Here is a 72089-nt window from a genome sequence, read left to right as displayed (position 1 = left end):
ACTGAGATTAATTTCCATTCTTGAGCATAGCAAAAGACCCGTGATAGGCAGGAGGGGATTTGCAGCCCCATATTCTTAAAGGACATGGGCTCAACAAGAGGTGGGGGCTACAACCCCATCTCACCGTCATGTTATACTGAATGTAGAGGTATGTCAAAGAAAACTGGAGAGGAGATGCAGCCAGAGAGTAGGGACAATTGTCTCAGTGAGCTCCCGTACTATTCTCATGTCCAGCCATTCTAGGGTATGTAATATAATACACAACACATTTTATTCAACGTGATGTCATAGAGTGAGCTGACTTTTAAGTAACTTGACCTAACGATTTCTGTTTGTTCCAAAGCCAATTCGAATTTGATTTTCAGTGTTTTCTGACTGAGGGATGGGATTGATAAATGTATTGGTATAATCTAGCTCTTTATTTTTGGATAATTCTTATGTTTCACAGCAGCCAAGGATTTTGAAATATTAAAAACAGCACTCTACATCTCTAAAGATTGTTTCCTTTGAAGCATTCACAATATAATTTTGAGCATGGATCATTGAGAATATTTCAGTTCTCTGGCCAGTACTTTGGTGTTTACATTTGTACAGAATTCATGGGGAATATTATTTTCTATTTCTTTAAAGAGAAAAGACTTTTAGTGCTTGATGTGCTGTTAAATGCCTCTTAAATGTGACTAGCAACTGCTGCTGTGCTTTTCTTCATGTGACCTTTGGTTGATGGGTGGACTCACAATGTATATGATAAAGATGACAAGGTTTGTAAGAAAAAGTAGAATACAGTACAATATTAGTTTTTAATTTAGTTTTATTGTCAAGGTGATGTGCAGAGAGGTTACAGTTACATATGTAAGTCAGTGAGTACATTTCTTGTCAAACTTGTTACACGCTTCCTCATTTCTCCCCCTCTTTCTCTCCCCCCAGTCCCTCCCCCCAAGTAGTAAAGTTCATTTCCAACATATTGTGTTGTGAGTATCACTGTTGCATTGGTTCACCCTTTGTGCTATGTCTCACCAGGGATCAAAATCAAATATAGTGACAATAGGGGATAAACAATTAGAAAAATAAATACTACAGAAAAAAGAAATAACTTCACATAGTACATTAAAACACAACAGCACAGAAAAACTTATTATTTCCGTGTCTTTGGGTTCATTTCGCTTAGCATCAGCTTCTATGGTCATATGTACATAGTTTTGAGCTATCATGATCCTCTTCTAGGACTATCTTACACATATACTAATTATATAAGTGAGAGAAACCATGGAACCTATGTTTTTTTGGGTCTGACGTACTTCAAGTTCTTTTCGTTTCCTTATGAATGGGGCAAAACCATTCTTTCTGATGGACATAGAATTTCACTGTGGACATATTTCACATTTTCTTGATCCATCCATCTACTGAGGGGCATCTGGGTTAGTCCATATATTCCTTCCTATAATATTTTCAGAGTAACTGTTTTTACTTAGAGGTTTTTGGTCCATTTGGAATTGATTCTCATCCAGTATTATTTTATATACAGTGAATGGGTTTTTCAATAACTATCAAAATGTCCTTTCTAGCTCATTCTTTCTTGCCAAGATCAGAGAAGAAATCATAAGAAAACTATCAATGATGAATGGTAATAATGTCATAGTTTAACTGAAATTTCTTTTGTCATTCAGTCAATAATCAAGTATGAATTATGCATGTACAGGAATTTTATGTTGATTTAACCTGGGTATATTTAGCTCGTTTAACTGGATTCTTAAGAACATCCCATTTATATTCTCTTTACTTATACTTTAAAATTATTATGTAATAAGAGTTTAGCAACTGATCACCAGTCCACAGAATTACCTCTAACTGATATATCTCTCAGCAAACAATATATGCTCAATTATTTTATTTTCATGAGCTTATAATCTTTCCTTATTTCCTTCCTTCCTTCTCTCTTTCCTTCCTTCCTTCTCTTTCTACCCTCCTGTCATCATTCTATGGGTCTGTCTCTGTGTCTCTGAGTCTCTCTTTTTTGTTTGTGAAGCTTGAAATAATTATTATTTCTCTTGAGATCATTCAGCCTAGTGAGATAATATGTCCATATCTACATGCATATAACTGTATATCTATATCAAATATATAAATATATCAGATATATAGTTATATCAGGTTCTTACTATGTAATTCAGATGGCTTCAACCCTTTGATGTGTTATGCACAGATAAGACATTTTATTTATTTATTTATTTTTCCATTTCTTTCTTGTTAAAGGGATGTACAGAAGGGTTACAGTTTCATATACAAGGCAGTGAGTACATTTCTTTTTTTTTCCATTTTTTTCTTTATTGTCAAAGTGAAGTACAGAGTGGTTACAGTTTCATATGTAAGGTAGTGAGTACATTTCTTATAGCTATGCCCACATGAACACATAAGATAAGTTTAAGCAAAATGATCTCCATGATATGGAAATAAGGGCTTTAGCATTGTTGTAGTTAATCTCAACATGCCATGTGAAACCATACCTTTATTTCCCTCTCGAATTCCCCTCCTGTGGTTTTACTTCTGCTATTACTGTAACTGATCTTAGTACCCTGGATACTGTATATATGTGTATTGGACCTAGGGAAGGGAAAAGGAATAACAGAATCGAGAGACAAAGGACAAAAAGACAAACCATTCCAAAAGGAATACTTATAAAACCATTTGCTGTAAACCAACTAAACTTATGGGGTGGAGAGGGTAAGGGGGAGGGGAGAAGGGGGGGAGGTAACAAGTTGGATATTTATTTCTTTTCAACCAAGAGGTTTTTACATGTGCTTTCTGTGAAGACATTCCCCAAAGTGGAAGCCAATATGGAGTACGTCCTGTGTAGAACAATCACACTTAACAAAAGTGTAATTGTCAGTTTATTCTTTTATCTTTGTTACTTCTTTCCCATCAAACTGCAATCCCCACAGAGAGAGACCAAAGGAGGGTGTTCTTAGGAGAGAATCTCATAGGCCCAGTACTACATGCAGCTGACCATATGAAACGATACCTAACAAAATGAACTACAGGAAGTGGAAACAAGATATTTATTTTTTTTGTAGCTGATTTTTGTTTTGTTTTTGCTTGTTTCATTTTTTTTTGTCTTGTTTGTTCATTTATCTGTTTTGGGGAGGGTAAGTGGGGACAAGAACTGTTGGGGCAAGTGCAAACAAATATAGTCGTGGTACTCATTATTAAACAGTAAGTTGAATATTAACTAAAGAAATTGTGGGGTGCCGGGTGCCAGTGGCTCACACCTGTAATCCTAGCTACTCAGAAGGCTGAGATCTGAGTATTGCGGTTCAAAGCCAGCCTGGGCAGAAAAGTATGTGAGACTCTTATCTCCATTTAACCACCAGAAAACCAGAAGAGGTTGAAGTGGTAGAGTGGTAGCCTTGAGAGAAGAGAGAGGAGGGGGGGGGAGAGAGAGAGAGAGAGAGAGAGAGAGAGAGAGAGAGAGAGAGAGAGAGAGAGAGAGAGAGGAAGAAGCTTAAGGGAAAGAATTGAGTGGGGAAAACCTGGAGCACGCAAGGGAAGGGGTGCTACTGTGCAAAAGGAAATTTCCTCAATAGCCAACTTATGTAGCTGTAACCCCTCTGTACATCAACTTAACAATATCAATAAATAACATTTAACCAAATGCAATCTTCAGATAGAGTTGGAGCGGGATTGATGTGAATGCACATGTTGTCAGCCCAGAACTCATAGATACCTTCAATACATACTTAATGTATGGATAGAATGATTAAAACAAGTGATTTATAAAGATAAATAAGAAAGATTTTTAAGCAATAATATGCTCTTATAATAATCCCTCCAGCACTTCTTCATAAATAAAAAAAGCATTAAGCATAAAAGGGGAAAGAGAAACCTTTGAGTACATTGCTAATGCATCCTCAGAAATGAAATATCAAGGTCAAAAGCAGAAGAGAATGTTTGAATGCATTATTGAAGAAGGTTCTGAAGACCTTCCGTAACCTTTCTTTACAAGGACCAGCTGCCTTGCTCAGGAAAGACAATATGATTTAAAAAGTAAAGAAATGCCTGTTCAGTTTACCTTTTAGTTGCTATAGCAAGGAGTACTGTGGCTCAAAATCAGTGATTTCTCATGAAACTTTTGTTTTCCTGTTTCATTTATACAGACCTGGATTTGCAACAAAGACTAGCAATGAAACGCAGTTGTTCCCTTCCCACCTGAGTTGTGCAGGATCGTGTGGAACAAGCAAAGGATGAAGTGTTTTCTGAAACTGGAGCACACGTCACAGTTTAGGGGAAGAAGAAATAAAGCTCCGCTTACACTAGATACCCTGCAGTGGATTCATTGTTCTATAACTGTTTTCTTTTCCATATTATTTTCCTTTTTGGTAAATAATTTAGATTTTTGGTGGGCTACACTAGAGTCTAGATTAAAAGATTGTATTTTCTAGATTCCAATGCAACTAGAAATGTGCCCATTAACTCCCATCCATTAACCTAGAAATGGAAATGATTGGACACCCCCGGGAAGAAGACATAAAGATTGAAGATGGGAAGGGCCCCCCCTTTTTTTTTGTCCCAGTACGCCTCTTTCTTCATGTCTACTACCTGACCCAACTTCCCTACTTCCAGATATGTAACACCTTTTACCCAACCGATAAGCAACCATAGAGTCATTCTCAACCTAAAGCCAAAGAATGATGCTCTTAACTACTACCATCTCTGGACTGACAGCTGATATATTTAGGGTGGAAATAAAAGCCATTTCCAAGAAATGTAAATACTGTGGCTCTCATTAAGCTGTTTTAATTATAGACCTATCCCAGATTCCATTGCTTGCTTGAGGGAAGGAACTGTACTAATTGTTCAAAGTCAGGGATGGCAATTTACATGCAATTGACATGAACCCCAGTCAAAAATAATGCAAAAAGATCTTTAGCAAATTCCGTGTTTCCAAAGAAAAGCCACATTTTCCTTGTAGAAAGAAAAGAAGAATTTCAGCCTAACAAGCCCGATACAATATTTTACTATAGTACTTCCAACAGTTTATCACTTATTTTCAAATGTAAAGTTGTTAAACTGGGCTTATGTCCTTTACTACCTTGCTTTAGCCTTTTGCTCCTTTGAAATTTCTTTTCTGACAGATGTCAAGGAACTTTCCTCTTGATTGATTTTCTACATGCTTTATCTCTCATCCATCTAGTCCCCATTCTGCCTTTCATTCTAGCTCCAAAATGTCAACTTTATTTTCTGACAGCAAACACATATATTTTTCTCTGCTTAATAATATAACCCACATTCTCATCATGGTACCCCAGAAAGGGCAACCAATCAGAGTGAGTTGATCACACTGTGCCACGTACTCCTGACCATTTTCATCTACATGGTTTGGCTTTTCTACAAAAATATCTGTCATTTTGGCCTTTTTACTAGAAGCTACTCATGTAAATGGTATTCTGCTAGATAATGTCTTCAACTCTTCTTATCTCTTTCTTAATAGCCAAATTATTATAACAAGCTTTGTAACTTTATGTTGATTCAGTGGGTCTGGGAAAGCATCCCCTTTTCTTGAAATGCCTTTAGACTCACTTTCCTCAATTAGATATTCACAGACGAATTAATTGACCCATGACTGCTTTCTTTTCCATATTATTTTCCTTTTTGGTAAATAATTTAGATTTTTGGTGCGCTACACTAGAGTCTAGAATAAAAGATTGTATTTTCTAGATCCTAATGCAACTAGAAATGTGCCCATTATCAAAACCATTTGGTGTAAACCAACTGAACAACTCATGGGGGGGGAAGGGAAAGGGGGAGTGGGGAGGGGGGAATGAGGGAGGCGGTAACAAACAGTACAAGAAATGTATCCAATGCCTAACATGTGAAACTGTAACCTCTCTGTACATCACTTTGACAATAAATAAGAACAACAACAACAAAAAAGAAATGTGCCCATTAGAAATGTGCCTATGTAGTCAGGCAATGGGCTTATTTATCTGAATTTTCCTGAATTGTTACATCTCTGTAAAATCTATGATGCAATTGAATTTTATTTTGAGAGGTAGAATTGGGAGTCGTTATTGGAGAGTTGGAGTCTGTGACTCTTGTCTCAAAGATGTGCAGCCTCTTAAACACACTTAACACTGTTAGAACACTGAGCCACATCAGTAGAAGAGCAAAGAAAGAACAGAAAAAAACCATACCAACAAACCAGATCAACTCCAATGGAGAGCTGAAGTGGTACGCCACGGTGACCTGAGGCGAGCCAGGAGACATGAGACATGAGGCATGATGTCGATGAAATTGATTTTTAACAGTACTTTTTTTTTTTTTGTCTTTTCTTTTTGGTACTGGGGATCGAACCCAGGACGTTGCACTTGGTAGGCAAGCGCTTTGCCACTGAGCTATATCCCAGCCCCGATGAAATTGATTTTTATAAATACTTTTACTTTCTCAAAATTTTGAAATTCTCTTTCATTAATCTACAACACAATTATTTTATGATATATACATATATATACCTTTTTGCTATGCTACCTTTTTCCTACTCTTTTCATGAAATAAGGAGACAAGTCCCTCAATTCATATAATGCATGTTATTTTGTCAATACAATATATTATTAATGGGAAGCTAATATCCCTTTTCTTAACCCCAAGATTATCTAATAAATGCAGTAAGTATTTTGGAGAAACCAGGAGGTGAAATGGATTTCTTTTTCCACAAACCACATGCTGGAAAAGGTGTATACAGAAGCCCTACTCTAGTTTGCAAACGAGATATATGTTCATACTGTGTACTGAGCAGAAAAGAAATTTGGAAGTTTGGATTCACTGATAGTAATGTTTACTACAACCATAAAATGCAACAACAGTTTTCCTTTATAATTTCAGCCATAAGGTTCTCCTGCATCATCAGTATACACATATCAAGGCCCCAGTTATGTCAAGTAAAATGCTATATGCTTGAATTGATAGAAAATACTGGGACATACAGACATGAAAAACTAATATAAAGCTGAGCAATTTAATACTAAAAACCAGTGTTTGATAGTTAACAAGTTTAGTATACTAACAAAGCCTGGGAATTAGATTAAAAGTCTCAGAAATAAGTAGATTTCTCAATAAAATGGGAATTGGAAGATTCATATCAAAAACATTATTTCATGTAGGAAAAATTAAGAAATGACAGCTGATGAGAACAAAGGATAACCTCAAAAACTTTTAATGATCTTCATCTCTGTTATCTGACCAGTAATACAAATTGTATTATTTAGAATATTAATCTGTATTGTGGATTATACTTTCCAGTTGTGTTAATATCCTTCCAATTTTTGGATTCTGACTGAATATTAAAAAAAAAGAATACTAATTTTCTCTAAGTTATTCCAAAAAGTAAGAGAGAAAGAAACTCCTTTCAGTACTTTCTATAGGTCATTATTATCATATCAAGATCAGGCTAAGGAACAAGAAAAAAGAAAATTACCAATCAATATTCCTTCTGAATGTAGGTGCACAATTCCTCAACCGAATACAGAACAGCTGACCCCTTGGCATATAAAAAAAGATTATTCTAATAAAATTGTATTCACCTCAGAACTGCAAAGGTGATTCAACATATACAAACTAATAAGTGTGAAACACTACTTCAAAGAATAAAGAAGAAAATCATATGATCATCTTGATAGATTTTTTTAAATATGTTAGAAAAAAATATGCTCCACATTTCTTCACCATAGAAGATTGAACAATTTATATGTAGAATGAATGTGCTACCACATAGTAAGTAGTAACCACATAGTAACTACCGATAGTAAGAAGCCAACATCTAGAATTACATGGAATAGTCTATTGTTTCATTTTTAAGTGTTTTGGACTAAATACAGGGTTCCTCACATGCTCAACAAAGTCATCATAAAACTGCCCTCTGGACTGGTAGTATTTATTTTGACAAAAGAACTACTGCAGAGAGAAAATGAATGTCAATTAGTAAAATAATGCCCAGTAGTGGAGTGGCAATAAAAAGGAATAAGTTGAGACAGAGATTGAGTGAAGTGGAAAGGGAGACCTTCTGGGCCTAGAAATGTAAAGGACGTTCATACCAGGAGTTTACTGGAGTGCTGATGATAGTTTCAACATTAAACTAGTGTAAGGATAATGTGTCTAACAACAACAAAAAAGAGAGCAAAGAACAGAAAGTGGTGATTTCAAGTCCTACTTGATTACTTAGGGAAGTTTTGCTGTACCTAATAAAGTAGCACAAGATGACAAGAGATTTACACATGAAATAATTCAGTGGAAAAGGTTGGCAAACACTGGACCATTGTCAATGTAGAAGAACCTATTGGAGGTACCACACTGAGATGTTACTTCTAGCATAAAGGCTGAATTACTCCCGCAGTTGAACAGTCTCATTTGGTTTCTCTGACCTTGTTTTCATTTAAGGTGAAAGGATTGTGTTCTGGTGACTTACAAATCCTTAACTCTCTGAAGGTGGTAATAAGGAGTGGGTCTTGGCTATTCTTAAGGGTGAGAGGAAGGGCATAAACACTACAGTTGGATTTATGAGTTTTAAAGTATTTTCACCTACTACCTTTGATATATTGAGAGCCTAGCCCATGTTAACAGGGTTCCAATAGGTTTTTGACCTTTAGAAAATTTGACAGAATGAGAGTAACTGGAACTACACATCAAGCATGCATTTTAGTGTTTTTTTTTTATTTTTGTTTGTTTGTTTTCTGGAGGAGTTCAGGTAAAATTTTATCTTTAAGATTCCCAGATATCTAGGTTTTTAAAATATCACCATAGATTCCGTAAATTGACTAAAAGTTCTATTTGAATATGGGTAGAACCATGTTTCCTAGAAAAGTAGTAAGTGGGTAAATCATAATTTTAAGTAGAATAAAATATTTCTTAACTACAAATAGTAATTACTGATTTTAATGTTTCCTTAGGGAAAAGTAGAAGAATAATCATCTTCACAACCCTATTGTCAAGGAGATAAAGAATGTCTACAGCAAAATAACACATTTTATCTTTCCTTAAAGCTGGGAAGGCAATTCTGCAGCCAAAAAATCAGCATTTTTCCCTAAATTTCTCTTTTACTACCTTTATTTTTCAATACAGCTTGTATTATTCATCAATCATGAATATTAATTATCTTAGTGTTTCTGTTTATAATTTTGTTTTATATGAATCAAGTCCCTGCCGGATGAAAGTCATTTGTTGGGCTGATGGTAGTTCTGGAAAGAGCATTTCACTCTATTTCTCTACACTTCCATAAAGCAACTCAAAGATCTCTGAAAGAATAACTCTTCAGTAGCATTCCATGTGTTCCAAATATTACAATGTAGTAAGTAACATGTTAGATTTCAGATGGAAAACAGCAAGTTAAAATGTGTAGGTATCCTGTATACTTCTAAAAATCCTTATCCAGTTATTCTGACATGTCATTATCTGTTTGGTAGAACTCCCCAAACAATTCATTAATATTTAAATAGCTATCTGAATTATAAACTTCAAACAGCAGAAACCAAATGTCTTTTATGCATAATTCAAAAGATCTTTGCAGAAAACAATCTTTGGATCACAATTGCTCTCTAAGCCACCTCTTGAATTTCCACATGAGAATTCAGTGCCAATGCAATTCAAATCAATTCACTCATGGTTGATGTTAAATTTTCCTTTAAAAGCATGGTGAAGGAAGGAAAAATTCTCTGAATTCAAATGGGAGGGGCAGTTACTAGAGATGAGAATCTCTGTGGGAAATTTGCACAATTTTTATTTTATTTGCTATTTTATAAGCATCATTAAATTCTCACAAGAGCTATAGCTAGGTGAATATTTTAAATGATTTAAATAATGTCCACCTTGTGTATTAATATAGTTTACTATTAATATTTGACATAATTTTATTAGCATTGACGTGGCTTCAAACTAATAAAGTTCTTGACCTCAAAATTACTAGAAAAATAAATTTATCATAGACCAGCATTGTTATCTCTGCTTCTCTCATCCAAATACCCAGACTTACTTTTTCTTTTTTTTTTTTTTTTTGGTCAGTCCTGGGCCTTGGCCTCAGGGCCTGAGCACTGTCCCTGGCTTCTTTTTGCTCAAGGCTAGCACTCTGCCACTTGAGCCACAGCTCCACTTCTGTCCGTTTTCTGTATATGTGGTGATGAGGAATTGAACCCAGGGCCTCATGTATATTAGGCAAGCACTTTAGCCACTAGGCCATATTCCCAGCCCCCAGACTTACTTTTTGTACAAGTTATTTTTAAAGAATATTAATCATAATATTGAGAATCATTTATTCATACATAGTAAAACATATTAAGCCCAACACAAATATCCTCGTGAAATTATCTAAATGATATTTTGTCTGGAAAGCATAGGTTCTCTGCAGATGGTTTACAAATGTGGAAAAGCTGTATAGTTCAAATCTCTGGAATTGTGAAATACATTCCATGATCATCCAAAATGTAGTCAGTGTGTTAACATTAGTGCAGTGAATAATAATGACTGAATAATCACACTTTACTCGTAAAATTGAATCATCAATTTATAGGCGTTACATTCAATTCACATAATATAAAGAGCTTCGTTTGAACTAACCAAAGACAGGAGATTCAGAGGTAAAGTTGAAAGTATCTTGGAGTGTTGGACTTTAGAACATATATGGCAAAACCTATCCACAGTATAAATTCACATATGGCAGGTCTTTGACTTGGTTTCACTTCCTCAAGGAAGATAATTTTCTTGTGAGATAAAAGGAAGAAGTACTTATATTTATTCGAAGAATGGTTAAGTGTAGAGTTGAAATTCATAATGCATACCATATAAGGGTAGATATCTATTAACCAATGGCATGCAAGTATGAAAAGAAGTTAACAACGGTCTCTAACTTCATCTGCCACTTCAAGTAAACATGCTGCAAAAAGCAGAAAAGTATTGATGATTCAAAATAATCTGTCACCACGACTTAAAAAGCAAATAAAACCCTAAGACTAGCAACAAAAAAGCAAGAACATTTGAATTCATTCCCAGTGTTTAAACAGATTTGGGATCTTTTCTAGCCTAATTCTTGCTTGGTATAAGATCATGAAGTTCATAACATTGCTATACTTCTGTCATTTCATAAATTATTTAGCAGTTTATAATACATACTTTATACATGTGAACTACCCAAAGCGACACACTATTTTAATATTTTGTTACCTTAGTTATTATTATTTAGATTTTGCAAATGAAAACTTGGATAAAATTACTTTTAAATGGTACATGATCGTTTATTAAGTGCCACAGGTAGATTTAGTCATGTTATTTATCATAAACATAAAAATCCATTATATGATAAATATGGACTTGTGAAAGTAATTCAATTGTAAGCAATTTATACTGTTGTTGATGGTATAAAATGACTTTCATAACATAGGTAATTAAGTTGTTGAATTTATTGATAACAGGTCTAAAATTGCATATAACAATTGTCAAAAGGGCATATAAATTTAAATATTTACAAAATGTTGAGGACTTTGAATTCTAATTCTAGAATTAATAAAATTAAACAATATAGAAATAGCTGTCTTTAACTGAAAATAGTTTTTGACAAAAATATAATATTGAAGTCCAGATTTTAATTCATTATTTTGCCAGTAAGCTTAATTTAAAGACAGATGAAACTTTCACAAAAAGTCTACTTGGTTAGTCAGTTAGCTAGTTAGATAATAGCAACCCATCAGTTCCATTATCTCTAGTGACATAAATCTTAGGATGTGACCCAGACAACTTCAGAATTACTTCTACTGATTAACAAAGCCAGAGGCAGAACTAATTATACATACTGACAGGCAATGTCCAGTACTCCTTCTAAAAAGTTAGAGTATGAAGTATATTAACCTAATCATGAGTAGTGAGTAAGCATTCACCCTCTACATGTTTACTGTGCTCCAAACACTACATTAGGCATAAGTAATAAAAATGAGCAGAACAAATAGAGAAACTTCCATGGACACATGCTTTTTACTGTGTGTTACATTGCAAAAGTTGAAGAACAATGTGTAGGTTGTAGTGTTTATAAGGGAGAAGCTAGCTAGGTGCAGAAGAATCCTGTTAGAGAAAGATTGATTTAAGTGTGTACATGAAATTAAGTTGGGCGGGTGGGGGGGGGTGCACACACACAAGAAATCTTGAAAAAGGCAGAATAATTTAAGCACATATCTGACAGAAAGGATGTGTCAGAGGGTTTGATTCATCTACCTAATGTAGTCGGCTGTACCTTGGCCAGAGTGGGTGGATGGATAAGGACTGAGATTATTTTGATTATTTTGATTCCATATGGAAGAGGAAAAATGTCTTGTTTATAACTGAATGTGTAAAGGCCCTGGTTACAAAGAAGGAAAGGAGGAATTTAGGAGAAACAGCATGAGTATAAATAGGAAAGAGTACCATGTGCATATTTTTTTTTCTGTGTAACTTTTAAACACAACCCAGCTATACATTTAAACTTCATTAAACAATTTACCAGTATCTTTCTTCTCAAAGCCCAATTATATTTAGATTTTAATATCGCATTTAACTCAGTAAAGAAGATAACCATCTTTTATCAATTTGTTTATAAATTGGTTTATAAATTAATTAGTCACTTATTTGGTCAATTTACTTATTTCACAATTTGCAGTAGACTTGAAATCAAAAGACTAAAGCTGTGGTACTAAATTGGCAAAGAAAGAAAAAGAACAAAGCTCCTCTTCTCATGGTAATGCTAGGGCTTGAACACAAAACATTGTGCTTGCTAAGTTGCTGTTCCAATGAGCCATCGTTTAAGTGTATTACTGAACACTTTTCCGAAGGGAGCATTACCTAGCTACTTTCCATCCAGCTTTCTAATCTGTATTAATAGTTCCTGAGCACAATTAAGCACAGATGTAAGAAAAGATTTACTTAATATGTCTTTCGCCAAGTAGTTTTGAGGGAATTCTTGTGTGGCAAAGCACGGGAGAGATAGGAGAGAACAGTCAGAGTTAAATCTGCTTGTGCATTCCAAAGGAAACAAGTTTTCTGGACTAGAAATATGATTTTACTGCAGTTAATCTGACTCTATTTGTTCAAGGGAGTATGTATTTCAAGACAAAGTCAACTTGCCCTCTGAAAGGACATAGTTAAATTTTCACTTTAGTGACTGAAGGTGAGCAATCAGTTAAAAAGAGGAGGGAGATATTTATGTGAAAAGTTGCTGGTCATACCTAACTACAGCTAGGACTTTTATTTAAAACAGTTTAAGGATTTGCAAGCATACTTACGCAAAATACTTCTTCCCGATTTGGTAATAATGACTAGAGAAAAAGGAAGAAATGTTAGCTAATTCTCTCTGGGTCCGAATTTTTAGGTCAGATTTGTTTTAAGATTTGGCTCCAAGTTTACTGTAAGCATTACAGATCACTATATAACATGTATGCTTACAGAATTAGTAGCTATTTTTGTGTGATAAGCATCATTTCAAAATTTATTTAGAAAGAAATCTCTATGTTTTATGTGGAGCCATCATAGTTTGATGTGAATTTAGTCAATTGTTTATATAAAATGACATTATAACTAAATATGTTCTGTGAGTGTATATTCATAGGTAAATATTTATATTATATAGATATAAAGCTACTTAAATATTCATCAGTGGAAGGTACTAGCTTCAAAACTTGACACAACATGTGGGTGAAGTACAAGGAATTTAAAGATAGCATACATCTATAGGATAACAGCTAGTCCAGGGCTGGTGCTTCTAATCCTAACTACTGAGGAAGCTGAGATCTAGATGACTGGTTGGAAACCTTGCCAGGTAGGAAAGTCCATTAGACTCCATCTCTGAAATATCCAGCAAACTTCGGCGCTATAGGTGAAGCTCAAGCAAGCATGAGGCCCTCAGTTCAAACCACAGAAACATATACACGTAAAAGAGACAACTGCTCATATGTACGCCCAAACAATAATTTCTGTTCTTTTGCATATTTGAGTTTATATTTTTTACAGGTTTTTTTTCCAACAGCAAAATTACTATATGTTTATTTTCTCCTAGGCAATGATTTTAATGACAAGGTCAGCTCAGAGAATTAGGCCAGTCAAATAGAAAAGAATATAAACCCCTGAAATAAAAGTTGGAAAAGCATTATCAAGTAAGTGGAAGTGTTTGTTAGATTTCTTAAAACTCAGCTAGAGTTGAAGGCTGTCCTCAGAACTGATACGAGGAGTCAATTCTCAAGACAAACCCCTGTGCTTAAGAAAGAACAATTTAAAAGGAACATTCGGTTCTCTAATTCTTCACAAATGTGACTCACTCTCATTCATGTTAGATGGATGTCTTCTTACAGTTTACAAGTGATTTTACTCCTCAAAAAAATTCTCAGAAGACTTGCGGACTCTGTTATGCTCTGATATTCTTCCTCATTCTATGAAAATAAAAGAAAGAAATATAATGACTAAAATTTTACCAGGGGTAAACTGAATTTTTTTAAAAACTCTTTTTGAACTGTTTTGAAATATCGTTTTCATAGATTCAAAACTAGATGATCAGCACCAAGTAGTAAACTATTCTTTTTCTTTCCCTCCAAGACATCTTTACAAGCCCATTACTATTAATATTCAAAGGAAAACACATGAATAAACAATCCCCAGTCTCAATTTGCAAATTCCTGGATGAGTTACTGTTCCAGAAGAGCTGGTACAAGTTTCAAGTTCTGCTTAGTGATCGGTCACTACATCTTTTAGAAAGAGCTTGCCTATAAGTATTAAAATATAATTACAAATGTATAAAAATATTGACTTTCAAAAATACAAAACTCATCTCATTTGAATGTTTATCAGATTTTAAAAATCTTTTATTTAAAATGCTTTAGTTTATTTCACTTTCATGAGTAAATCTAATGCCAGAAATAGCTTTTCTGATCTTGTTTTGAACCTTATTTCTGTTAAGCTTCACACCTTCATAATCCCTTCTTTTCAATTCTACTTGTTTTGCCAGGAATTTAGAAGCTTATGACATCAAAATAAATAGCCCACAGAACTGAATAAAAGTGAATAAAAATCAGAGCTTGTTTAAGGGCAGACAACACTGAAGCGTGGGGGAGATGATACAACGGAATTTCCATAAGTAGGAATAATTTACCACTGTAATTAGTTTGAGATTCATTGCTTCAAATGTGACCTAAACAAAAATCTTACTTATATTAAACAGAAAACTTTGAATGGTACCATTAAAATTCCCCATTATTTCAAGAGCTTCTGAAATAGGTATTGTTTGGCAACATCACATCAGCCTTCTTTTTTGTACTACGTGGTAGAGCACAGAGCCTCCTTGGCTTCTCTTCAGGTCCTCTTCAGAGAAGAAGCAAGAGAGGAAGAACATTCCCAGCAGAGGGGGTGAAGCAGTTTGAAATGGCAGTAATCTTGAAGGATGAAAGTAGTTCATCACACGCTTGCAAGAGATAAATGAGAAAACTCTGTTCTACTTTTAAGAAACATTCAGAGGAGAATCAAGAAATAGAGGAGTCAATTAAACCACGAAATACAACCTCAAGTTGACATGGGGTTTTGTAATGGTTGTGCGAATGAAGGTTAGAAGGAAAGGAGAGAGAACAGATCACCCCTGATGGAGAAGAGAAAACTACCTAGGTTTAGATTCACAGCATAACCCAATCAATGGGATAGAAGTGGTAAAAGCAGAATTTCTTCGTTCATGACATGCCTTTCAGGTTTGTAAGTGACTTAAAACACTAAGATCTCTCTAGATGGAAAATGTTAAATTTCTTGCTGGATGGACCTGCTGTGATCTCTCTTAGTATGTAAGCAGAGTTTTCTGCAACCTCACATTAAAGATCTGTCTTGTTTAAAGGAGAAAGTGGAACAAAAGGGGGGTTTTGAATACATTTATCTGATCAATAATGAACAAAAACTGCAGCAAAAAAAAAAAAATCCTATAAGATCACTTTTCCCTCCAAACAGAATTACTTAGATTATCTTTTAAAAAGTAACACCTATCATGATTTTCAGACAAATATGTTGGTCTTTTTTTCCCTTTGTAACCTCTCTTGCTGCTATTGTCAAAAGTGGCTGTAATCTCATGCAGATGAGATATTGATCTGCAGCTGATGTTCACGCCAGCCAAAGGGGAATCACATTACCAGCTACAAGCTCCATCCATCATAGTCTCCTTAATAACCGCATTTAAACGATCTCTCTTGGCATTAACTTATATTACACCCATGGCTAGCATCCAGATTTCATGAAGAAAAACATTCCTTTTGAAGAGTAGGTTTGAAACCACTATACAAAATGTAAATAAAATGTCGCCGGCTTTTCCTAGAACAACAGAGCTTATTAAATTAGTTAACTTATTATAACCCAGTTAATTTTTTTCAAGTCTATATGAATAGAGTCGAAGATGTGTGGATTCACTCATAAATATCAGATTATGGCTTTAATTCACAAATAAAGTATCTATAAGTAAAGCTTAGAAGTATGCCTAAAACCCGAGGACATTTACTTGGATTGTATCCTGCTTAGTGAATGTACTGTGTGTTTGGTCTTCTTACACTTTACATGCTTGAAAAGTCACAAAAAAAAGTATATATAGGAAAGCTGAAGAGATGGGGCAAAGAGGGACGGAAGGAGTGTTACAAAACAACAATATCTGGGGATTTATCTTTGCACAGTTTAGCAGATATTACTGAAGCACAGTAAAATCCAGTAGTAATGCATGGTTATTTATAAGACATTATGTAAGCAGTTGGGTCAGGATTCTGAATACTGCATTTCAGATGTTAGAATGGCCCAATCCCCAATAAAAACATGTTAAACTTGGAATATTTCTGCAGCAGAATGGAAGGGGAGGACTGAATTTCTCTATGCAAAAAAAATCTTATGTGATAATGATTGTGACCTCATGAAAATTAAGGCCAGAATCAACTAAAACTATGAATCAATGAATTCAAATTCATTAAGTTGCTGAATCTATATTAAGTCTCATTCCCTTTTTTATGTCTGTATGTTGGGCAGGGACAAGGAAAGAACCAATCCAAATGACAAAAAAAATAGAATTTTATTTCTGGAACCATGAAAATTATGTATTACAACAACATACCAGTGTAATTATATAAATGGGTAAGATCTCAAATGCCATTGAGAGGATAAACAGAATTTTTGTTAATATATGAACAGAGCACTAATGTTAATTTTCCAAAAATACTAAATAAATTTAATTGTATAGAAGGTTTAAAGATTTGTTTCCCTTCTTGCAATCTGTGGGGTACATAGTTATAGAATATTAAAATGTAGTGGTATTTCTCATTATTTTTTACTTCCCGGCACTATTTATGTAGAAACCTCTTCATTATGACAATCTGCTCAGGCATATTTGACCACACCCATTCCTCAACACAGATGGTAACATGTCATTAAATGTGTGTTTCCAATCTAGCTGAAAATACATCTCCTTTAGTGCAGGCAATATGCATGACTGTATTATACGCACATATGTAGTACAATACATGTATTTTATGTAAAAGCCAAATTCCCGGGCATTGGGTTCTGTTTACTCACATTTTCTTACTTGAAAGACTTTTGCCTTTTCCCTTCTTTTAGAAATCATCTCACCTTTCAAAGATTTTACTAAATCGATTCCATTCTGCGAAGCTTTCCTCAAGAATTTTGTCACTCTCGAATCTGTCACATTAATATTTTGTTCATAATTTTACTTGGATTTAAATAATATGAGTAATACAGTGAGATGATTCATTTTAAGATATATAATTAATTCTTTCTACAATGTACTTAATATTTACTTTGATATATAATATGTATTTGATATGACAATGCTTTGTAAATTAATTCATCACTCTGCATTTAGTAAATAGAAATTAATTTGAGATATTTGGACTATATAAAGCTTTACATCTATTAGTTTAAATAGCTTGGTGTTTAAAGCATGAATATTGAAATTTAGACTTGGCCTCCACAAGCACATCTGTAATTTGTTAAATGCATAATCCTAGGCTAGTGACACATTCTCTCTTTTGTAATTTCTTCACTTAGAAAATCAGATAATAATTGTGGGGCATGAATATATGTTCCAGTGTAGGTAAGGCACAGAAGAATAACTACCATATGTTATATATTGAACAAGTATTAGTTCTTCCTGCTGATTACATTTCCTGGGAGATAGATTCTACAGAAGTCAAACTATGAAGCTGTCTCAAATATGTCCTCAATGAGTTCTCAGGGATTTTTGAAGCTGGGATGGTCTTCCAGGGTAGTCTTGTATTTCATATCATACATGAATCTGATATTAGAATCAGACAGACTTGGAAAGGGATTTGACCTAATAGGCAATTCTTTCACCTATGGCAGACTGCTTCAGGGTAGAAACCCTGCAGAACTTCCAAGAGCAGTGTAAATAAGTCCTTCAGGCCTGAAAATGTATCTAATGGGAACAGTTGGCACGAGGAAAGAGGGGGAGGGTTCATCAGCGGATTCAATTTGCCTGTAGTTATCATACTTTATCCAAATAAATATAAATCTATCTATGTGATCTATCTTCTTTAACTAAATTTAAATTCTATAAAGCTTTTAGAGAAAATTGTTTATGAAGAGGAAAAAAAACTGGTTTCAATTTCCTTGTTGTTTTTTAAGTCCCTTTTATTTGGAACATACTTGTTTTTTCTTTCCACAAATGTTATTATGTATGAAAAACAACAGGCATTTGTTCTATCCAGTGGTTTTGGCATATTTTCTTTTTGTTTAATGCTTTATTAAAAAGTTTCTTTGCTGATGGCTTTAGTGTGGTCGTGCTTGTAATCGTTTGGCTAGATGCCACAAAGTGGGGCTGCTCCATACCGCTTTCCAGAGGGGTTGAGCAAGTTTAGACTCCCACCAACAATGTAGTAGGGTTCCCTTTTGGCCACATCCCCTCTAGCATTTGTTACTATTCGTTTTCCTAAAAATGAACATTCTTACTGGGGTGAGGTGGAATGTCAGTGTTGTTTTATTTGCATTTCTTTTATGGCCAGTGTAGAGTACTTCTTCATGTGTCTCTTGGCCATTCTCATTTCCTCTTCAGAAAATTCTCCTTTAGGTCTTTAGCCCATTTGTTGAAGGGTCTGTTGGTTCTTTGAGGACTTGTTTAAGAGGAATTTCATTTTTTGAGTTCGACGTATATTTTAGATATGAGGCCTTTGTCCGTTGTATGGCTGGTAAAGATCTCCCAATCTTGCAAGCTAGGTCCTTTTTCAGGTGTTTGAAGTGCTCATCAAAGAAATCTTTCACTTCTTTGGTTAAGATTTTTCCTAAGTATTTTATTATTTTTTTTGAGGCTATTGCAAAAGGAGTTGCTTTTCTGATTTCGGCCTCCATCTTCATTTTGTTGGCATATAGAAAAACCATTGATTTTTGAGCATTTATTTTATATCTTGCTACTTTGCCAAAGTTTTGGATCAGCTCAAGTAAATTGGGAGTAGAGTCTATGTGGTTTTTTAGATACAGGCTCATGTCAACTGCAAAGAGAGAGAGTTCAACTTCATTTTATCCTATTTGGATCCCTTCTATGTCTTCCTCTTGCCTTATTGCTCTGGCTAGGAATTCTATTACTATGTTGAAGAGGAGAAGAGAGAGAAGATAACCTTGTCTAGCTTCTGATTTTAGAGGGAATGGCTTTAACTTTTCACCATTAAGTATTGTGCTCACTGGGGGTTTGGCATAAACAGCCTTTGTTATATTAAGAAATGTTCCCTGGAATCCTAGTTTCTCTAAAGCTTTTATCATAAGTGGGTGCTGGATTTTATCAAACGCTTTTTCTGAGTCCAAAGAAATAATCATTTGATTCTTGACCTTGCTCCAGTTGATGTGGTGGATTACGTTGATTGACTTGCAAATATTGAACCAGCTTTGCATCCCTGGAATGAACCCAGTTTGATCATAGTGTATGATTTCTTGACGAATTGTTGAAGTCAATTGGCCTGAATTTTGTTGAGAATTTTTGCATCGATGTTCATCAAGCAAATGGTTCTAACAGTTCTCTTTCTTTGATGAGTACGTGTCTGGTCTTGGGATAGGGTTATACTATCATCATAAAATATGTTTCGTATTGAACATTCAATTTCATTGAAGAGTTTGAGAAATATTGGTGTGAGTTCTGTATTGAAGGCCTTGTAGAATTCTGCTGTGAACCCATCTGGACCTGGGCTTTTCTTGGATGGGAGATCACATTGAAGTTTCTATTTCAATGCTGGATATGGGTCTATTTAATAGGTTTAAATCTTCATGGTTAAATTTGGGCATATCAATTTTTGCTAGGAATTTGTCCATTTCTTCCAGGTTCTCAAATTTGTTAGCATATAGGGTTGCAAAATATTCCCTCATTATATAATGAATCTTGGTTGTTTCTGTGGTGATATTTCCAGTTTTGTCTATGATCTTGTTTATTTGGGTGTGCTGTCTTCGTTTTTTGGTCAGATTTGCTAGGGTTCTGTCTATCTTGTTAATTTTTTCAAAGAACCAACTCTTTATTTTGTTGATTCTTTTTTTTTTTTTTTTTTACTCTAAGTCATTTAATTCTTTTCTTTTTCTTTTTCCTGGCCTGGGTCTTGAACTCAAGACCTGAGCACTGTCCCTGGCTTCTTTTTGTTCAAGGCTAGCACTCTACCACTTGAGCCACAGCGCCACTTCTGGCCTTTTCTATATACGTGGTGCTGAGGAATCAAACCCAGGACTTCATGTATACAAGGCGAGCAAATTACCTCTAGGCCATATTTTCAGCTCCTATTTTTTTCTATTAACCTTTTTTTCTTTATTATCATTGTGTGGTACAGAGGGGTTACAGATTCATTTGTAAGGCAGTGAGTATATTTCTTATTCAACTTATTACCGCATTCATCTTTATCCCCCCCTCCCCCCTCCCCCTTTACCTCTCCCCCCCCCCCGAGTTATGCAGTTGATTTATACCAAATGGTCTTGTAAGTATTGCTTTTGGAATGGTTTGAATTTTTGTCCTTTGTCTCTCAATTTTGATATTCCCTTTCCCTTCCCCAGTTCTAATACCTGTATAAACAGTGATTTAATTTTAATTATTTGCTTCTGTCTATTGCTTTGGGGATTCATCATAGCACAATTTGTCACTGCTAAAATGTGGAACCAACCCAACTTCATTGTCTACATTTAAATTTGTAGGGCATAGTTCATGATACTTATTTCATATTTCTTATTTCAATAAGGAATGCAATAAATAATTAAAAATATAACACATGTAAAACATATTTGACACTATTTAGGAACAGAACTTTCTTGCTTTCTTTGCAAATTTTGGTTACCTTGAAAAGCCTGTTCAATAAATATCATTGTTTGCTATTTTTACATACACACATATAAACATTTGCACACAAACCTAATAAACAACAATGATCGTTTAGGTAAAACTTAATTCCATTCTGTCAGTTAATATATGTTCATTGTTATATTTAAGACAATAAAAGGCTCATTTTACTTCTCTTCATTTTCTATCCATAGGGAATATGTTAAAAAGTACATTTCTAGAATTAAGGATCATCAGTAGAGGTATTTTGCCTTAAAGGTGCTTACAGCTTAGGTGTTATAAAACAAAGACTTCAGGTAAAATCTCAGTTGTCACATTCCAACATTTACCTTTGAGAAAGTTCAGCTTGACATCTGGTCTTTCGTATTCCAAATAAGAAGGGTATCCAGTGTGCCACACTCATACGGTGAGTAAGAGTCTTACAGCACTTTCTCCTATCAGATTGTAATGCACAGAGTAGAAGACAAGTAGCTTCTCTTTTATGAATTTTGATGCAGAGTATTAACATGACTTGAAACCATATAGTTTGGTACATATTGAGGTCAATGATACAGACATTCAATGTTATGTGTTCCATTTTTGTTTCTCCATAGAAGCAAGGGGTAGGAGAACATAAATTTTGTGTGATTACAATTGACTTTATTTTGTCTTTATAATTCAAATGAAATACACTCAGCTAAAAAAATAAGGTGTTTATAAATAATGAAATTAATTACAAATACAAATGTACATAGAGGTAAGGTGCACACGTATCTTCATTACCATTAGATGTATAATTATGTCAGTAAACTAAAGTATATTCTTTTGCAATGACATAGATGAATAACATCAAAAACCACATTTTTTAATGCAAATACATATTATGTGGGAAGAGCATTCCATGCACAATAGACCTTTTATTTCAGTTTTCCACCTAGGTGAACCCCACTTCTCATCTCTCCCGAAGCTATCAGATCAACCAGCCTGTTATTTTAAACCTCTAAATCATTTTGAACTTCAAAAATTGAATAAACAACTTTATTTTATTTTCATTTTCCTACCTATGTTACACTCTTCCATTTCAATACATTGGTGTGGAATAATGAACTGCCCAGTCATCATTATTTACATTTTATATTTTAAATGTCTTCATGTCATATAACACAAAGAGGCAAGTATTGTTTGAATTCACTTTTCTTCTTTTCTTTGCTGGTGAACATTTTAAGTAACATTTTCTACAGCAGTTTTGCTGCAGGAAACTTAATAGAGATGCTGTTTCCATAACAACAAATAGGATTTGAGCAAAAACACAATACTCAGTGGTTACTGTTCCTCACAGCAGGTAAAAGCAGTTATTCAAAATTACAAGCAGCATGACATTGAAAAAAAAATAAATTAAAGCTCGGAATCCTAAGAGTTCGGTTCCATATTTAGTAAATGTTTAACTCATAAATGCTTGAGGGGGCAGCTGTAGGGTCCCTCTCCATGCAGCATTTCCTCTCAAATCGTCCCCTCACAATGAAGACTAACCATGGACAATCATTTTTCAGATATTTGGTGTCCTGAGAGGCAGAGGAGACACTAATGATGACAAGTTGTAATATTTGCCAAATTAGGTGGCTAATTATATACTTATTTGTGTATGATTTCTAAGCCTCTAAGTGAAAAATAACCGTTTTCCAAATTGCTCTTTATTTAATGTTTGTCCTTTTTCATATTTAAACTATATATAGATATATTATTTATTTGAAGAATTTTTTGAAAAATTCTTGAGATGTTACAAATTAAAGCAAGCAACAATTACACTGTCCTGAAAAGCTTCAGGATTTTCCAGATCATTTTATGAGCCCTTTTCTGCTCCATAATTTGGATCCTGCATGTTTCCTGTATTAGTTTTTGTTTTTTTAAATCTAAGTCCCTTGGTAACTGATAGGTCATTTGACCAAATAGAAAAATGAGATTTTGTTTAAGAGGTAGAAAAAAATTAAAATAAGATAAAATCCTAAAATTCCAGTATGTAAGCATAAGTAGGATATCAAATTCCCAAAAAGGACTATTTTCAATTTGTGTAGGAAAGAACTTAATCTAAAGCCATTTGGGTTATTTCAGTCCGAAAATCCTTTTGCTTTTCCATTTAGAAGAGTGTGGACCAATTTTAAAGAATCCGATTACTGTGCCTTGATAAGTACTTTTGAAATTGTAAGAAGTGGCCTTTTATTCTGCTATATATTGTCCCTAATATTAAGCAAAACCCTCCTTCATGTGTATGTAATCATTAGTGAACTACCTTTTTATTCCCTTAAAATCTCTTTGTTCTAGTTTCCTCTACCACATGAACAGTCCTGGGGACCAATGGAACAGAATGAAAGCTCCAGAAATGAACCTATAGCCACTTAATCTTTGATATGGGAGCCAGAAACACAGGATGGAGGAAAACCTCTTCAGCAAATGGTACTGGCAGAATTGACTGTGCACATGTAGAAAACCGAAGTTACATCTTCATATATCATCCTGTACCAGAATCAAAGGTCTGAATGTCAGATGAGATACCTTAAAAGTATTACAGGAAGTGATAGAGGAAACTCTAGGGTTCTTTGGCACAGGTCAAAACATGCTAAATAGAGATCCATAAACACAAGAAATCAAGGGAAGGCTGGATAAATAGCATTGCATTAAACTGCCGAGATTTACATGGCAAAAGACATACAAGGATAAATTGGGAGATCTTTGCTAGCTATATATCAGAGAAAGGCCTCTAATCTAAAATATAGTTAGAGCCCTAAAATTAAACCTCACCAAAACAAATCATCAAAGAATCATCAACCTCATTAATAAGAGACTTCTATGGAGAAGAATTAAGAATGGTCAACAGACAAATGAACATCTTTTACCATAAAAATTATAAGTCAAAACAAAATTGAGGGGCTGGGGATATGGCCTAGTGGCAAGAGTGCTTGCCTTGTATACATGAGGCCCTGGATTCAATTCCCCAGCCCCACATATACAGAAAATGGCCAGAAGTGGCGCTGTGGCTCAGGTGGCAGAGTGCTAGCCTTGAGCCAAAAGAAGCCAGGGACAGTGCTCAGGCCCTGAGTCCAAGGCCCAGGACTGGCCAAAAAAAAAAAAAAAAAAAAAAAAAAATTGAGATTCCATCTCACCTCAGTTAGAATGGATATTATCAAGAAAACTAATGATACAAGATGCAGGAGAGGATGTAGCCAAAAGAGGAAGGAAGGAAGGAAGGAAGGAGGGAAGGAAGGAAGGAAGGAGGAAGGAAGGAAGGAAGGAAGGAAGGAAGGAAGGAAGGAAGGAAGGAAGGAAGGAAGGAAGGAAGGAAGGAAGGAAGGAAGGACCTGCCACAGACTTGGTAGAAAACAGGTATGAAGTCCCTATGACACAACATATGATGAGACACTAGAGCATCAAGGGTGTCCTGATGGTGCCAGTCCTCTCACTACCAATCAAGTGAGCATGGAGCAGGATTCCACTTTCCATAGGAAATGACACTTTGGTAATGAGACCCTGAAGACTCAATAAAGCTAAATCTGTATTTCTCACCCATGGAGACTGAGAGATTTTAAAACAATATGAAAGAGTATATTTTTAAACATCTGTGGTATTTTTTTCTGTAGTGATTGAAAGTGAATGTACTCACCAAAACAAAATCCCAATCATACCATAAGACTATCATTATGACACAGTCCAGCTTAACTGCCATGCAGGTGTGCACACATCACTCCATCGTATTTGGAATTGGCTGCAGTACTTCTTATAAAATTAAGTTGAATTGATTAGTAACTATAAACCATTTAGTGGGAAAATAATGCACAATAAAGTGTATGAAGGTGTTTCACCACAAATAACCCACAAACCATACTATTTTAGAAAGGTCTCTAAATTAAAATAAAAATAAATGTACTTTTCCTCTTGCCTTTCTACTTGTTAGCATGTCTTTCCCCAAAACTTTATGCACTAAATAGAAGCCACTTATTTTTTTCTTTATAAATCTAGTTTATTTCAGTTAATATGATTGTCTCTAGTTACATTCATTTTTTTCTGAAAATAACATGATTTTGGTTTTGGTTATGGTTGAAGAATTACTCTGTTTGGTATGTATACCACGTTTTCTTTATCCATTGGTTCATTGATTGGCTTATGGCTGATCCCATAACATAGATATTGTGAATAGTGCTGCTAAATAAAACATTAGAAGCCACTTATTTTAAAATACATTGACTTTGTGGGTAGACAAAATGTGTTTGGAATAAAATGAAAATATAGCACCACTACAATAGTTGATTTTTATCAAATATTATACAATTTATAGAACAATATATTGGAAAAGTGGCATTTCATTGGAAGACTTTTTTTTTCAATTAAGCATAAATCAAATACATCATCCAAGTAACACCTAAGTGCCAGTTCTGCACTCAAGTTATTTACATTTTAACAAACATGAAAACTTTATTATTATCTCTAGTCAAAAGATACTTCTTATGTCACACACACACACACACACACACACACACACACACACACACGTTTTTCCCAAAGCAAAAAGCAATGAGATGTTCAGTGACCACAATCACTAACAAATTCTCTGTGCCTTTTGTGTAAAGTTAGCTGTTGTGTATTCAAGAAATTTAAGAGTGAACACATCCCTGAGAAACAGCTTACTATGGAGCTTTTATAATGTAACACCTCTGTGTGTTACCTTCACAATAAAACTGAAACTTTAACAAAATAAAAATTTTTAAAGAAGTTCCAAAAAATCAAATGTGAGTAGATAATTAGGCAATTAGAGTATTAAAATGTGACAAAGAACCAAGCCTGGATGAATTCTATTCCTGATTCCTAGATGAGAAATATGAAAATAAACCATTAGTGACATTAGTGATTGCCCTGTCTCATAGCCTTCTGAGGAAGGATGTTGTGCTCAGAGGTTAAGGAATGGGGAATATGACACCTTTCCTGCCCTCCATCAGGTTTCAAGAAGTGACCAGGAGATTTGCTGGAGATATGAAAATTTTATAGAACACACACAGAGTATATTGAATATATTAATAAGATGAGATGAACTTTGCAAGATATTTAATTGGGTAAAAAACATGGATGAAAATAAAACAATGGAACTAATGATTTAATTTCTGAAAAGCAGCTGATGCCTTGGCATTTATCAGACAGGCACCCTAAGCAAGTTAAGAAGCAAAACAAGAAAAACAGGTCATTAGGAACATTTAGTTTTGAGTCCGTGGAAAACACAAGACAAATTGAATATAATAAACAATACAAACAAGAAGAGGGGTGCCATAAAGAGACCTAGGCTCCCAATCTACTCATAAAATCCATGATGATCATATATGACTTATGTTATTGTATTTTTTCCAAACTGACAAATGTAATCGAGGAAAGTGATGAGAGAAGCTGTGAGCTGTTGCTTTTGATTCTTCTGGAAAGTCCTTAGCAGTGCACAGATGCTATATACATTCTGAGGTTCAGAAGGGTAAGACTGTAATGAGATTGGGGACCAAAACCAATTACAGTGTCTTAAGCTTAAAATGCAGCATAATTGTGGCTGCACAGTAGACAAAACAATTGAGTTTCATGTATTCATAATGTTGTCAGGAGTTCAAGAAACCAACCCTAAAGCGGTAGAGTCAGAAAGCATAAGTCAAATGATGACAGAACACCCATTCAGCCACTAGAAAACTCAGGCAATTAATACTTATTGATGTAAAAATGGAAGGGTATCATTCTTGATAGTGTAGGCACAACATTAGCAAGCAAATCTCAGAATGTATCCAATATGAAGAAGTGTAAATTGCCACCTACTGAATTTTTTTAATGTGTTTACAGAAGATAATAAAATTAAAATAACCATACTAAAGGTTTGATGATAGCATAATGAATAAGCATGGCCTGAAATGAGCCATGCTCATGTTAAAGGACTAAGAAGAAATATCAAGAGGACTTCTTGATTTGATATGGAAGAACTATCAAAAGGCCATAGTAATCCCTAAAACAATATTTGAACAAATGATGTCTGTTAGAAAATAGAATACGCAGGTGAAGTAATCTGCTTGAATATCTATTAAATTTCATTTGTTTGTATGTTATTTACAGTAATGGATTTATTCATGCCTAAGCCCTCGAGAATGGGAACACATCTAATCTATTTTAGTTCAACTCAAGCCCACATTAAAATAAATAAAGTACATGTCTAAAAACAATATATTCCATAGACTAAATCAATTATTATAGTCCAATACTTATCACAAACATGGTAAATTCCATGCAATATGAAGGGGCTAAACAGAAGAAATAGCAAGTTTCCTTTCATATCACATTGAGAGAATAAGCCTAAAACTGGATACTTAGGTTTTTCTGTTATCATTGTTTGTTCTATAGGATTATGTTTAAAAACTTCATTATTTAGTAATAATGTTGTTCTTATACTTATCTTTTCATGACAACACATGCAAATTTCTGGTTTTCATTACTAGTTTGTAACTGATTACTCATATATCTCTCATACGGTTTGGAGTTTTTTTCACCTCTATATCTGTTATGCAATGTACATGTATAGTTTAGCCGTGTGTATTTTTTCACTCATCATATTTTGAAAGTTCCTTAAAATAAATTCATAAACCCATGGCCCCAAATAGCTGTTTTTCTCTGATGTACATCATTTACAATTGCATCAACCAGAATCATCTATAGAAAAAGGCAAATATCTGTTTGTCCAAAATTATACACTAAATCCTTTCTTTACCAAGGGTGAGAGTTATCATTCTTTTCCATTTCTTTTTATAATTATCTTTAAGTAGGTGTACAAGAGTTCCCATTTAAAGAAGGAGTTTATGAATTTAACATCTCTTGATCAATGTCACTCCTTTCAACATTCTCACCCATTGTGCCCCAATCCATTCCTTCCTTTACACTTCTTAATTTTGTAGAAATACAGAGAACTTAAAAAATAAAACCCTGAAATGTATAACCCAATTAATAAATGGGCTTACAAGTTAAAGAAAGTCTTCTCAGAAGTAAAAATGGCCAATAGATACATGAATTAATGTCTAACATTCTAGTCATAAAGGAATCGAAACAACTGAGACAACTCACCCTAGTTGGAATGGTCATTATCAAGAAAATGAAGGCCAACAGAAGAGGATGAGGATTTGGCCAAAAGAGCTAACAGTCTTCCAGTGCCAATGAATGCAGAGCATATGATGGGCGGTATTGTCTTCCTAATCCTCACAGAGATTACTTTACTTAGAGTAGTCCTATGAGTCCTGTTTTTATTTCCTTCATATCTTCTATTTTATGGTCCATGATCTGAAAACTCTACCTAGTTCTTTTTATTGTCATGTTATGTTTGTATTTATTTATTTTATCTGTCTTTCAGCTATTGTCTTTTAAAAACTGAGTCTCAAGCACAAACTTTGCACAGCAAGTATATTGTCCAAATTGGAGGTATTTAGAGATATAATTGAAATAAATAGTTAACAATATGAACATGAATATAATCATGTCTGTGAAGACATTGCTTGGCATCCGATACACCTATGTGAGCATACATGATGTGATATTTCAGGGGATGTTTAAAGTTAGCTTTCATTTGGAGAGTTCAATTGTGGCTCTTGAAACCTCAGTAATGATAGATATATGAAAATCCGGACCTAGAATCATCAGTTTTCAGGGTTTCTATATAACAGATGGGTTTAGGCTTAGCAGAGGACATTAGTTCCAGTAATACTAGCTATTAGTTAAAGATACTAGCTGAAGGTAAAGTAGCTCATTATCTCAAACCATCTCTAAATGAAGGGTATGGTGAACAAATTTTGATCAGTTATCTGGCACCTAAATTCCAGTCTATTTAGTAAAGATGTCAGTAACTTTTGGATGTCCTGATTTTAGTTGGTCAGTAACTTTTGGATGTCCTGATTTTAGTTGGTAACGACATCAAAACTATTGTTAGCACCTCTGTTGAGTTTGTACATTACTATGGAAGGAAAGGTGAACCTAAGGAAGTTGCTCTGAACTAGGCCAGAAAAGCTGCATCTGTGAGGATGTGAAGCACAATAGCCACAGTTCTGGTTATTCAAGTGAAAATCTCTCCTACATGGATTTCTCAATCTCTTCAACTTGAATTTTCCCCTTTACTATGTTATTACTATTTTATGTACTTTATAATCACTCACAAACCTCTATATTCTCATTCCTTTATTTTTAATAAAATGAGATTTTTTACTTAAATCCTATCTAGTAAGTTCTCTCACGATGAATGAGGGTAGAAAGCTCATTTCTTAGCTAAATGTATTTAAGATCCATCATAAGATGATCAGAAAGAGAAAGTTGGTCTTCCTTTTCTCTCTTCATAATAGATCACTGTGATATGTGTATCAATTCTGGGTAGATCTTAGCTAATAACCAATTTAACATCTAGGATTAGATCTGAGAGCTAGAAATGACGGATTTTACTAGCTGGTTGGCAATATCCAATATTATCCAATATTATCCAATATTAATCTCATCAGTGAAATCAAAGTGATTATTGAAATTACTTCCTGCCTATTTCCTTTTATTCAAATGAGGAATTGATAAGAAAAATAATTAAGATTGTGTTTGCTGATGTCCTGAAACTCTAATGCTAGTCATAGTAGTGCACAATACTTCCTACTCTTTTCAAATATGAATTGGAGAGATGGAGTAAAGTAATGTCTCCAAATAATGAAGGTCATTACCCATTTTGCATGGATCTTTTGTTTGTTCCAGTTCACGTTCTTTTTGATTGTCTCAGAAGCGGCCCTCAACTCTTTCTTACTGCTGCTGTTGTCATTGAATGCTAAGCCTCACCATGCCATTTAATCTTCGACAACTTGGATGGTAGTGTTGCATAAGAAAGAAGTACTGGAGTCTGTAAGGAGAGTGACCTGCTTATTTAGCTTTTCGAGTAGACGTGAAAGACAAATTTATCAATATTCTGAGCACAATTGAAATTCCAATTATATTGAAATTTCATAATTACACTTGAGACGTTAATGTGAATAAAGAAGCAATTCTTCTCTTTGGGCCTCAATAGGAAATGGGAAGGCTCTGTGCATGCATTGTGTTTACATAATTTATATTTTATATATAAATGAAGCAATGTAATCGGCACTATAGATGCGATAAGATTTCTGAGTATTAATTTACTTCATTTTTTTTCTCCCCTCAAGTGGGATTTTAATGTGCTTTATATAAATATATCCAACAAAGAAAAATAAGCAACTAAAGAAAAAATATAAATGAAAAAAAGATTTTAATAAAATTATGTGTATTTTGTAAGTTGTATACTTAATTTTGAGTAATAAGCCTTGAGCGTATTATAAAATTGGACAGAAATGTTGGCTTTGAGCTGCTTATTAGCCAAATCAAAGTGTGGGATGTTTAGATAAATAATTTGCTTTCTATTTCAAAACTGTTAAAAATATTTATTTTTAATTTGAGAAGAGACAGTCTTTTCTTCATGTGTCCTACTAAATGAGAAAACATCTCGCAACTTTTGTTTGATAATTTAAAAAGTAAAAAATATAATATTTTCATAAAGTTCTTAGGACTATTTTGTCTAATTTTTACAGATATTAAAATTTTACAGTTTCTATTATGGAAGATGGTTGTCTAAATTCGCTGATAAGGAAAGAGATAAAATAATAAATCAGTGTGCTTCACAACTGTGTCACTGTTCAAGCTAGCACCTGCACCAACAGAAAGTGACCACAGGATGTCTGAATTGCTATTAGACACTGTTCCTTGGAGGTAAAAATTCTGCTTCAATTGTGGTTTGAGCAGATAATTAAAAGAATATTACTCCTAAAGGGTGTGGAGAAAGGAACTGGAAAAACCTGCAGATGAAAATAAGTTTACAATAAGAAAACACGTATGATGGGCAGATGGGTAAGGACTAAGTTGGAGTGTCCTGTCTAAAAACATTAAAAATGAGAAAAAAAAAAAGAACAGAAAATGGTTTATATTTGATGATCATGCCTTGAAAAAAACGACAAGAAAGAAACCGTGCTTTTGTTGTTTTTAAATTATTTCAAAATAGTCTTTTTGAGGTTTTCAGTGAAAAATATGTGTTATGATTACTGTGTATAATGTTAAATATTTACTTTCTTAGGAACTAACGTCATACCAAAGAAAGACTAAATGTACTTTAATTTGTTGATGACGTTCCAAGTAAGTGAAAAAATTCATGTGTTGAAATAAAACAATAAGTTATTTGGCTACTACTAGTTGTTACAGTGTAATGAACACCACTTCATTAATTTGGGAGTTTTTTATGATACGGCTAAAAGTAATTTGTTTCATGGCAATCAGCCTGCCTTTGAAACTGCTGTGGTTGTGTGTGTCCCTGCATCTAACCTATAGGACCCCAAAAAAGTGGGGAGAGGAGAGAATCATCTATAAAGGCAGTGTCTATCCTATTTTTCTTCATCTTTTACTCTGAACTCACAAAATTGTTCAACACCCTATACATACCATTGTTATTTCACTGGAAAGAGGAATGTTTATTTAAAGTGAGGCAACTTAAGATATCTATGTGGGCAAGGTTAGATAATGGAGAAACCCAGACATAGAATTGAAATCCAGCTTGCAATAGAAGGAAATGTTTGACTTTCTGGAAAACCTGTAAAGCAAATCTTCAGCCTCAACTAAATAAAATGCATGGTGAGGATGAAAACTTTATCATTTCATTAAAGACACACAAGCACAGTGTCTTAAGGGCTTTCCCACTGATAAGTGGTCCTTAATTGGTCATGGTTTTGTGAGACAAAATTGCTGTAATTCTAAAGTTTCCCCAGTCATATATAGCAGCAAGTCATAAAGTCTTACGAATAACCCGAGGGAATGAAAATAAACTAAGATTAAGAGAGGAAATATCCATTCTCTTTATTATTAAACTATGATTTTTGAAATGGAGTTTAGATGACCTTTACATATAATAATGCAAATGTAAATAATTTAGGTGTTATTGATAGTAGATAGATAGATAAATAGATAGTTTTCGTTGTTAACTTAAAAAAAAGTTCTTGGTGTATAAGCATTACCCTAAAAGTCAATGTAACATACACTTTTTTAAGGCAATTGAATTTAAATGGTTTTCTAAGCAAAGTTTGAGTTTACAGTCCATAAACAAAATGAATAAGCTTCATTGTGTTCTACACATATTTTAGATAACTGTTACACACTTTTTCTATTCACTGTATTCACACCTTTGTCCTGAAGTTTGCGTTAGTTGCCTCCCCTTCGTGTTTCTCATTCCCTAAGGTCAAGGCATGAGCAACATGAACTCGCAAACCTGTAATGCAAATACTGGCTTCAAAGTCATTGAACATTTCTCCCTCTTTATTTCCATTTGGCCTCATTTTCATTAAGAATATTTACACATGTTATTGCATCATAGGTACTTTAAATTGTTTATACAATGGAATATTTTAGTTTATGCCTATGAAGGAGGCTTTAAAATCCTGACTTTGGGGCTGGGGATATAGCCTAGTGGCAAGAGTGCCTGCCTCCGATACACGAGGCCCTAGGTTCGATTCCCCAGCACCACATATACAGAAAACGGCCAGAAGCGGCGCTGTGGCTCAAGTGGCGGAGTGCTAGCCTTGAGCGGGAAGAAGCCAGGGACAGTGCTCAGGCCCTGAGTCCAAGGCCCAGGACCGGCCAAAAAAAAAAAAAAGGAAATAAGGAAGGAGGGAGGGAAGAAGGATAGGTTCCCAATATTCCTCCCTGGGTGACACTGTTCAAAAGGAAATGTACTCATTATCTGACTTATGTAACTATAACCCCTCTGTACATCACCCTTACAATAAAATTTAAAACAACAACAAAAAAAAAATCCTGACTTTGCATTTTTTATTTGTGAGGCATGGACAAACTGGTAACCAGCCCAAAGCAGAAGACCTGAAAAGTAGTTGGATTGGGATCAGAATTAGAAGTCATGTGCTTTAACTAACCTATTCCAAAATGAATTTAATTATTAAATTTATTTGGTCTGTCAATGCCACATATTTATACTTGTAGTTAATGGAATAAACTGCTAAAATTCTTTTGCATTGCACTGTTGCATAACACCACCCAAATCTCAGTCCCCTAGCACATCCTCTATGTTGCATATGTCAACACACCAAAATCAAAATGTACAACTATGAACATCCACATCTTTTTATGTTAGTGACTATTGATTTTTCAAAGGCGATTTATTGGTGTCAGAGGCATGGCTCAGTTGGTAGAGGACTAGCCAATGAGTGAAAGTGTCAGGTAACAAGTCTGAGTCCCAATCTTTGACCTAAAAAAGGATGGGGGTAGTTATTGGATAATTCCATATATGATACAAGTACTTTTAGCCAAATCATCCCTCTATTATTCTTTCTTATCACTTAGCAATTATACAAATAGCTATTGTTATATTCTATTAGTAATAGCTATAAGTTGAACATTAAATTTTAATACAGAAATAATTTTCATAGAAATATAAGGCACTGTTTTCTTCAGAAATATATAACCAAGGTATTTCAAAATTGAAATCACCAGCTTATAGCTATATCCTGAAAAAATAAGAAAGCACATTAAACCATAAAGTGACAAACAATTCACAATATGTTGATAATCAATTCATCCCTACTTGTGTTTCCAAACCTACAATGAACTTCTCAGAGGAGTACTACATATTTCAGAACATTTGCATCTTATTTTTCCAGAATAATTTTCTTTATGCAGTAGACATGCAATATTTATTCTTTATTCTTCATATAAACAAAAATAGAAATGGCAAAGTGGAAAAAATAAATATAATTAGGCAAACCCTCATCAACTTTTGATTTCCTGATTTTGAGATTTGCTACTAAAAATGAGAGTTGTGTGATTTGTGCATTGTATGAATTAAGCCATAATTTGTGTGAATTTATGACACTGCTTTCTCTCATCTCATACTTGACTTTACCTCATATAACCTCTCCCTACACTTTCATCCTGATATGATTGTGGATTGAGATGTCATTTTAACTACATGTAATAATCATTTTGAAATAAAATCATGTATCACTATCTCTTTTTTGAACAATTCTACTAATACACTTTCTAAAATTCCATTGCTAAATTGACCTTTTTCCTAAAGCCAATAGTTTTACTAGTGAACACTAACCCTGAAGTAGATATTGTTCCTTTGAATACACTCTTTTCACTGGTGAATATTAATTGTATATAGTAAGGATGCTAATTAAATTTGTTCTCTTTTTTCAAAGTTTCTTGGTAACTCTACATTATATTAAAGAGAAAAAGGAATAAAAACACATTTTTAACAGTATGTTATACCACTCTGGTCCATGTTTATCTTTTCTATTCATTTAGCAATATTTCCTATTTACCCCTCACTTTATCATATGTGCTGTGATACATATGAATTCCAATCAAAGTCAGAATAACAAAATTATGACAAAACATAATTATTTGTAAAGTAAGTATATTTGAAATTTTACTATCACAAAATTCTGTGTTAAAGTAAAATAAACATCAGAATAAAATGGATTTTAGGCATGAGCTCAATCAAACATTAATTGAAGAAAAACACCAACCAATAATTTCTTTCACATATAGAAACAGAATTTCTGCTTCATTTAAAATATGTATTACAAGAAAATCAAAGTTATTTGAGGATGTAATAAAAAAAGAACATGACAGAAACACCATTCATGAACACAAAGGCCAAGTGTTCTAAAATTATTAGCAAATTTAAGCAAATAATACATGAGGAAGTACTATGTTCATTGACAGATAAGACTCCTTTTGAATAAAGAGCTGGACATGAGGAGGTGTGCCTAATATCTTAGCTAGATGGAAATCCCAGTGGAGGTGGCATGTATCTAAATACACATGTGGGCAAGAAAAGAGATCATATTCCGGGTATGTCTCAGAGGTTAGTTACAATGTCTACCTAGCAAGAGGAAGGACTTGATCAAGCCCTAGTACCTTCCACCTTATCATACCCCAGTTAAGAAATGAGCAGAGGGGCTGGGGATATGGCCTAGTGACAACAGTGCCTGCCTCATATACATGAGGCCCTGGGTTCGATTCCCCAGCACCACATATACAGAAAATGGCCAGAAGGGGCGCTGTGGCTCAAGTGGCAGAGTGCTAGCCTTGAGCAAGAAGAAGTCAGGGACAGTGCTCAGGCCCTGAGTCCAGTCCCCAGGACTGGCAAAAAAAAAAAAAAAAAAAAAAAAAAAAAAAAGAAATGAGCAGAAGGATGAGATTTTTATCTCAATAAGAGAATGCCCATGTCGCACACAAAAAGCCATGGATTTAATTTCAACTAACACACACACACACACACACACTTATATACTCACACAAACACATTTTAAAGAGAATTTCTGAACAAAACTTATTCCAAAGAAAATAAATGACAAAAAGCATATGGAAAAATGTTCACCAGGACAAAGAATAAAAGAAGAACCAATGCAACAATGATAATTACAAGACACTATGTTATAAATTGACTGTACAACTGCCATGGGGGGGTGGAAAGGTGGGAAGGTGAGAGAAAAATGAGGGAGGAGGTAACAAGTTTGACAAGAAATATACTCACTACCTTACGTCTGCAACTATAACCCCTCTGTACATCACCTTAACAATAAAGTTAAATTTGAAAAAAAAATGCAGAAAAATGTTCACTAATACTTGTTGTTGTGGAAACACACAATAAAATAGCACTACAATAATAACATCAATAAAAATGTTTGAGAACTAAAGAAGCGAAATAACAAACATTGAAGCACGTATACAGAAGCAGATCGAAATGTAACAACACATGTATACATACGTATTTGTAAACACATAAAGATATATATATATATATATATGTGTATATACTCTGTATCTATCACTTATCATTCTGTTTATCATCTATTTACATCTACTTATCATCTATCATCTTTGTCCAACAGATAAGGCTGACAATGAACCTCAGTAGCAGCAAGCCCGTCCAGTGTATAATCTTGTTTCTTAATTCTTTCAAGCAATATGAAGGACCATCCCTTCTTAGAGTAATGAGTAACCCTAATAAGATTCGAACAATAAGTGAGCCTGACACCAGTATCTCTTGCCTATTCTAGATGTGTAGGAGGCCCTTTTCACTTATTGCTTCATGGAAACTATTTCTCATGTTTATCGATCTGAGCATCTCATGATATTTCTCATAGTTTATCAGCATTCCTTAAATTCCAAACTTTTTCTTTAAACTACATATCAAATCTAAGTTCTGAATATCTTCATGATATTCGTTATCCTTAAGTTGGTATTAAATTATACTAATTGACTACATTAGTGATCTATAGATGTCACTATTCGTAATAAAAATGTTTCTAGACTTCATATTAGGTGAATCTTTTGCTCTCATTTAAAAAAAACTAATCATGATATAAAGCCATGTGAAAATAACCACATACAATTACAGATTAAACAGAACAACTTTTTCTTAATAATCAGTAAAATAATCTGAGTAAGTTCAATTGAAAGACTTTCACATGCTTCCATATTACACTAATTTCTTTTAAGCTAATACCAAGATGTCAATACATTTTGGACCAAGAAACAAGTAAACGTAAGAAATGTGAATTTTTTTCTTCATGAGATGTCTAAGATATATAATTGAGAATGACTGAAATCAGTTTCAAGACTGCATAGAGTGTGTCTATGAATATTTATCTCCAGGATGCATAATTATCTTTGGTACATCTCTTGGAATGATTAGGCCAGAGTTCTACAGAACAAAACCCTCAATGACAACAGCATTGAATAAAAGATGCCATATGAAAGCAATTTCTTGTAATTTAACCAACTTAAAAAGGTAGTCTCCCTCCAATACTATACTACCTGGGATTGAGTGGAAATTGTGTTATTTGACTAACCAGTGAAAGTAAACACACTAAACATTCTAAAAGATCTTGTATACCTAAGAAGACATCTAAGACATCTGAAGGATGTTAATATTTTAAGTTACTGACACTTTCATTAGAAAATAAATATCATACTCTTCCCCAAAACCAGAAGGAAAATGAGATTTTCTCATGTGATTTCAAAATAAAATATGGATTTATAAACTTCTTGTATTACAGTACCTAAAATTGTTAAAGCACACATTACTTTAAGGTGTGTTCACCAGAGAATATCGTCATTTGCCAGAAAGTTATCACTAGGTCTGAGGCATCTAATTTTGTCCATTAAGCTGTTAGCTGGCACTAAGAAGTAAAGGTCATGCAGGTGTCCAAGTTCAGAAGATGGGAAGTGCTGAGACCAAGCGAAGCCCATCATAGGTCTTCAAGAATATTTTGGGTCACCCAGAGAATATGGAAAGAGTTGAGGTCCTGAATGAAGAGAAAGAGAAATAATGTTATGAAGGTAGATCCTCTATACAGCTGACATGAAAGAGGCTTGGGATATTTTTGTTGTTGTTAATATGGACTTGAGTGTTGAGATTCAACCATGGTTCTTTGAAACTAAGGGTATGAAATTAAATGCAAGTAAACTTAAGTGGAGAAGAGGGAGATTTTAGTGCTGATAAACCCTGCACTCCAGGAAAGGGCTTTGAGGACTTTCAGAGAGAACCCATGTGTGGTTTCAATATCTTCTCATTGTAAACAATAAACTTTAGAGTAAAGATACAAGATACAGAAAAGTAGAATATATACTTCAAGGGTAGAGGATGCAAGTCAGATGATATCTCAGATGGAATTGCACAATAATCGAATGGTTTGGTTGTTGAAATGCATTCCTTCATTTTCCTGTAGTAGGTATTTGTTCTTTGATTTTTAAGATAGTAGTGAGAATAGAGTTTTGAATTTTAGTTGAGCCTGAGAAGTTAAGATGCTGTTGTAGCCAAAAGATTCTGGAATTTAGAGGTTAAAAACAATCATTATGGGCTGGGAATGTGGCTTGGAGGCAGAGTGCTCGCCTAGCATGCATGAAGCCCTGGGTTTGAGTCCTCTACACCACATAAATAGAAAAAGGCAGAAGTGGCGCCACGGCTCAAGTGGTAGAGTGTTAACTTGAGCAAAAGGAAGCCAGAGACAGTGCTCAGGCCCTGAATCCAAGCCCCAGGACTGACAATCAATCAATCAATCAATCAATAAAAATAAAACCAATCATTACATGATCATGTATTTCATTTATGAGTCTCTTTTACTATAAAATTTATATAAAACATGATTTCAAATATTCTGAAACAATCTGAAAAATTATCATTCACTTTAAAATATCTTCTTTTTCTGGTGCTAATACTTTACTTCCATTTAAAATATTTTATTATCTTTAAATAAGTGTGCAAAAGAGTTTTCATTCAACAAACCAGTTTATGAATACAATTTGTCTTGATCAATGTCACCCATTTTCACCCACCCTTCCTAACCCAAATCTTCCCTCACTTTTCTTATATTTTGTAAGTTGCACAATGAGTTTTTGTCTACACATCTTAAAATAATAGCTGTATTTTTGGAGTAATTGAAAATGAGTTGATTTGTTTACTTATATAGTGAAAATATAAATGCAAAATTGAGGATTCTTTCATTTCATAAAAGTAACTGACACAAACTTGAAAATTCTAATAAAGTAAGCTTTATAATTTTTTTTTTGGTCTAAAAGACGGGATGCATCAAACTGTAATACTAGTTTAGCACTAATCATATTGAATGAGCTTCTAAATTTGTCTTGCTTTTCTATTAGTAACTGTGTTTCCTTTTCTTAACTTAAATTGGAAATTAATCATTTTGAATAAGTGAAATGATTTTGAATATCTTGATGCATATGAAATCCTCAGACTCCTGTCATTCTTTTCAGGTAGTTTCCATTATTATTGTGCTGGATGGCTCATATTCTCAGACTAAAACCTTTCTTAGTGACATTAGTGACTTCATTAACCTGATTGAATTAGTTTATAAGGTGTATTGTTAAGAGTTGGCTGTGGTATCTATGTAGCGATTGACTTGCTGATTTAATCCTTGTGACTACAGAGTAAAATTTTGCTCCCAGATGAAAATAACCAAAGCATACACTTCTTTTGAAATTTTCAAATATTTTTGTTTTAATTAAAATCTCAATGCACTGCTTTATTTTCCCTATTTCTCTGAGCACTGATTCAATGGTAAGAGGTACATTTCAAAAGAACGAGGACACTTGGCCATAATTCTAGCTGATCAAGAAGCAGAAAATGCAGGGAATCTAATGAGAAAGCTTATTATTGTGATTTGCAGAACTCAGCTTTTGCATAATCAAGCATGTCAATGCACTCACACATTTGCGAATGCCTCTTAGAACCTCACATCTGAATCTTTTTCATGTTTGTGCATTATCATTGCTTTTGCTGCCCCACTCAGGAAGCAGGCATCTGCGACCCCTATTTGCACAATGAGCCAGCTGACAACAAAGACTGGATATGTTTCCTAATTCTGCCCTACCCTCTCATCTTTTAAAGTAGAATGAAAGCAGGTGCTGTTCTCAGTTTGGGACTGGACAAATTATATACCTTAATCAGAATACCACTATGATTATTGAGGTGGATTTTTTTCACCTGAAAACTGGCAGAGTTGCAGAAACTCTGTAATATTTAGGTAGTCTTTGCTAGTGTCTGTGGTGCTCTTGGCTCTTCCTCAATATCACACAAGATTTAGGTAAACTTATAGGAGCATATGTTTCTATTTGTCATACATATGCATGAAGGAAGGGTGCAGGACAAGAATCCTGTATCTACAGCCTCCCTGAAGAATAAAAGTGAACAGCAAACACTCCAGATTCCATTTTTCACTCTCCACTTAATTTGTATTGAAGACTCAGCATAGAACTCAGTGAGATAGTGAGACAGTATGTAATTTTGTTAATTATTAGAGTCCAGAAATCATTAAAAATCTGGACACTTAAGCCATATGTACTATGAATGCTGTTAAAAAAAAAGTATCTATATTGGGGGAGTTTAGGTCTTAATTGTTCAGAGAATGATGACATCTGCTTTGCAAGCATATCTCCAATCTTTTGACACTGCCAACAAAGCTTTTTGGAGAAACAAAAATTTATTTATTTTTGGCCAGTCCTGCGGCTTGAACTCAGGGCCTGAGCACTGTCCCTGGCTTCTTTTTGCTCAAGGCCAGCACTCTACCACTTGAGCCACAGCACCACTTCTGCCTTTTTCTACATATGTGGTGCTGAGAAATTAAACCCAGGGCTTCATGTTTGCAAGGCAAGTATTCTATCACTAGGCTGTATTCCTAGCTCCAAAAATTTAAATCTTAACAATAATTTCCTGAATGTGTAAATGTCTAAACTATACACACAATGAGGTATTTTTAGGATATTTAACAGGGTACCAGTGGCTTATCGTTTTAATCCCAGCTCCTCAAGAAGCTGAGATGAGGATTGAATGAAGTAAGGAAGGAAGGCAGGCAAGAAAGACAAGAAAGGAAAAAAAGAAATCAGCTGTATGTCTGATAACAATACCAAGCTTAAATAGTTTACTGTATATCTTCCTTAATCTCTGAATCAAATTTTTTGGCAAGGTATTTCTAACTCAATATAGCATATTCCAGACACTTGATTCAACAAAAAGAAACCGTAAACTAACACTGAAGTTTTCATATCTTAAGGACCTTCCTTTCTCACATATTATTTCTACTTGTCTACATCATTTCTGATTTGGTGTTTGGTTTGCTTAAACAATTGCAATCAGTTCAGGTGCTGATCCCTACAGGGTATATTGCCTTCATATAGTCGTGCAATCCACATGTTATCCTGTGCCCAGGATAAATGATCCTTCAAGTACCACAGCAGAACAAGAGCAGGAGGTATCAGGGAACTGCTTCCAGGAACAATCAGTCTCCATATTGACTGAAACCCCAGGGATGTTTGCATTTGTTATTACAACAGAACATCAATTAATTAATTTATTTGCTGGCTGATTAAATGTATTTATTTGTTATTACTTTTTATTCATTTGCTTTCTGTTATGAGTTTTATTTTTTATTTCAGTACAGAGAAGTTGACAAAAGTGAATTTCATTTTTTTCAATTTAATGTTCAAAAAAGAGCTACTATTTAGTTACTGCCACACAATTATATATTTTTATTTTATATACAATCAACTACCACTTTTTTTTAAATTAGATTTTATTGAGAAGGTGTTGTGCAAAGTGGGTACAGTTACATAATAATGTAGTGAGTATATTCCTTGTGATATCTTACACCCTCATTTTTCTTTCCCTTCCCTAGATCAGGTAGGCATATATACAATATCCAGTGTACCAAAATGATATACAGTAACCACGTAGGACATGCCAAGGGAAAGTCACCTAGAACATTAAATATAGCATCAAGAATAGAATCCTGTGTGTCCTCTTGGAGTTGTTTTTGCTTATCCTTGTCTTATATGATCATATGTACATAGCTGTTGAACTGTTGTGATCCACTGAGAGATCTATTTTAGACCTTTTTATATTTTATACTTGTTTGGTTTTAGATACATAATGTAAGGTTACTGACCGAAACCTGTGGAAATACCATTTGACAAGAAGATTTGTTTCATAGACATGGTCTCCACTGTCTCCCTGCCCCCACCTTAACATTCATATATCAAGGGGATCATGCCCCTTTGTTCCCTGTGTTCTAGGCTTGTCTCGCTCAACATTATTTGTTCAAGTTCTGACCATTTCCCTGCAAATACCAATATTTTATCATTTCTAATCACTATGTAGTATTCCATTGTGTATAGGTACCACATTTTTTGGATCCATTCATCTGTAGAGGGGCATCTGGGTTGTTTCCATATTTTGGCTATTGTGAATTGTGCGGTGATAAACATGGATGAACTACCACTTTTTTCTTCATGAACATAGCAATACAATTATCACATACTTTCCTATTCCAGTATAACCTGTATCTTCAGATTTTCATGTCTTCTCTTCTCCCTTCCCCTCCTTACCCTTCCTCCCTTCCCCTCTCCTTCCTTTCCTTTCCCTGCTCACTATTATTTTTCCCCTTCTCTTCTCTTTTTTTTTTGTCTTTTTCTTCTCTTTTTTCTCTTTAAAATTTTTTCCTTTCCTTTCTTCTTTCTTTGGCAGTTTCCTTAACCAGTCTGTCTACAGTCTATATATTGTCATTATTGATGTTTAGTATTTGATTGGTTTATTTGCTGAGCTATTTAATTGAGTTAATTGTGAACTAATTTAAATGAAAAGAGATTTATGAAGGTAATCTATCATGTATTATTTTTATGTATTAAAAAGTCATAGTAGGGCTGGGAATGTAGCCTAGTGTTAGAGTGCTTGCCTCATATACATGAAGCCCTGGGTTCAATTTCTCAGCACCACACATATATGTATAGAAAAAGGTGGAAGTGGTGCTGTGGCTCAAGAGGTAGAGTGCTAGCCTTGAGCAAAAAGAAGCCAGGGACAGTGCTCAGGCCCTGAGTTCAAGCACCAGGACTGGCAATAAAATGTCATAATAAAACCCATTAAGAAAGATGTAAGAAATACAAAATGTGTTCAGAGTAAAAGAAATAAGAAAGAATAAAAAAGCAAGATTATGATCAAAGTATTGTATATATATATACGTATATGTATATATATATATATATATATTTGGAAATACCTCAATGAAACACAACATTGTGCAGTAATATAGGCTAATAAAACATGAAACAATGATAGATTCTGTGTTAGAACCTAGTTTGCTTTATTTTCTCAGAAAATCTAGTATAGTAGTGAAAAGACACTTGTGAAGCTACAAATATAAGAGAATACTAGTAATCCTGTTTGATTTTACATAATACTACACTGTTAAGTGTACTTAATTGTTTATTTTATAGGCGTTTAGTGAAAGAGCATAGATGTTGATTCGAACCAACACTTGTGGGGACATCATGGAAAAGATTAATAGAGTTCATAGAATAATTCAGTTGTGATCCAGGTAAAACAAAACTTCATCCTAAGTAGCAAAGTACCTAATAGTATATTTTCCAGAAAACATTTTGCACCTGTTTTACATAGACAAGCAGGTATGTGCCCATCTCTCTCATTAAACAGACTCAGGCTGCTCCAATGAGGTCACGACCTTAGACAATATTTTTGAAGCTGAGGAAACTCTACATATATTTGTTACTGAAAGCTCCCTTCTGATAGCACTTTGACCAATAGAAACAAATTGGTCTGAAACAAAGACCTGTATGGTGCATTACTGCACCTACATCAAAGAACAATGATTTTTGAGAACATCACTGACAGATGTTAAGGAATACTGTCTGAGTCAATTCCAGAATCATTTCCAAGTTTCACAATACAAAATATTGAGAAACAAAGTGCAAGTAACTAAAGATCTTAAAACAAATTTCATGTCTCCAAGATTAAAATACTCTAGTAGACTCAAGTATTCCTAGAAATGGATTCAAATTTAATTTCATAATGATGAAATTACCAGTAGACAATAGTTAGTACAAATAAAAAATACTATGCTCCAGCAAGAATATCTCTGTGCTTCTTACAGGTTTGGAGTTGAGATTGCTGATGGAAGACTGGTGTCTAAGGAGGATGAGATCTGAGTATCATGGTTGTAAGACAACTGGGAATAAAAATATGTAAGACTCTTTTTTTTCCCAAATTTTTATTATCAAACTGATGTACAGAGAGGTTACAGTTTCATACGTTAGGCATTAAATACATTTCTTATACTGTGTGTTACCTTGTCCCTCATTCCCCCCTCCCCCTCCCCCTTTCCCTTTCCCCCCATGAGATGTTCAGTTCACTTACACCAAACAGTTTTGCAAGTATTGCTTTTGTAGTTGTCTTTTTTTACCCTGTGTCTCTCGATTTTGGTATTCCCTTTCAATTTCGTAATTCTAATACCAGTATACACGGTTTCCAATATACTCACATAAGATTACAGAGATAGTGTAGATACAACCACAGGAAGGTGATACAAGAACATCATCAATAGTAGAAGCTACAGATACACATGGGACATTGAAAGTAGTTACAACTGTGATATAACAATCATTTTCATAAAATGGAGTTCATTTCACTTAGCATCATCTTATGGGATCATAAGGGTATAGCTATTGGGCTCTTGTGATCCTCTGCTGTGACTTACCTAAACCTGTGCTAATTATTCCCAATAAGGGAGACCATAGAGTCCATGTTTGTTTGGGTCTGGCTCACTTCACTTAGTATAATGTTTTCCAAGTCCTTCCATTTCCTTACAAATGGGGCAATGTCATTCTTTCTGATAGAGGCATAAAATTCCATTGTGTATGTGTACCACATTTTCCTGATCCATTCTTCTACGGAGGGGCATCTGGGTTGGTTCCAGATTCTAGCTATGACAAATTGCGCTGCGATGAACTTTGTTGTGCTGGTGGCTTTACTGTGATTTTGTTTGTGGTCTTTTGGATAGATACCCAAAAGTGGGGTTGCTGGGTCATAGGGGAGTTCTACATTTAGCCTTCTGAGGAATCTCCATACTGCTTGCCAGAGTGGCTGAACCAGTTTACATTCCCACCAACAATGAAGCAGGGTTCCCTTTTGGCCACATCCCCTCCAACAATTGTTATTGTTAGTTTCTTGATATATGACATTCTTACTGGGGTGAGATGGAATCTCAATGTTGTTTTGATATGCATTTCTTTTATGGCCAGGGATGTAGAGCACTTTTTCATATGTCTCTTGGCCATTCTCATTTCCTAATCAGAGAAGTCTCCTTTTAAGTCTTTAGCCCACTTGATGAGGAGGCTATTGGTTCTTTGCACTTTTGTTTTGGAGGAACGTAATTTTCTTAGTTCTGCATATATTTTAGATATGAGGCCTTTGTCCACTGAATGGCCGGTAAAGATCTTCTCCCAGTTTGTGGGCTTTCTGTTTATCTTGTGAGCTATGTCCTTTGCCCTGCAGAAGCTCTGCAGTTTGATGCAGTCCCATTTGTCCAACCGTTCTTTGATTTGTAGCCTTTCTGGGTCTTTGTTAAGAACGTTCCGTCCTGCGCTAAGGAACCCAAGTGTTTCTCCTACTCCTTCCTTTAGTGTTTTCAGGGTGTCTGTTTCGATTTCGAGGTCTTTAATCCATTTGGAATTGATTTTGCTGCAAGGTGATATATAAGGATCTAGTTTTAGTTTGTTGCATGTGTTGAGCAAGTTTTGCCTGCACCATTTGCTAAAGAGGCTATCTTTCTTCCAAACTATTGTTTTAGCTCCTTTATCGAAGATTAAGTAGTCGTAGTTTTGTGGGTTCATTTCTGAGTGTTCAATTCTGTTCCATTGGTCTTCAGGCCTGTCCCACTGCCAATACCAAGCTGTTTTTATTACTATAGCTTTATAATACAGCTTGAAGTTGGGTATTTTAATTCTTCCAGCACTGTTCTTTCTGCTTAGGATTGTTTTTGCTATTCTAGGTCTTTTATTGTTCCATATGAATTTCTGGATTGCTTCCTCTATTTCATTAAAAAATGGTGTTAGGATATTAATGGGTATTGCATTGAATTTGTAGATAGCCTTTGGCAATATTGCCATTTTGATTATATTAATCCTCCTAATCCAGGAGCATGGGAGTTTTTTCCATTTCCTTAGTTCTGCCTTAATTTCATTTTTCAAGCTTTTAAATTTCTCATCAAAAAGGTCTTTCACTTCTTTGGTTAAGGTTATTCCTATCTATTTTATGTTTTTTGAGGCTATTGCAAAAGGAGTTGCTTTCCTGATTTCAGCCTCGGTCTTCGGGTTGTTAGCATAGAGAAAGGCCGTTGATTTTTGAAGGTTTATTTTACATCCTGCAACTTTGCCAAAGTTTTGGATCAGCTCTAGTAGCTCGGGGGTAGGGTCTATGGGGTCCTTTAGGTATAGGATCATGTCATCTGCAGAGAGAAAGTAGAGAAAGTGTAACTTCATCTTTTCCTATTCGGATCCCCTTTATATTTTCTTCTTGCCTAACTGTTCTGGCTAGGAATTCTAGTACTATGTTGAAGAGCAGGGGAGAGAGTGGACATCCCTGCCTTGTTCCTGATTTTAAAGGGAATGGCTTTAGTTTTTCACCATTTAGAGTTATGCTTGCTGTTGGTTTGTCATAAACTGCCTTGATTATATTCAGGAATGTTCCCTGGAATCCCAGTTTTTCCAGGGCTTTTAGCATAAATGGGTGCTGGATTTTATCGAACACTTTTTCCACATCCAGAGATAAAACCATGTGGTTCTTTACCTTGCTCCGGCTGATGTGGTGGATTACATTAATTGACTTGCGTATATTAAACCAACTTTGCATCCCTGGGATGAATCCAGTTTGATTGTGGTGTATGATTTTTTTGATGACTTGTTGAAGTCGATTTGTCGAGAATTTTGTTGAGAATTTTTGTGTCTATGTCCATCAGGGAAATCGGTCTATAGTCCTCTTTCCGTGATGAGTCCCTGCCTGGTTTTGGGATGAGGGTTATACTGGCTTCATAGAATGTGTCCTGGTAGTGAACGTTCTCTTTCTATTTCATTGAAGAGTTTGAGAAATATTGGTGTGAGTTCTGTTTTGAAGGGCTTGTAGAATTCTGCAGTGAATCCATCTGGACCTGGGCTTTTCTTGGATGGGAGATAATTTATTGCCGTTTCTATTTCAATACTGCATATGGGTCTGTTTAGGAGGTTTAAATCTTCATGGTTGAGTTTGGGGATATGAATTTTTTCTAGGAAATCATCCATTTCTTCCACATTCTCGAATTTGTTGGCATAAGGGTTTGCAAATTAGTCCCTTATTATTTTCTTAATTTCAGTTATTTCTGTGGCGATGTTACCTGTTTCATCTCTTATCTTGTTTATTTGAGTGTGCTGTCTTCGTTTTTTGGTCAGGTTTGCCAGGGGTCTGTCTATCTTGTTGATTTTTTTCAAAGAACCAACTCTTTGTTTTGTTGATCCTTTCGATGTTTTTTTTCGTCTCTAATTGATTTAATTCTCATTTCATTTTAATTATTTGCTTCCGTCTATTGACTTGGGGTTTGGCTTGTTGTTCTCTTTCAAGGAAATTAAGGTGCTTCCTTAAATTATTGAGTTGCTGTTTCTCCAGTTTGTTGGTGTATGCACTCAGAGATATCAATTTTCTTCTGAGTACTGCCTTTGCTGTGTCCCAAAGGAGCTGGTACTTTGTGTCCTCATCTTGGTTGAATTCCATAAACATTTGAATTTCTGTTCCAATATCATCAATAAGCCATTGATGGTTCAGCAGTGTGTTGTTTAGTCTCCATGAATTGTAAGATTTTCTGTGGTGGCTGTTTGACTTGAGCTCTAATTTTATTCCATTGTGGTCTGAGAGAATGTAGGGAATGGTTTTGATACTTCTGAATTTGTACAGATTTTCTTTGTGCCCTAAGATGTGATCTATTTTGGAGAATGTTCCATGTGCTGCGGAGAAGAATGTGTATTGTGTTGTTGCTGGATTAAATATTCTGTAGATGTCGGTTAAGTCTAGTTGGTCTATAAAATTATTTAGTTCTGTGATTTCTTTGTTCATTTTTTGGTGTGTTGATCTGTCCAGAGGTGAGAGTGAAGTGTTAAAGTCCCCAACTATCAATGTGTTTGGATCTATGAGTGTTTTTAGAGTCAGTAGTGTTTGTTTGATGAAGTTGGGTGCTCCTGCATTTGGCGTGTAGGTATTTAGAATGGTTATATCTTACTGTAGGAGAGGTCCCTTTACTAGTATGTAGTAACCTTCTTTGTTTCTTCTTACCTTTTTTAATTTGAAGTCAATTTTGTCTGATACTAGGATTGCAACTCCAGCCTGCTTATGGGGGCTATTTGCTTGATAGATTTGATTCCAGCCTTTCATTTTTAGAAGATGTTTACTTTTGCTGGATAGATGTGTCACTTGGAGGCAGCAGAAAATGGATCTTGATTTTTGTTCCAACTTATGAGCCTATGTCGTTTGATTGGAGAATTAATTCCATTAATGTTGAGAGTTAGGATTGAGAGATGATCGTTTGTTCCTTTCATTATCACTATCTTGTTAAAGCTGTGTCTTCCAATTTCTTGATCTGATGTTTACTATTTAAGGTTCATTTCTCTGTCTGTCTTGGGATCTTGATTATTTTCCCTGTATAGAACACCTTTGAGGATTTTCTGTAACGCTGATTTGGTCGAGATATATTGTTTCAGTTTATCCTTACTGTGGAAGACTTTTATTTGACCTTCGGCTATGAATGAGAGTTTGGCTGGGTACAGTATTCTTGGTTGGTAGTTATTTTTATTTAGTGTTTGGTATACCTCATTCCAGGCTCTCCTTGCTTTCATGGTCTCTGCTGAGAAGTCTGGGGTAATTTTGATTGCTTTTCCTCTATATGTGATTATTTTCTTCTCCCTCACAGCTTTAAGGATTCTTTCCTTGTACTCTACTGATCCTGTTTTGATCACAATGTGTCGGTGGGATGTCCTATTCTGGTCTGGTTGGTTTGGGGTTCTAAATGCTTCTTGTATCTGTATAGGCCTTTCCTTCTGGATATTTGGGAAGTTCTCAGCTAATATTCTGTTAAATAGGTTGCCTATCCCATTAACTTCTTTCTCCATGTTTTACTCAATACCTATTATCCTTAAATTGGGCTTCCTGATCATGTCTTGAGTCTCCTGTAGTGATCTGTTTTGTTGATTGAACTGGATTTGTATTGATTTTTTTTATCTTTCTCCATAGAATCTAGGGAATCTTCAACCCCTGAGATTCGATCCCCTGTTTCAGTTAGTCGGGACTGTAGGCTAGCTACTTGATTTTGAATCTCTTTTCCTCTGGCTGGTCTTTCCTGATGATTTCCATGTCATCTCTTAGGTCTTGTATTGACTTCTTTACTTCTTTAATTTGGTTTTGAGTGCTGTCATTCAAATCTTTCACCTGGGTAGCTATCTTTTCACTTGACACTTGAATTTCATTTATCTTTCTATTTGTTGAGGCCATGAAATCATCTATTACTTTATGGAAGGATTGCTGTATTGATTCCAACTTTTCATTTAACATGTTTATCAGTAGACTTTGTAGAGCATTTTGAGGGTTCTCTTCTAAGTCTTTGATTGACTGCTCTGTTTCCTTTTTGTTTTTCCATCTTTCTTGTGTTTCTTCTGTCCATTTGGATTGGGAATGCCAATGTACAAGCACCTGTGAGCACAGTTTAAGACCCAAAGCAGCCCTTACCAAGCACTGTTGTGTAAATCTTCCAAGTTCACAATTATGTACAGATACCCTGTATACCTGTGTATAAAATTAGATTTGGTGTTCCTAAAGAATACAATTTCAATATAACAATTGATCCTGGCCCTGTATTCAGGAGTTACTTATTTATTGTTACAACCCTATGAGCAATTTTTGTTCTTATATTAAGTTCTTTTAGGACTGGCTTTCTCTATGAACCCCTTTGATTCACTTGGATTAAGCAGGGATACCCTCTATTCAATAGCCAGGAGTCAATGGAACCTGGAGGTCCTGGCAGTAAGTCAGGAGGGAAAGTTAGAGGTAGTAAAGAGACTAGAGTAAAATGTATTGGGGGGTTGATGATTTTGGTAGTTTCGGTGACATGGAAATGTGGAGAAGAGTAGAATCAGTAGAAACAACAAGGTTAAAATGATAGACAATGGGGGCTGGGGATATAGCCTAGTGGCAAGAGTGCCTGCCTCGGTATACCCGAGGCCCTAGGTTCGATTCCCTAGAACCGCATATACAGAAAACGGCCAGAAGTGGCGCTGTGGCTCAAGTGGCAGAGTGCTAGCCTTGAGCGGGAAGAAGCCAGGGAGAGTGCTTAGGCCCTGAGTCCAAGGCCCAGGACTGGCCAAAAAAAAAAAAAAAAAAAAAAGATAGACAATGGAGGGTTAGCAGTAAAGAGTGGAGATGTTATTCATAGGAAAGTAATTTTTAAAGAAAGAGAATACAAAGAAAGAAATAAAGAAAAAATACTGGAAGACAGATGCACAAAACAAAGAAAAATTATTAAAAAAATAAAAAATAAAAAGGAAAAAAATCAGATAAACGAACAACAACAACAACAAAAAACTTGATAAAATAAACAGGTAAAAATGGAAAACAAAAAAACCAACAACGTTTCAGAAGTGAAAAAATAAAAAAAAAATTTAAAAAAAGTTTTAAAAATGTTTGAAAAGAAAAAGAAATGGTGTCCTCCTTGTTTGGGTGGTCTTTCCTCAGTCTCTGGTTTCCTTGCCATGGTCTGCAGTCTATTTTCCTGATTGGCTGGGTTTGACTGGATTTCAGTTTGCAGGGGATGGATCTGTTCTGACCCTTCTCCCCTGTTGGTGCAATCCTGGGGTTTTGTGGTTCGCACAGCTTGCAGGTAGGCCTTGGGTGTCCTCTGTAGATGGGGACGTGAGCGGTCTTCAGAACCATGGCTCTTCTGTCTGCTGTGGGGCCGTCGCCTTTAAAGCCTGGCTTTGAATAGGCTGTGGACTCAGCAGGGCGGGGCGCCTCTGGCCTGGTTTACCTGGCTGAGAGTCACTTGCCTGGGGCAGGTTCCTCCCTCCTTGGCAGGGCGGCTGCCAGGCAGAGGTGGCTATGGAATTCAGCACCATTTCGGGCTGGGACTTGGGCTTCCTCTGGGACGGGACTGTTTATCTGTCCCAGGAACTGTTTGTTCCCCCATCTGGTGTTTCTGTGCTGCCAGTAGCTGCTCGCTGGCCGAGGCCCAGGACCCGCCTCCAGCCAGGGCAGGGGGTGTTCTCCTGGGCCGAGCTGGCTCTCACTGGTCGATCCCTCTTGCCCTTTTCAAAGATGGCTCCTTTGACCTCGCTTTCCCCAGGCCTGCTTTAGTTCCAATGTGGTCTGACCCTACGCCAGTGGCAAAGATGGCGCTTTGCTCTGGTGGTGGGGGCAGGGCTGCCTTCCAGAAGCTGCTCTGTGGGCGTGAGTGGGAATATCTTTCGTGGGTACTCAGGCTTTCTCTGTGATTTCAGGTCGTCCATGCTCAGCCGCTGTCTGGAGGATTTCTCCCTGGTCTACACTGTGTGCTTTAGCTGCACGGAGTGCGGGGCACTGTGCAGGGCACTGTGCTGGTGCTGACATTGGCGTGGTGGCTGGGGGGTGTGTGGGCCGTGGCAGGTCACCGCCTGGAGCTCAAATCTGTGTTTTCAGACGAGCAAAGTCGATTTTTCCTTCCTGGCCAGAATCCCTGTACTGTTAGAACTTACTCTGTCTATCTTTCTAGGAGTAAAAGTTCCTATGGGGTGAGAAAACTGCAATGTCGGAGGGAGCTCAGCTAGGGCTCTGCTGCTCCTCTGCCGTCTTCCCGGAAGTTCTATCTGTAAGACTCTTATCACCAGTTCAACAATAGAAAACCTGAAGTGGAAGTGTGACACAAGTGATGGGTACCAGTCTTGTGCAAAAAAGCAACAAGAGTCAAAGCCCTAAAATCAAGCTGCAATACCAGCACACACACACACACACACACACACACACACACACACACACACACTTGCAATGTCCAACACAAAAAACATAACGAACACTGGCAAATCATTTCTAGCCTCAGAAGCCAAGCCTGAGAAGAATGTGTCTATTACAGGAAAGTAAAAATATATGAGTGCAAAACTTCTGGTAAAGCAATTACATTAACTTAGAGTTCAAAGCAAGTAAAAACGTTAATTGCTACTCCTAGTATCTGAGTAAGTTTGTGGGAGAATACTACAAAATAAGAAAAATGGTTTGCACTTTTGCTCTGTGAAGCAATTATCCTAGCAAGAGTTTGAAAATTACATAAGAGAAAAATCTCAACAATTCATCATTCTTTTCTCTCTTTCATAAAGATCTATTATCATGAACTTGGAGTGTTTCTACTTGTTGAGTTGTAAATGCATTGCACTTAGAGACAATTAGTGTGCACATGATACCATCTTCTATGCAGATTCAATAATTATTGAAGTGAGAGATGATGGATTAAAATCATTATTTTATTTGAAGCACAAATAATTGCTCCCAAACTGTTTGAAGTGTCAAGAAAAGTAATAAAATATGTTGATTGATTGTGATTCAGCAGCATTTAAATTTTATTTGGTTCAAAAAATTGAGGGGGGAAAGCATTAAAATGATCTGCTTAATTTTAGTATGTAAGTACTGGTAATGCACATGAGCCTGAGACGGTAATGAAATAAGAAAAAATGGAAGGTTGGCAATCATCAGTTTCCCCAAATCCCCCTTCTAAAACTCCATTGTTACAAAAACTTTATTTTTATTTCTTGAAGATGAGGAATGCTAAAAGTGAAAAATGACTTAGATGGAAATGAGAAAAACATCATCCAAATTACACTTCAACAAACTTCCACCCATTTTCATTCTTGCCTCAGACAATTTGAGATCACAGAAAACACATCTATAAAGCTTAGAATGTAATAAGAGAGTGTTTTTAAATTTGTTTAGTTTTGGTCAAGTGTGGTGAGTTGGATACTACAGAAACATTCACTGAAGTAATATTTGGTATATAAGATATTTATTAGAATGAATATCTATGAAAAAATAACAGAAAGATGTAGAAATAAGAAAATATTTGCAGTTATAAGACAGTTTAGAAAAACTCAAACACCATGTACCAGTAATTTGTGGTAATTATGATGAAAAAATTATGCCAGAAATAATATCCATAGAAAAAGGGTATTTTCAGTGAGAAGGTGTTGAGAGAAATAATTAGAAACAAATCAAGAAAGATGAAATTCCTTACAAATTTCAAGACATGTGGATTGTCCACTTTGGTAATGAGGATTCAAATTGAAGACAGAACAATAGGCAATAGTAGATCATATGTAATTTATCATTTATACCACCAGCTATGGCATTAGCTTGGATTAGATGGAACAGTATTATTGAAACGGACCAACTTCCCAAAACATACTGATGTCATCAGAGGTAGTAAGAATGAAAGGAGAATATTTTGCCACCTTGTCAGTAAAGCTGACAGTAAATAAAAGTGGGAATTTTAGAATTCCATGAGACAAAAGAGAGTACAAAATCACTAGGCTCACAATAGCCCTAGTGCCTACACACTATAAAAAAGAAAAACCTGTTAGGGACATGGATTTTGTTATGGTGATAGAAAGATATAGTCTTAATTAAAATTATGAAACACCCCAAATCATAATAGATCTTGATTGTATCAATGTGTACAATGTGTATATATATATATATGTGTGTATATATACATATATATGTATATATATGTATATATACACACACACACACACATATATATATATATATATATATATATATATGAGAGTTTTATCCTAGTTTCTAGTGCCTTTTTCTGACATCTATCAGCAATCTTGAACCTGGGTTATGAGTATAGTAGAAGAGAAGGAACAAGAAGGGAGTGTAGTACCTGTGATATGTTCTTTGTTTCTAATGTTCAAGGAAAGAGTGAAGCTAAAATAAATTTTATTTTGTTGAATTTGTCTCAGAATTATCAATAAAAATATGCACACAATTTCATATAAGCTTATTTATATACCACACATACATATAAAGTACTTAAATGTTTTAATGCTCAAGTGATTTCTGCGTAGCAGACCATTGCTCTGGCACATATTAATTTATATAATGCATAGATTCACAGACATAGATATACACATTGATATGGAGTATTTTATAGCTTCATGTGAAGACATGAACCTACAGTATCTCCATCCAGAGGAATGAGTAAGAGCAAGGGCATCTAGTATCTTCTGTAGAGTGGCACACCTTTCACCATTCTTAGGAAAGTAATTGGTTTCTAGGGTTGGGTAGGCTCAGTGAAACTATTGAAGTAGTTCTCAAAAGACTCAGGATCTTTTTGAAGGAAAATCAGAGTTAGATGAATGAAGAGCAAAGTTGGAGTAAGTCAAGTGATAAAGTAACCCATTGGGTAAAAGAAATAAGCTTTTTTTTTTTTCTGCATACTGAAATACTAACCAAGCAAACAAGAGACTAAGCAGATAATTATAAACAGCTCTTCAAACAGCAGTTCCAGTTAAGTTTATGAAAGGGATAGAGATAATAAAGGAAAACAATGAGTAATAATATTTATAGATTTACAGAGATGAAGGCTAAAAGAAGTTGAGAAAGTTTTAAGAGAAATGTTTTCATATATTGTTAAAATATTTTATCTATCTTTCACTTAACAAGTGGGGAGAGAGTAACTTTATAACGAAGAACATCACAATTTTAAGTTGGAAATTAACATTACCGTGCTGTGAAATACCAATATGGTGACAATACTTATCTGGCATACCAGAAGAAAACAATGGTGTTTCATTTTCACCCGAATGAATAAATTTGTTTCAATCACAAGAAAGCTTCACACAAAGCCAAACTGAAGGACATTGAAACACTGCTCACTTGAAAATAATCTTCAAAAGCACCAAGATCTTGAGAGATATGGGGCAAATCAAGGAATTATTGCAAATCTATGGAAACTAAGGAGAAAAGTATGATAGATGCATTGCTGAATAGGCATGCAGTATAGTAGTGAAAACTAAATTAGTGGAGAAGATAGTGAATTCAAACAATGTAAGTAATGAACTGATGATTCCTGCTTTCAGTAATTATGTATGCTAATCTTAGACAAAATGAGTTGCACATACACATAAATCTATATGCTATTTTGTAGCTTTGATATATAAATCTAAAATTAGTTTCAATACATGTAACAATTGTGACTTTTGTCTGAGGTGTAAAATTTGAACTTCATAATCTTAGGAGTATGTTGAACATAAAATATAAATCTTAAAAAGGCTATAAATTAGATCTTTCAAATCTGTAAACGCAAAGATTTATAACTATTATATCCAACAAAAGACAATATTGTTATTAAAGGCCAGTACGTCATGGTTGGTGTATAGAACCATGCAGAAAAACTGAATCATTGTTCAATTATTTATTCATCTTCCAATCAAACTATATGAAATGAAATTCAATTAAGCATGATTTTTATATTAAGAATTATTGTTTAAATGCACATTTGTAAATGTGAATCACCATTTATATTTACACATGGATTTGAGTCTCAAAAATCTATTACTGATATGATGTGATTAAAAATTAGTCCCATGGATTTAAGTAAGTAAATATAATCAGAAAATAGTTTTGAATGGCTTCATCATGTTAGTAATACTGTAACAGACAAGAATTTTAATTTTGTTAGTGTAAAGACTAAGCTGCAATAAAAACAAGATGGTGTTCACAAGGGAACTGTTATTGAAGTTGATTTTCTTAAGGAGAAGATTATTTTGACTATTTTACTTCAAAAACCTTATTTTTCCTTTCTTGTACACAGATTCCTAGTGAGTGTTTCTGTGTGGATTGAGAATTAGTAAAGTCATTCAATGCTTACATTATGCAAAGCAACTCAGAGCTTCCACATTCAAAAAATAAAAGCAATTGAATTGGAGATAAGGAAGAAGTAATTCTAATTACCATAGAATCAATATGGATATTTAAAATCATTTTCCACCAAGATATTAGAATTAGACTTATCAAATATGATTTGCTTTGCACAATTACACTTCCAGTAGTTCAACCACTTCATGCACACTACATGGTCTCAGAGCAGAATTTGCAAACAGCCTTGAGCATGGTGTATGCTTCTTGTGTGTGTGTATGTGTGTGTGTGCGTGTGTGTGAGCACACACGTACATGTGCATGCATTTAGAGCAGTTTTAGGTTTACAACAAAATTTAGAGGAAAAATTTACAAAATGTTCTTGTATACTCCTTGCCAATCTCTACATATATAAATGTCTCCTTTTTCTTTTTGATACTGTCTAAAGAATGGTACATTAATTGACATTTGTTAATACCAGTTTACAAAGAGTAAAACATCTTAGCTACTCCATTGCTAGAGTTTATATTGTGAGTTTCTTTGGTATTGTACATTCTATGGGTTTGGTCAAATGTATATGATGTCATCCTATAGTTGTAGTGTCATAAAAATAGTTTGATTGACCTTAAAAATTCTTGTGTTCCTTGTCAATTCATTCTTCCTTTTTTTTTTTTGGGTACTAGAAGACACTGATATATTGTATAACCTCCATGATTAGACTTTGTCTAACATATCATATAGTTGTAACCATGCCACACATTGCCTTTTTATATAGGCATATATGACCAAGAAAATTTAAATCTCCTCCATTTACCTTCCAGATTTGTGAACTCATATCTTTTTAGGTTAAAGAAATGGTTGTCAATGTATGGTTATTTCACAGATTTTTACTCATTTACTCATAAATAGATACCTTGATTTTTTTTTCTCTCAAATTTTTATTATCAAACTGACGTACAGAGAGGTTACAGTATCATACGTTGGGCATTGGATACATGTCTTGTACTGTTTGTTGCCTTGTCCCTCATGCCCCCCTCCCTCCCCCCTTTCCCTACCCCCTCAGGTGTTCAGTTCACTTACACCAAACAGTTTTGCAAGTATTGCTTTTGTAGTTATTTCTCTTTTTCTACCCTGTGTCTCTCGATTTTGGTATTCCCTTTCAATTTCGTAATTCTAATACCAGTATACACGGTTTCCAATATACTCAGATAAGATTACAGAGATAGTGTAGGTACAAACATAGGAAGGTGATACAAAACATCATCAATAATAGAAACTACACATACACATAGGATGTTGAAAGTAGTTACAACTGTGATATATCACTTTTCATTTCACTTAGCATCATCTTATTTGTTTCTAAGTGTATAGCTATTGGGCCTTGTGATGCTCTGCTATGGCTTGCCTAAACCTGTACTAATTATTCCCAATAAGGGAGGCCATAGAGTCCATGTTTCCTTGGGTCTGGCTCACTTCACTTAGTATAACTTTTTCCAAGTCCTTCCATTTCCTTACAAATGGAACAATATCATTCTTTCTGATAGAGGCATAAAATTCCATTGTGTAAATGTACCACATTTTCCTGATCCATTCATCTATGGAGGGGCATCTGGGTTGGTTCCAGCTTCTCGCTATGACAAATTGTGCTGCGATGAACATTGTTGTGCTGGTGGCATTACTGTGATTTTGTTTGTGGGCTTTTGGGTAGATACCCAACAGTGGGGCTGCTGGGTCATAGGGGAGTTCTATATTGAGCCTTCTGAGGAATCTCCATACTGCTTGCCAGAGTGGCTGAACCAGTTTACATTCCCACCAACAATGAAGTAGGGTTCCCTTTTGGCCACATCCCCTCCAACAATTGTTATTATTAGTTTTCTTGATATATGACATTCTTGCTGGGGTGAGATGGAATCTCAATGTTGTTTTGATTTGCATTTCCTTTATGGCCAGTGATGCAGAGCATTTTTTCATATGTCTATTGGCCATTCTCATTTCCTCATCAGTGAAGTTTCTTTGCAAGTCTTTAGCCCACTTGATGAGGGGGCTATTGGTTCTTTGCAGTTTTGTTTTGGAAGAAGGTAATCCCAGGGATGCAAAGCTGGTTTAATATACGCAAGTCAATTAATGTAATCCACCACATCAACCGGAGCAAGGTAAAGAACCACATGGTTTTATCGCTGGATGCAGAAAAAGCGTTCGATAAAATCCAGCACCCATTTATGCTAAAAGCCCTGGAAAAACTGGGATTCCAGGGAGCATTCCTGAATATAATCAAGGCAGTTTATGACAAACCAACAGCAAGCATAACTCTAAATGGTGAAAAACTAAAGCCATTCCCTTTAAAATCAGGAATAAGGCAGGGATGTCCACTCTCTCCCCTGCTCTTCAACATAGTACTAGAATTCCTAGCCAGAGCAATTAGGCAAGAAGAGAATATAAAGGGGATCCAAATAGGAAAAGATGAAGTTAAACTTTCTCTCTTCGCAGATGACATGATCCTATACCTAAAGAATCCCATAGACTCTACCCCCAAGCTACTAGAGCTGATCCAAAACTTTGGCAAAGTTGCAGGATGTAAAATAAACCTTCAAAAATCAACGGCCTTTCTCTATGCTAACAACCCAAAGACCAAGGCTGAAATCAGGAAAGCAACTCCTTTTGCAATAGCCCCCAAAAACATAAAATACCTAGGAATAACCTTAACCAAAGAAGTGAAAGACCTCTTTGAAGAGAACTTTAAAAGCTTGAAAAATGAAATTAAGTCAGAACTAAGAAAATGGAAAAACCTCCCATGCTCCTGGATTGGGAGGATTAATATAATCAAAATGGCAATATTGCCAAAGGCTATCTACAAATTCAATGCAATACCCATTAATATCCTAACACCATTCTTTAATGAAATAGAGGAAGCAATCCAGAAATTCATATGGAACAATAAAAGACCTAGAATAGCAAAAACACTCCTAAGCAGAAAGAACAGTGCTGGAGGAATTACAATACCCAACTTCAAGCTGTATTATAAAGCTATAGTAATAAAAACAGCTTGGTATTGGCACCGGAACAGGCCTGAAGACCAATGGAACAGAATTGAAGACCCAGAATTAAACCCACAGAACTATGCCTACTTAATCTTTGATAAAGGAGCTAAAACAATAGTATGGAAGAAAGATAGCCTCTTTAACAAGTGGTGCTGGCAAAACTGGCTCAACACATGCAACAAACTAAAACTAGACCCTTATATATCACCCTGCACCAAAATCAATTCCAAATGGATTAAAGACCTTGAAATCAAAATAGGCACCCTGAAAACACTAAAGGAAGGAGTAGGAGAAACACTTGGGCTCCTTGGCACAGGACAGAACTTCCTTAACAAAGACCCTGAAAGGCTACAAATCAAAGAAAGGTTGGACAAATGGGACTGCATCAAACTCCAGAGCTTCTGCACGGCAAAGGACATAGCTCTCAAGATAAACAGAAAGCCCACAGGCTGGGAGAAGATCTTTACCGGACATTCAACAGACAAAGGCCTCATCTCTAAAATATATGCAGAACTAAAAAAAGATACCTTGATTTTTTTTATAGAAAAATTAGATAACAAATAAAGCTACCACAAAAATCATTGTGTGGGTATTTTTACATGTTTACTCCATTCCTTTGAAGGAATACCACGGACCATGAGTATATTTAGTTTTATAAGACATTCCAATTAACCAAATCTCGATGTACTATGCAAAGTAGCAGTACCATTTTGTCTTCCATCAGCAATGAATGAGACTTAAGGTCTACTATCTCATTAGCACTTAGCTTTGTCACTGTTCTGAATTGTGTATGAGACTCCATTTCCAATGAACCAGAAAAAGGCGTGACAAAAGGCATGACTCAAGTGAGTTCAGGGCAGGCCCTAATTAAGCAAGAATGCTAAGTGAAACGAACTCCAAGATATGGAAACAAGCCCTTTCTCTTGGTTATTGTTGTGTTTAATGTACTATGTGAAGTTATTTCTTTTTTATTCTTTAGTTTTCTTTTCCCCTTATGCCCTGTTTTCAGTGTATTTCATGTTGGTACCCTGGGTATTGTATATACGTTTATCAGAATTAGGGAAGGGAATGGCAAAGGATTAAAGGAAAACCAACGCAACAGCAATATTTGCTAGCCAATATGATTAAATAAACTGTACAACTTGGCACAGAGGGACAGAGGGGGGATTTGAGGTAGAAAAAGTGGTAGAAAATGAAGGAAAGAGTAACATGTTTAACAAGAAATGTACTTACCACCCTTTGAATGTAACTGTAACCCCTCTGTACATCACCTTGACTATAAAATAAAACAAAACAAAACAAAAGAATGCCAAGCAAGCAGGAATCCATGTGCTCAGCTGCTGCTTATACCTTGTTTGTACAGCATTTTTTTAATTTTAGTAAAATCCAGCTTATAAGTTTTCCCAGAGATTCACCCTTTGTTGCTGTATCAAATATGTAGCACCAAATATAATATGACCTTGAGCCTCTCCTAATGGCTTCTTGGAATTTTGCAGATTTCCATTTTACTTTCAGTTCTGTGATGTACTAGGGTATTTTCTGTGAAGGGTAGAAGGCCCGTGTTTAAAGTCTATTGCTTTTCATATGCATGTAAAGTTTTTCAGAAGCATTTGTTGAAAGACTCTCTTCTCCTTTGTATTCTCCTTGTTCCTTCGGTAAGATAAACTGATTTTGTATTTTCTCTTCAGGATGGAGCCAGATGTTTAGGGACTATAGATCTTGTTACCATACTAAATTGTATGCCTTACTCATACCTTGGTGATACAGAATTTTGCCAGTGTTTTAATAATAATTGCACATTTCAACTTATGAGTTTTTTTTTTTTATTTAGCTTTTCTAATTTGGTTGAGTCCACTCACCAAATTTGATTACCCCTTTCCTCATTAAAGTTTTTTTTTTTTTTTTTTTTTTTTTTTTTCAGGCAGGAGAGAACGTTTATTACCGAACTGCTGGCCTGTGGCCAAGATGATCCATGGCCGGAGAGAAGGGAGAGAGAGAGACCCCCACCCAGCCCTGCTTTATTTAGGGCAGGGGCAAGGGGTGTGGCCAGGTAGATTAGGAGGTGACTTCAGGGAAAGGGGAGGTAACTGCCTCCAGGTCTGCAGGTTACCCAGGTAACTGGGTGGAGACTTAATGAGGTGGGGGCATCTACATGGAGCCCTCAGGGAGAGGACCTAACATTCCAGCCTTTTAATAGTAATGAAAAAGGACGAAGACTCTCTCTGGCTGCTTCCTGCTGGCAAGGGGCGTCGGCATTAGGGGTAAAAGGCAGAAATGTGGCCCCTCCTGGAGAAGGCGAGCAGCAGGGTCCCTTGGTGGTTGATGCCAGTCCTTGAATGAAGCCTGGAAGAAGTCTCATGACAAAAAAATATTAAGGCAAAAGGAAGGGTTTAGGGCACAAAATTAAAAACCGGATGACTTGGCTAGTTCTTATATTCAGGTATGGACATTAGATGGACAAGCTACTATCTCTTGATCCCCCGGCTCTGATTAATTTTGAAAGGGCGAGACAAAGTGACTCCATTTTGGATGCGACATAATTCTCCTCTTACTCCTCTCCATGATCCTTGTTCCCTGAACTGGCTGAGTCCCAGGGATCTAGGTGCTTGTAGCTGGGATGGCTTGTCCCCGATGGCATTCACAGGATTTGAACTCAGGGCCTGGGCACTGTCCCTGAGCACTTCTGCTCGAGGCTAGTACTCTACCACTTGAGCTCCACTTCCGGCATTTGGCTGGTAAGGGATAAGTCTCTTCAGCCATGCTTCCAGCCTGGCTCTTTGCTGGTTAGTTGGGAGATAGAGTTTGAGAGAGATTTTCTGCCCTGGCTGGCTTTGAACTGCAATCCAAGGGAGTCTTTGCCACAAAAGCCCTTTTTGATTTCCAATTAAAACAACAAGGAGACCAAGGGGACTAGAGCTTACCTGTACCTTGTCAAGAACTGACCAAATACTTGCCAAAATTCTGCAATGACAAAACTCAGTAGATGTGATGAGTTTTAGCACAGATATATGGCTAGATGGACATACTAACAAATGACCTTTACACATACATACACACATGGAACACACATACACACTGTGCACATAGGTTTTACAGCATGCAGAAATGAACTTAAGCAGTAGACTCTTTCGGAATTCCAATAGTAAATGACTTTTTTTCCCAATATTTTAAAACCACGTGGTCGGTTAGAAAAACAATTTTGCTAGCAAACAACAATTTTCAGATTATAAAATGGAGAAACCATATTTTGATAAACCCCAGTGGGATGCCATGTTGAGGGGGGTGGCAGGAGGACACAAACACACTAACAGAGAACACGTGGCATGGCATAATGGTGCCTGAACTGATGCCTGTTAAACCCAATATCCACCACATGGTCAATGCTAGAGAAAAGAACTTTTAGATATCTTTGCTGACAAAGCACATTGGTGGTCAAGCCTCAGTATCGCAGGTCTGTGAAAAGAGGCAGCTTTGTGAGCAAGGCACATAACGATGGTACGACTTGGGAATTTTATAAAGTAAGCAAGTAAGCAGGAAGATGAGAGAGAGAGGGAGAAAAATGAAGAGAAAGAGAGGAAAAGAGAAAGAGAGAGAGAGCCTGAATATAAGTGACTTCTAACCAATTACCATTGCAGTGGCAAAAACTGTATCTGAGCGAGTATTTCGAGCAGGCCTCATTGCACTGTCAAGAGGCGTGCTAGCAGTGTCCCGGCTCGGGTGTGACTGTGATTCACAACCCAAAAAGCACGGGAGGGAGGCGCCTGGTGAGTGAATGAGCTTACCGGGCAGAAGCGGCAGGCAGAAGCTGCGGACGGAGCGGCAGAGAACCCGAGCAGCAGCAGTTTCACTCACCAGGGTAGACAAGTGGTGTGGAGGTGGATGTGGATGTGGATGTGGAGGCCAGCAATGATATTAGTGAAAAGTGCCGCGTGGCTACTCACAGCAGTTAGGTTCGCGGAAAAAGGGCTGTCAGGACTGGGCATACTCCCAGAAAAAGGAGAAAAATAGATGGGAATTCCGCTTGTCCTGACTCTTAAGCCCTTCCCGAGTCACGGCACCATATATGTTAGGTTTTTAAAGTAGGTAGCCGGTAAAGGAGAACGCCACGCGGTATTCAGGCAGGAGAGAACGTTTATTACCGAACTGCTGGTCTGTGGCCGAGATGATCCATGGCCGGAGAGAAGGGAAAGACAGAGTCATTAAAGTTTTTAACAAGTATAACTAAGTATGCCATCACAGGGCCATGAAAAAGACCATGTCAATGCTGAGAGACCATTTTCTGATTTAGTCAGATGATGTGTCTTTTCTCTACAAACATTTTTGCTTCTGTTTAACTTCCTTAATGAAGCACCCTTCACTGTGGGCACTGCAGAATCAGAAAGGCCTCCGCAGAGTGGAAGGATATTTGGTGCCCTCAGACAACTGTCATTCTTTCCTTTGTTTTAAACATGGATTTTATTTTGGGGAAGGGAAAAAAAAATCACACAGGTTTTATAATCTCACCTGAACAAAACCCGAGTCTTTACCATGCTATTCAACAACAGTGCATCTAGTAAAGCAGATTCCCATACATGTATGGAAAACTAAGTGCTTTTATTTTTGTTTGTTTGTTTCATCACTGGCAATACTCTCCTGTTCTGAGTGCTTGTTCTACATGTAATACCGTAAGTGGGGTTTTTACTACATATTGAAATACTAGAACTTGAAACACTTATAACTACTTTTACTTAGGGCTTTTGCTTCCTTTTCTTAAAGCAGGATAGCAGATCAACCTGATACATTTGCAAATTGCATTTCTGAAGACTAAAATTGATTTAAAACACAACTAGAACGTATGATTCTTGGTGCAGGAAGCCACATGAAGTTATATAGCAAGTCAGATTCACTTTGCTCTCGTAATTAGAATATGGAATTAAATATCTAGCAGTTTAAACAAGACACTTGAATGACATTTTTGCTTGAAAAGCACAAGTGTTGGTTGTAAAGATGACAGCCATTCGTCCGTCTAAACAAAATGAAGAGCCAAATTTAAGATGGAAAAAAAATAAGTAAAACAGATCAAAAGTACATGAATTGAAATGTTTCCATGAACTGAAATATATTCAGTGGATTAAATATTGAGCTTCTTTGCTTTAAGTAATCTATTTCATATTTGTTAATCCTTCAGCTTAATTCTCAATAAGTAAATTTGTCAGGCAATTATATAAAATTGGCTTAATTTTCTTCTTACTGAAAGAATTTATCTTTGAGTATTCCCCATATCTAAATCTCTAGAGATAATTCTTTTATTATCTTATTTTTGGTAACATATTAAAATGCATCCTGAACACTATAGATGTCTATAAATATTAAACATAGCACTTTAGATTTAGAAATATATTGCAAATTTCTGTATATTTCTTTAATTAGCTTAAAAACATAATTGTAAGTGCTAATACATAGAATTTTTTTATTTAAAAGTAATTCTGGGGTTTAAAACTTAAGACATTCATTTTTAGAATTTGGAAAAATCAGGAAATCTTATTGTGTAAACTTATTTTATCCATAGCTTGGATAATGGCTGACATCCATATGAAGCACAGAAAAAATAGGCTAGAATGAATTATAAAGGTTTCCAAATTTCTTTTTTCTTTTTTCTGTTTGTTTCTTTTCTGACAGTCCATGATTTATGTGTTTCCTATTCTTGTTTACAAAAGGAACTCTTTGCATGAATGGAAAGGCATTTTTTTTCAGGTGAAAAAAATCATAATTCACTTTTGGTACAATTGTCTTTTTACATATAAAAATATAAGCATCCTGAAATAAGAATAACACATTATTATAGTCAGCATACTTTAGATGAAACAAGACTGTAAGAGTATTAAAGAAAAGTACTATGATTTTCTACATATTTACTTTAGGATCAAATTAGCAAATTATTTCCATGAATTGCATATGCTTAATCATTAAAGGTTATAGTAGCAAAGACTAAAATTCAAATTATCCTTAGGCTTCAAAAAGCAAATAAAAGTTAATAAAGGAAAAAAAGTAAGAAACAGGAAATCTCCTTGGAAAAAAACGCTGATGCTATAACTTAAAAGGGGAAAACATAGTTTAATGATTTCTTTTAATGAATAACTGATACTCTGAAACCTGAGAGTAAAAATAATATTGGAAAACTGAAAATGACAGAGTGAAATTAGGGCAAAAAGAAAGTTTGTATTTCAAGGATTTTAAACTGTCTTTACTCTTTTTGACCTTCAAAGTCAACTAAAATAGCAAAGCTTTGTATAACCTGAAAACAAACAACTGGGCACACACTAAATAAAACTTCCTGTAAGGTACTATTACTCTGACATTAAAACTACATGTTGGCACTACTTATCAACATAAAAATGCTAACAATAAGCCAGGAACTGATGGCTCAGGCCTATAATCCTAACTACTCAAGAGGTTGAGTTCTGAAGATCACAGCCTATATACAAACAAGCCCAGACGAGACTGTTATGTTCAATTAACCACTCAAAAATGAGAGGTGGAGTTGTGACTCAACGTGGTAGAGCACTAGTCTTTAGAGAAGGAGCTCAGTTTCAGGGCCCAGTCCTTGAGTTCAAGTCCCCACAAGACAAAACAAAAAAAAAGTGCTAACAATATCAAGTAAGGTGAATAAAATATTATAAAATTATGGACATTGTGTCAGTGAATTAAAAGAAACTCATGTATACTAAATATTTAGAGATAGAGCTTAGAAAATTAATTTTAATATAATTTATCTGTCAATGAAATTCTAAATAATGCTTGCCTTCTCTCTTTATATTTCTATAAATCGAAATAAGTCAAATGTTGAATCAGTTTTATTTGGGGATTAGAAAAACATTCCAAATGTAAAATAAAGTCATTACTTTAAAACTTTCTTTTCTATGTCCTCCATGGAAATATTTTCATGCATAAATCACTAAGTAGGTCAGGAAGCATAAAGCAAAGGCCCTAAAGTATTTTCCCCCAAATAAATAGAATTTATTCATTGCAACTACATAAGGAATTTTAAAATAAGACTTCTAATATTTCAAATGGCTGAATGATATGACCTGTCTCTGGAATAGGTAGAAAACAAATACTGGAAAGAAAAGACAAGCAACGGTCACTTATTGTTCGCTCACTTGAGGAATGTCTTTGGTTAAACATATTTTGCAAGCACACTTGTCTGTCACAAAAATAAGCTAAGTTTTTTCTTGAGTGTACTTTTCGCCCTCCCTTTCCTAGCAACTCTTAGGATTTTCAGCAAGGACTGTGAGGTGAAAAGCTTTCCACCTTGGTTTCTGTGTACATCTCCAATTAATGTGTCCAATAAAACATGCATACTTTTTTTACCCCCACACTCTTAACAAACTGAAAACACAGAGGCTAAACAAGTACTGGCCACATAAGAAACAATGTCCATTTCCACAATGAGAGGTCCTGGTCATTTCCATCCCTTCGAGAACTCAATAACCATATGTTAAACTGAAGATTATTTGAATGAATTTCCTTGCCCAAGTCACAAAATTAAGGTGTAGCATCTAAAAAAATAAGAACACAGGGAAAAATTATTTTTAAATTACATTTCCAAATCTTACACTTTTCTAAGTCTATCAGAAGTATATGTTATAGTCCCCTGAAATTATTCATCAATAAGAAGGAGAGATTCCACTAGAGAGAGGAGAAATCATATTTATTTGTATTTTCATAATAGGTTTTCTAAAAGAAGGATAGCTTCAGCAAGGTTAAGTGTGCGGCCTAAACTAGAGAAGATAAATATAGCACATACCCAAAACACGTGCTTAAAATTATAATTATATTAACCAACAGCCGTGCTGCTGACTCAATCCCGTAGTCCTATCTACTAAGGGAGCTGAGATCTGGAAACTGCAACTAGGAACCAACCCTGGGAGCAAAGTCTGTAAGACTCCAGTTAACCATCAATATCTAGAAGTGGAGCTGTGGCTCAAGAAACAGAGCATTAGCATGAGCAAAAATGCTCAGGGACAATTTTTAAGCTCTAAGTTCAAGTTCCAGGACTGGTACAAAAATTATACATATTACTTGAATTATATTCGTGTTTTGAATCTATGAAGCAAAGCAAAGATAAACAAAGTAATTATTTGTAAACTAAATAAAAAATCTAGTAAATCCAGTTGGTAAATATATACAATTTTGATATTAGTGCTAGAAATCAATATAAGATTGTAGTCTTACATTCATGATAGAAAAATATTGTCCATAACAATTCCCTGAGGAGATTTTTAAGAACCACTTATGTTTGTTGAATATGAGATACAATTTTTTCGTTGTTGTTTGTGATGGTGATCGGGCTGAACTCAGGGCATGGACACTGTCCTTGAACAGTTTCAAGGATAGTGCTCTACCATCTTGAGCTACAGCTCCAGTTCAGGTATTTGAATGATAACTGGAGACAAGAGTCTCCCAGGGGCTTTTCTACTCGGTCTGGCTTTGGACCATGATCTCGGATAGCTGTCTCCTGAGGAACTAGGATTACAGGAGGAAGCCACCAGTGCCCAGCTAATGCAGTCTTCTTCTTCTTCTTCTTCTTCTTCTTCTTCTTCTTCTTCTTCTTCTTCTTCTTCTTCTTCTTCTTCTTCTTCTTCTTCTTCTTTTCAACTTTTGTTCATTGCTCCACTTTTCCAAGTTGTGAACCACTGTTTATTTCTCCCCAATAATGGTGGGACAGTGTTTTATTTACTTGTAAGGTTAATATATAAGCCTTCTCTTAAATTCATTTATACATATAGTACAAGTTTTTAAAAGAGTGTAACACACATTAACTTTTCTTAAATACATTAAGTATTCATAATTAGAAAAACAATCACAGAAACAGGTGGTTAGGATGTTGTTAAAGGGTCGTCTTCCTTTTTACCAGGCTGGAGAGCATAGATTTAATCCCCAGCTCTGCAGATTCTATAAGTAGGGGAAATATCACTGTCTTTAGATATCTCAAGCACATTCTGGTTCATCCATTCAAAAATACCAAAATCTTACTACTGAACTCTTATAAACTCATACATAAAAATAGAGCTATGAAGATACTGTGACATAAAAATGAAAATCTTCGCCATGTTGGAAAATTCACAAATATTGCCAACTCATTACGGTGCATGGAAAGTACATGGTAAATGGACCCCAACCATGGCATTAATGTAGACTACTATTGGAAGAAAGACTCCCAAATCACATTCAAGGGAAATATGGACTTAAGAACTGCACATATATCAAAGCTAACACAATTTACCACTGAACATCATTACTGATGTGTAGGAATTATTCAATTATATTTATTGAATAAATAAATGGAAACATTGTGAAATAGTTCAGCTGCTTCATGCATTACTATAGCATTCTTTTAAAAGAGTCACATGTTTAAAGTCATGGATTTATTTGATGGCAGAGCTCAATCTCAAAATCTGGTTCGAGAATATTTCTAGGTAGTTAAATTATCTGCAAATATTCCACAGCAGTGAAATTGTGAGATAACACAATAGTTATATTTTGCTGCTGAAATGTCTGAATATTTATATTTGCTCTTCTGTTCACAAATTTTGGAAGTGCACATATTTCCTGAACACTGTGTGCTTTTTGTCTTAATATGATAATCTTTGCATTCTTTTTTATGTAAAATGAATTGATGTTCATAAATTGTCCACATCATTGATACACACTAAAAACTTGAAATACCACTAATAATGATTTGAACTGTGCTTCACCCTAGTCTAAGAAGACTTGTGGGAAACAACTCTAATTGAGAGATATTATACATTAACCAGCTTCAGGAAATTGGGAAATGGTAGATCTTACTTATGATATTATATATTCATAGAAGGCAGACATGAGAAAAGGAAATTTCTGGAGATAAAATGCTGTCAGAAAGAAGATGGGATGTTCAGAATTTTGATTAAGAATTTGTCTTATAATAAGTATTACATTACTTCATTTATTTTATTTAACAAGCTTGTATACCTGTTTTCTAGGCATTGTTCTATACTTTTATAGTTTGGAGTTATTGAAAATTCCTAAGAAGCAGACCTTTTTTTAATTTTTTAAAAATTATTACTTTTTGTGAAAGTGGTGTACAGAAGGATTACAGTTTTAGACATAAGGCAGTGCATACATTTCTTATCAAACATGTTTTCTCCTCCCTCATTTCCCCCCTTCCTTCCTTCATCTCGATTTTCCTCTCCCTCCATGAGTTGTACAGTTGGCTTACAGCATATAGTTTTGTAAGTATTGCTGTAACATTGGTTTGTCTTTTTATCCTTTGTCTCTCCATTTTGATATTCTGCTTCCCTTCCCTGGTTCTAATACACATTATATACAATATCCAGGGTACCAAAATCCGTTTAAGTGATATCGGGGTAAAACCATAGGAAAGAAAGACAAAAGAAAATTGCATAATTTTACAGAGCATATGGAAAATAACAATAATAAACCACTTGTTTCTATAACTTGGAGTTCATTTTGCTTAGCATCATCTCCTGTGTTCATATTTGCATAGCTATTGAGCTATTGTGATCTTCTGCTAAGATTATCCTATACATGTACTAATTATTCCAGATGAGGGATACCATAGAATCCATGTTTCTTTAGGTCTGGCTCACTTTATTTAGTATGATTTTTTTCCAAGTCCTTCCATTTCCTTACAAATGGGGAAGTATCATTCTCTCTGATAGAGGTATAGAATTCCATTGTGTATATGTTCCACATTTTTTTGATTCACTCATCTACTGAGGGACATCTAGGTTGGCTCCATATTTTAGCAATGACAAATTGTGCAAGAAACAGACATTTTTAAATAAGTTTCTTCTGGAATCAAATTTGAAAGTTTAAATAAGATTGCATGGAGAGAAAAAAAAACTGCCTAGTTTTCTTTCCTGTTGTGAATCTACCAAAATTTCTAGTCATGTGACTCAGATTATTTATTTTACCTTAATCTGAATTTTCTTACCTGTGTAATAGGACAATAACAGAATCTACCTCAAAGAGTCACTGCTATAATACTAACAAACTAGAGCAACTTCTAACTCATTCTAAGTATTCCAAATAGGTCAAATAATATGACTGTAACTGTTACCATTCTTGTGATTATCATTGTTGTGACAGCTGGGTAACATAAAGTCTCCAAAAAATAAACAATAGAGCCCGTTTGCCTGATGCTATATCCTGGGAATTACCAATTACAACATGTCTCTTCATGGATTATTACTGGGTCTCTCCATGGACGATAAACTCATAGGAATCTGCTTCATCTTGTTAGATGTAATGAAGAGTAAATCAATGGCAAAAGTTTGAAAAACCAAGTACATGAGTTCCAACAGTGATCAGGTCTTGAAGCCGATATTCACAGCATCAGACTCATTTTACACACACACACACATACACACACACACACACTTTTCTGAAATCACTCTTAGGCTGATCATTTTTTGTGTACATATCCAGTCATCTCCCATTTTATGATCAATGCCGTAATATATTATTAAACAATAAAATGTAGCTGTTGCTGATAGCTAACACCTGTAATCCTAGCTAAACATGTAGCCAATGGAATTAAATTTTGGGAGAGTGACTACAAATATGTCTAGAATCAGGACAGCTGAATTCCCCTTTATCCGTGTTCTTAAATCTCTCCAAAATGTTCACACAATTTTGTGCTGATCACTTCCAAGCTCCATTGCCTGTTCTCTTTCCCCTTGGTGTTTTTTTTTTTTTTTTTTTTTTTTTTTTTTTTAATAGCCTATATCTTTGCATTGACAAAAGCTGACGGGTTGATACATTTTTCACTTGCACAGTGCTACATCTATGACTTTTTAAAAAATATTTTTTTCCATAAAGATTTTAAGTTCACAGAGAAAATTGTCCTTCTGGGAACAGTAAAAAAAATCAGAAAATAAATGGGAAAGATATCATAGAGAAAGAGAATTAAAGCTCATCAAAGAGAGCTTTGCAAAGTTTCAGAAAAAAAGAAAGCTATTACATTTGATTTCAGAAACTTTATACTTGGATCAAATCAGATGTCCTAATTATGTCCTAATGATGCGATGAAATGAACAAAACACAGAACTGACTACAGGAGCTTGAACGGGCCATCGACTTCTTAGCTCAAAAATTGCTAATATCACCACCACATAGGGAAACAAGCCTCCCCAGGAAAACCGGGTCCCCACGATCAGTTATAAAGTTTGCCCTTCCTTCATGAGGCCGATGGTGCTCCTCAGCTTTTCATGGTCCAACAATCTTGTAGTGTAATTCACCTACAAATGAATCTCAAATTCTAGCTACGAATTATCTGACTACCAACTCCTTCCCAGTGCATCAGTTCATGTTGGCACATTTGCACACATAACGGGAATTTAAAAGATAATCAGAAGACCTTGCTTGGCCTGAGATTGGAGGCTACACCTACCTAATTATGCGGTGTTGGGGTAGTCATTTGCTTTCTGTGCCTAACAGATTTTACGTCTTGATAGGCAGATAATATTTCCTAAAATGGTTGATTTAAGAGTCAGATGTAATTCCTATGTTTAATTACTTTGAAATAATCCTGGTTTTTTTTTTTTTGCATACAAAACTGAGCATGATTTATTTCCCTTGTCTCCCTTTTTACATTAGTTTCAGTTGTAAGAACATGTACAATAAATTGATGAGAATTATAACCAATCAATATATTGTTGTGGTTTTAATATGTGGAGAGAGAGAGAGAGACAGAGAGAGAGAGAGAGAGAGAGAGAGAGAGAACTCTTTCAAAAGGAAGTTTGTATTGTATCTTGGTGGGACTTGACGAGTTACCATGAAAGTAAGATTAGGGTGGAAGCAACAGACTCACTCCGTACTATCTTACTTCGGCCTCTCTAGCAGATGAGCTCTCATGGAGCTGAGATTTTCCAGCACGAGCCTTGTGAGCCTTTTTTGCTTCTACCTTACTCAGCTCCTGGTGTTTTACTTTAACAACTCAAAACAGAGCAGACCATGCCCAACAGGTTGCTAAGGCTGAGATACAATGGATCGAAAATGAGAAAATCAGGTCAGATGAGTGGATGAGGCATCCTGTGACTGGATGAGGTGGTCAAGGGCAGGATTCATTTTGTTAATAACTTTAATATTAATAAAGAATTGTGTATTTATTTATCTAGTCTGTCATCATGATGTCCTCAGAACCCACTTAAATGGATTTTATGTAATTCACCTATCAAAAAATCAGCAAGTTCTTACAGTAAAAGCTAGTTTGTTAGAAGTCATTTTAAAATATTTTAAGGTCTTAAAATTTGGAAACCATTACTTTACATTACCTGCACATTTTAGCAGCATAAATCCCTTTTTGTGGAGTGATTAAACATAGACCTAAGTA

The sequence above is a fragment of the Perognathus longimembris genome, chromosome 22, assembly GCF_023159225.1.
Source record: "Perognathus longimembris pacificus isolate PPM17 chromosome 22, ASM2315922v1, whole genome shotgun sequence".
Lineage (NCBI taxonomy): Eukaryota > Metazoa > Chordata > Mammalia > Rodentia > Heteromyidae > Perognathus > Perognathus longimembris.
Note: the sequence above shows the minus strand (reverse complement) of the source record.